At 38.6% G+C, this 72,089-nt stretch overlaps 1 protein-coding gene across 2 annotated transcripts; it reads left to right on the top strand.

The window, feature by feature from the left end:
• The first annotated feature begins 18,353 nt into the window (after nt 1-18,353).
• FOLH1 (folate hydrolase 1) lies at nt 18,354-71,198 on the top strand. Of its 2 annotated transcripts, XR_013959141.1 has the most exons (20): nt 18,668-18,922; nt 20,792-20,900; nt 28,284-28,470; nt 33,923-34,024; nt 40,041-40,166; nt 42,127-42,313; nt 44,935-45,028; nt 47,386-47,484; nt 47,783-47,868; nt 49,774-49,893; nt 51,905-51,987; nt 53,400-53,463; nt 55,933-56,000; nt 58,804-58,895; nt 60,146-60,236; nt 62,926-63,190; nt 63,461-63,542; nt 67,524-67,616; nt 69,185-69,291; nt 69,781-69,885. XR_013959141.1 is itself a non-coding variant. In XM_080643205.1 (19 exons), the coding sequence occupies exons 1-19, from the start codon at nt 18,805-18,807 to the stop codon at nt 69,968-69,970; spliced, it is 2,256 nt and encodes a 751-aa protein (XP_080499331.1). In that variant the 5' UTR covers nt 18,354-18,804; the 3' UTR covers nt 69,971-71,198. The 2 variants fall into 2 exon arrangements, 1 of the variants encoding a protein (XP_080499331.1); XM_080643205.1 differs by lacking the exon at nt 69,185-69,291 and having other exon boundaries at nt 18,354-18,922; nt 69,781-71,198.
• Nucleotides 71,199-72,089: the final 891 nt, after the last annotated feature.

Below are 72,089 nucleotides of genomic sequence, written 5' to 3'. Positions count from 1 at the left end.
TATGGTGAATTTTGAAAATTATGGATGTACATATATATGGTTAATTTATTTTCAGTACAAAGAAACAGAATTCAGAAGTGTATAGTAAAAGAACATATTGTGAAGACAAATAGAAGAGGATTTGCATAATTTAGGACAAGCAATAAAGAAAAATCCAACCAACCAGAATAAAAAATGAGTATCACAGCCATTGTTGGTTAAGGGATTACTAAAATAAAAAAATAAATAAATAAATAAAATAAAATATTTATACCATACTAGGCCCAAAGGTGAGCAACTCCAGGGTGTACCATCCATATCGAGCACCATTTGTGTCCTATGGGGAACCATGTACTGTTGGAAAAGCCATTAAAGAAAATTTCTAAAACTAATAAGAACCACCTTATCAGGTAGCAATCACTTTACTACCTCTCCTGCATATGGGGTCTCTGACTCCCCCACGTTTGCAGGATATATATATATATATATATATATATATATATATATATATACACACACACACACACACACACACACACACACTAGAGGCCCGGTGCACGAAATTCGTGCACAGGGGTGTGTGTCCCTCAGCCCAGCCTGCACCCTCTCCAATCTGGGACCCCTCGAGGGATGTCCGACTGGGCAGTCGGACATCCCTCTCACAATCCAGGACTGCTGGCTCCCAACTGCTCGCCTGTCTTCCTTCCTGATTGCTCCTAACCGCTTCTGTTTGCCAGCCTGATCACGCCCTAACCACTCCCCTGCCAGCCTGATTGATGCTTAACTGCTCCCCTGCCAGCCTGTTTGCCCCTAACTGCCCTCCCCTGCAGGCCTGGTCACGCCTAACTGCCCTCCCCTGCAGGCCTGGGGCCCCCCCAACTGCCCTCCCCTGCAGGCCTGGTCACCCCTAACTGCCCTCCCCTGCAGGCCTGGGGCCCCCCCAACTGCCCTCCCCTGCAGGCCTGGTCACCCCTAACTGCCCTTCCCTGCAGGCCTGGTCGTCCCCAACTTCCCTCCTCTGCCGGCTTGGTCACCCCTAACTGCCCTTCCCTGCAGGCTTCATCGCCCCCAACTGCCCTCCCTTGCAGGCCTGGTCCCTCCCCACTGCCCTCCCCTGCTGGCCATCTTGTGGTGGCCATCTGGTGTCCATATGGGGGCAGGATATTTGACCACATGGGGGCAGCCATCTTGTGTGTTGGAGTGATGGTCAATCTGCATATTACTCTTTTATTAGATAGGATAGAGGCCTGGTGCATGGGTGGGGGCCAGCTGCTTTGCCCTGAAGGGTGTCCTGGATCAGGGTGGGGGTTCCCTTGGGGCGTGGGGCGGCCTGGGCGAGGGGCCTGGGGTGGTTTGCAGGCCGGCCATGCCCCCTGGCAACCCAAGTGGAGGCCCTGGGTATCTGGGGTTTATTTATCTTCTACAATTGAAAATTTGTAGACTGGAGCAGAGCCAAGCCTTCTGCTTGCTCTGTGGTGGCAGCCATTTCTATTGGGATTTATGTATCTTCTGTAACTGAAACTTTGTAGCCTTAAGCGAGGCCTGGGCCAGCCAGGATGTGCGAAAAGCTTGGCTTCCTCCATCGCCGGGGGCAACCCTAGCCTCCTGCTCTTTCCTGCTTCGTGGCTGCAGCCATTTCTGTTTGGGTTTATGTATCTTCTATCATTGAAACTTTGTAGCCTTGAGTGGAGGCCTAGGCCAGCAAGGGCAGGCAGAAAACTTGGCTTCCTCTATTGCCAGGGAAACCCAAACCTCCCTCCTACTCTCTGTGGCCGTAGCCATCTTGGTTGGGTTTATTTGCATATTAGCTCCTGATTGGCTGGTGGGTGTGGCTTGTGGGCATGGCTTTGTGGGTGTAGCAGAGTGGTGGTTAATTTGCATATTACTCTTTTATTAGATAGGAGATATATATATATATATATATATATATAAAATTTTCTCTTGCTAATCTGCCTCATGTCTATTCAATCATTGGACAAGCCAGAAGAACCTTGAGGGTTGAGAAAAGTTTGTTCCTTCCCCACAGGTGCAATCAGTGTGCTTTGTGTTTAGGCATAAGTAGGGAGTATTTCAGGAAAGTGTAATTTTAATAGTCAAGCGAAGTAACCAAATAGAAGTCTGCCTTTATTATCATTACTAGAGGCCCGGTGCACGAAATTCGTGCACGGGGGTGTGTGTACCTCAACCCAGCCTGCACCCACTCCAATGTGGGACCCCTCAAAGGATGTCCGACTGCCCGTTTAGGCCCGATCCTGGTGGGATCGGGCCTAAACGGGCAGTCGGACATCTCTCTCCCAATCCAGGACTGCTGGCTCCCAACTGCTTGCCTGCCTGCCTTCCTGATTGCCCCTAACCGCTTTTGCCTGCCAGCCTGATCACCCCCTAACCACTCCCCTGCCAGCCTGATTGATGCCTAACTGCTCCCCTGCCAGCCTGTTTTCCCCTAACTGCCCTCCCCTGCAGGCCTCGTCACCCCTAACTACCCTCCCCTGCAGGCCTAGTCACCCCTAACTGCTCTCCCCTGCAGGCCTGGGTCCCCCCAACTGCTCTCCCATGCAGGCCTGGGTCCCTCCCAATTGCCTTTCCCTGCAGGCCTGGTTGCCCCCAACTTCCCTCCTCTGCCGGCCTGGTCAGCCCTAACTGCCCTCCCCTGCAGGCTTGATTGCCCCCAAATGCCCTCTCTTACAGGCCTAATCCCTTTCAACTGCCCTCCCCTGCTGGCCATCTTGTGGAGTCCAACTTCTGTCCACATGGGGGCAGCAATCTTGTGTGTTGGAATGATGGTCAATTTGCATATTACTCTTTTATTAGGTAATATAGAGGCCTGGTGCATGGGTGGGGGCCAGCTGGTTTGCCCTGAAGTGTGTCCCAGATCAGGGTGTGGGTTCCCTTGGGGCGTGGGGCGGCCTGGGCGAGGGTCCTGTGGTGGTTTGCAGGCCGGCCATGCCCCCTGGCGACCCAAGCGGAGGCCCTGGTATCTGGGGTTTGTTTATCTTCTACAATTGAAACTTTGTAGCCTGGAGCGGAGCCAAGCCTTCTGCTTGCTCTGTGGCGGCAGCCATCTCTATTGGGATTTATGTATCTTCTATAATTGAAATTTCGTAGCCTTAAGCGGAGGCCTGGGTGGGCCAGGGTGTGTGGAAAGCTTGGCTTCCTCCATCACCGGGGGCAACTCTAGCCTCCTCCTCTTTCCAGCTCCGTGGCTGCCGCCATTTCTGTTTGGATTTATGTATCTTCTATCATTGAAACTTTGTAGACTTGAGTGCTTCCTCCATTACCAGGGAAACCCAAGCCTCCTGCTTGCTCCGTGTCCGCAGCCATCTTGGTTGGGTTAAGTTGCATACTCACTCCTGATTGGCTGGTGGGCGTGGCTTGTGGGTGTAGCAGAGGTATGGTCAATTTGCATATTATTCTTTTATTATATAGGATTTGTTAACATGTTAAGCACCCAATCAGTCACCGTTGACTGACACTATCATTTCTGTCCGGAAGACAAAACAGGCTGGGCACTTAACATGTTAAATATAAGCAGCTGGCTGTTTTAGTTCCACTAAATAGCAATCCCCACAGCTTAGGCCTTGCAAGACTAGTATATTTACTGTCATAGATATGTAACATAGCTGAGTTATACCCTTCATTCAGAGTGTCTGGGGGAACATGATACTATATAATGGGGTGTAAATCCTAGATTTTTAAAAGGGCAGAGTAGTATTCTCATTTTTAAGTTTCTCTTTTACCTTCCTTCAACTGAAGAGAAATAATGCCATAAATACTTCTTTCCCTTTCCATTTTTATTGTTGACTTTACATTTGAATCAGAGCTGTTGCCGTTAAGAGATTATCAGAAGATGGAGTAAGTTATTGACAGAAAGACCACTTTCTGGGATTTTTCATCCTAGATAAATTTTATCATTTAATTAAAACTCTGCACAGAAGAAACTAATTTGGATTAATAAGCAAGTGGGATAGATATTTGTGCTAGCTAATAGTTTAATAGATAGGAGAACCCCATTATTATTATTATTATTATTATTATTACTACTACTACTAGAGGCCCAGTGCATGAAAATTCATGCACTGAAGAGGGGTCCCTCAGCCAGACCTGCCCCCTCTCACAGTCTGAGAGCCCTCTCTCATTAATGTTCTCTCTCTCCCTCCCTCTCCCTTGCCAGTACTCTTTAGATTGGTACATCTATAAACACATTTCATAATTTCTAGAAATATATATATATATATAATTTCCTCATAGCACTAAAGAAAAATTGAATGTTGCTAATACTTGTGAAGAAAGCACTTACTAAATGTACTTAACCTTGACAAATGAGTCTTGGAGCCATAGAAGCAGTTTGTGTTTTTGAAAACACACTAGTGTTCCCCGCCCCTTTTTTTTCAGTCTTAGGAATTGGGGATGACAAAAATAGGTGGACTTCAACTGCATCTAGAGCTGCATTTCTGGTTTCACAAAGATTTGTAAGATAACAATATCTCTCAAAATTTGGGTTGAAATTTAAGTGACATCATAAGTTGGTCTACATGTCTAACTACATAATCTCTAATTTGCTTCTTTCCCTCTGGGTATATAGTTTTATTTAGCTTAGGGAGGGGGATCAAAATAAAAATTCCTATCAGATTCTGGCATTAGTTTCCAATTTGGCCAAATTTTTTATTTAAAAAAGTTATTAAATCTTTCCAAATGTCTCATCATGTTTCAGCTGGGACAAATAGTAAATATTTCTGGCAGTTTTCAGTGAACCCAAGTGAATTCAGTGAACCCAAGTGAATACAAGGGTTAATATCTTGTTGAGACTTTCCCTCTGAAAGTGAGTGAAAGAAATGAGAGCCTTCATGTCCCAGTTCTCCAGCGAGACACAATGTCTTATTTCCACAATGCAATCAGGTAGAAGAGATGCAATCCATTAAAGTTGACACAAACATTTCAGTTTTTATAATTTTATCAATTCTTACATTTTCTTTTCCTTTCCTTTCTTTTCTTTCTTTCTTTTTTTTTTTTTTTTTTTTTTTTAGTATAATTGAAGGCTGAATAAGAGCTTCACCAATGGGTTTTGGTACCACAGTTCAAAATTCCCATATCAAGGAGTTCTCTATCTCCTCATAATTTTAGCTCAAGAGTAAAAAGAGCCCTAGCTGGCTTTGCTCAGTGGTTTGAGCATCAGCTCTTGGATTGAAGGGTTCCAGGTTTGATTCTGGTCAAGGGCATGTACCTGGGATGCAGGCTCAGATCCCCGGCCCCAGTCAGTGTGTGTGCAGAAGGCAACCAATAAATGTTTCTCTCTCTCTGTCTCTCCCCCGCCCTTCCACTCTCTCTAAAAATCAAAGGGAAAAAAAAATATCCTAGGGTGAGGATTAATAACAAAAATCCACAAAACAACAAAAAAGAGTAAAAAGACTTTGGGTCCCCAGCAAGGGGTTTAGCTAAGAGATTCTGGCTGGCTCTGTTATCAATCTTAAACTTGATTTAACTAGCCTGATCATTGCCCCAAATGATTGCAGGTTAGGTTTCTCATTGTAACCACTTTCTTCCAGTCTTTTAAATATCTCCATACTGGGATACATAGAGAAGACTTATTTGGAACCCTTAAATTTTGGGGAATCAATATGGGGTCAATTTGGCTCATTTAGCCTTTGGTACTGCCGTGCTAAAACATTTGTGTTAACTCCATCAATGTTTATTTTATTTAGCCAATTTTTCCCCCAATTAGCACATTCTTCATAATAGTAGCCATTATTATTTTATATTATACTTTCCTTGAGGGCTGGAAGCAGTTTGGTAGGACCCTAGTTATAAATGGAGTTTAGCTCACATTTCCATCTGACCATATTTTAGAGCTTCCATTCTGGCAGCTACCTAGCCAAGTTCTTAGAATATAAATTTTTTAGATTATCTTTGAGTAATAGTTTGCCATTCTTTTTCTTTAATTTTTCTTCTTAAGTGCAGGACAATTGTATTTTCAATCTCCAGATTTTTACAATATCTGCAAATAGATAAAGGCAAATAGGAAGGGATATGAGTAGACTGATTTTTGTTCCAATTTCTATTCTTGCATCTGATTAAGAGAATCTTAATGACTAGCTATTTTAACAATGAGAACTCTATAAGAAAAAAAGTTTAGTTATTTATTTTTAATTTACAAGTTTTTCCAATTAAAAGAATCTACTGTTTGGCCTTAATTGTAGGATCTATAGCTACCAATACTATGGATGCAAGAAGTATCCCCAAAGGAGAGTAGAATAAGATGTAACTCAAACAAAAAGTTTACTCCCAGAGTTAGCCTAAGAAAGATGAAGAACTCTGTCTTTAAACAGCTGTTCCAAAACATAGGGAATAATGTGCTTTTCCCCCTTGAACAGATTAAAATTTAAAATTCCCTAAGCTTGGATCCACAGCCTATTCAGCTGCCTGCCAGATGCATATCCATCATCTAACTGGCATCTCTGGGAGGAACAGAATAGACACAGAAAATTCCTTGAGAGCTTGTATTGGCCAAATAGAGAGCAAGATCTGACTTGGCAAGTACATCCGCTGAATGATAGAGGCCAGAGAGAAAATTTTCTCACTAGTCATAAAGCCAAGCTCTCAGGACATATAACAAGATGAAAGGGGAGAACCATAGCTGGTCTGGCAGACTAAATATAACATCTTGACCCAAGTTACATTTCAGTTCCTGAGCCCTAAAGTGGAACAACCCCTTGGCTACTTTTCTATGAGAATGGACACAGGGATGCCAGAAAAGGCCTCAGAACTCTTCTTAAGGCCTGAAGAAATGATTGATTACTCTTATCTCACCTCCAACCAATCAGCTCCCAGCAGGATTCCAAACCCCTAACTCATGATGCCTTGTGATTTTGCCCAATATAATCTGTAACTGAAATAGTAGGCATTTAGATGGACATGAGCTGAGTAGGAACCATAGGCCAGATACAGAAGCTACCATAATGGAAAGTCCTGGTGCCTAGAAATGGGAAAACAAGTATTATAGCGTGGGACCTCCCGCCAGGGTGACCTTTCCTCCCCTAGCATATCACTGCATGGTCATGCAGTTTAGACAGTCTGACATTTTCTATCACTGGTCATGTGGTTCAGACCCTTCCTTGATGTTTTCTTCCCTGGCACGTCACTAGATATGTGGTAAACTCTCTAGGAGGAGAAACAAGGAAGCCAGAGAATAGCCTCATATGACTCCAATACAAGCCCTTGCATGACCACTCCCTTGAGCATTAAGCCCTCAGGGCAATGAGGTTTGACCACCATCAAATAATCTTAGGAACAAACCCTCGGGTCTGTTGGCCACAGAGACAGAGTTTTGATCAAACTAGAGAGAACATTTAGGCCTCAATTGTGTTTCAGCACTAGGCCCAGAAATCAGCAAAACTAGAGGAGGCAATGCCATGGCTGGCATTGGGACCAGTTGCAATGACTAATGACCCCTTACTCTAGCATCAACCAATCAGTAGAGACCATGACCTTAAAAGAACACACCTGGAAAGCTGATGAATATTATATTGAGATCCTCCCAAGGCCTCCGCTAAAATCCCAGCCTTTGGGAAGCAGATAAAATCCCTTAAGACAAAGAACCCAGATGGTGCTGCTTTCTGTCTCACATGCCACACCTTTCCCCTTTTCCCCCCTCAAGATGCATACCTTTGCTTCTTTCTCCTAAGCTCCAAGGGCCCTTCTTTTGCCTCTGTAACTTGTTTCCTGTGTCCATGCAGCCCAGCACATTCACTTCTTCCTCTGTGACTTTCTAAATAAACTTTAGCTTATATTTGAGTTCTTACCTTTGAATTCTTTCTTAGCCAAACTCAGGGACCAAGGACTACCATCTGTTGCTGTTTGCCATTAACATAACCTGCATGCCATCAAAGCATTCAGGCTTTTGAGCATTAGTTTCCTGTTCTCCAGGGTGGCACCATTCATAAGAAAATACCCAATATTTCTCCATTGCAATTTGCCATGTTTAGTGTTTGGCTCATCTAGTGCTGGATAGACACACTCTTTCTGTTCTATAACAAAATAAACTGGTGAATAAAATAGAATCAGAGGCATGGAAATATGGAGCAGACTAATGAATCTCAGAGGGAAGGAGGGAAGGGGGTTGAGAAGATATTAGCTAAAGATCTTACATGCATATATGCATGACCAATGGACACAGACAATAGGGTGAAGACCTGGGATGGGGTGAGAACTGGGTGGAGGAGAGCAATGGGGGAAAATACAGGCACATCTGTAATACCCTCAACAATAAATATTTAAAAGTTAAAATAAAATTTAAAAAAGTCCTTCTGGGAGGAACCTGCATTTTTTCTTTGTGCCTTTTAGATATTAACGTTCTACCTGGTCTTCCCAAAGAACCAAGGGACATTATGTTGAAAACTTCATCGAGGTAATTTTTATCAGAAGAAAAAAAAAGGGGGGGGGGAGGAAAAGCTATTTGGAAATTAGATGAATAAAAAGTCTTCAAAATCTTCTTCACAAATATTATAAGTTTAAGCCATCTGAGCAGGTGCATTTTCCCAGAAATACAATTTGGATTCTGGTGTGTGTGGGAGGGAATCAATCGAGGAATCTCTCTCACATTGATGTTGCTCTCTGTCTCTACCTCTCCCTTCTTCTCTCTCTAAAATCAATGGAAAAAATATCCTCGGGTGAAGATGAACAAACAAACAAAAAGAACTTCATTTGGTAGGGAAAAGGGATAAAGACAAAGATTTTCATGCAAGAGATGGATATGATCTATTTTTTTTAGGAGAACACAAGTAGTTGGGTATGAGCAGAAGAGCAGGAACCAAGGCTACTTTGTTTACTATCATATCTGCTGCATCTGGCATAGCTCCTGGTGCATAAAAGATACTCAGTAAATATTTCATAAATGAATGGATAAAGAATGACTTAGGTTTTTATCCTGAAGAACAATGGTGAATGTTGTCAGATAGGGCAGACAGGGAAGCCTGCCAAGAAGTTGGGGTGGGGTTGGGGAAGTGGAGAGGAAATTTGTTGGGGTGGGATGATGGTTAATTTTGTGTAAACCTGACTGGACTGAAGAATTCCCAGATAGCTGGTAAAACATTACTTCTGGGTGTGTCTATGAGGATAGCTCAGTAAGAGACTGACATTAGATTTAGTAGACTGAGTAAAGATCTGCCCTCAGCAATGTGATTGAATCAGTAATAGAACAAAAAGGTGAAGGAAAGGTAAATTCCCTCTTCTGCTTCTTGAACTGGGTTGTCCATTTTTTTCCTGCCCTCTGAGATTGGAGCAACTAGTTCTCAGGACTTCAGGCTTAGGGACTTACACCAGAGACTCCCCCACATATACACACCCCTTCTCAGGCTTGTGGACTTGGACTGAATTATATCACTGGCTTTCCATTCTCCAGCTTGCAGAGAACAGATTGTGAGACTTCCTGGGCTCCATAACCACCAGTTCCTGTATATCCTATTTGTTCTGTTTATCTGTAGAACCCTGATTAATACGGGTGGGTAGTAGACCAACTTTTCTTTGCCCATGTGAAGTTTGAGTGGCCTAGTACACTTCCAGGTGGAGATCTCAATTAAGCAAGTCAATATTTAATTCTGGAACTTGGGGGTGAAGTCTAGGCTGAGAATAAACATGAAAAAAATGAACGATTCTATTAAGATCAGTGATATTTAGTGACACAGCTTCTGTAACAAATAAATTTGTTGAGTTAAAAAAATAGTTTATTTTTTACTTCTCTAAAGTCCAGCTGGGCATTCTTTTTTTTAAATATGTTTTTTATTGATTTTTAGGGAGAGGGACAGAGAGATAGAAATATCAATGAGAGAGAAATATCATTGATAGGCTGCCTCCTGCACCCCCTACTGGGAAGCAAGCCCACAACCTGGGCATGTGCCCTGACCGGGAATCGAACCAGGGACCTCTTGGCTCATGGGTTGATGCTCAACCACTGAGCTACGTTGGCTGGACCAACTGGGCATTCTTGATTGCTGGTCGCTCCTCCACACACTGATTCAGGAATTGATGATTTTTCCATCTTGAGGCTATATCATCCTTCAGGGTTTCTGACTCCTCTGATAGATAGATTCCATGCATTCAGGCAATGATTGTGGTGAAAAGAGAGAGTGGAGGATTGTGTAGGAAGTTTTTAAGGGCTAGGCTTAGCAGTGACATGCATCTTTTTGATGCCATTGTAATTACCTGGTTATTATTTAACAGGAAAGGAGGAAAGGTAAGACTAGATATAGGCATGCCATTTATACAGCTTTGCCAAAAATCTACATTTAACACTGTCCAAGTCTCTTCCCCACTGGTTGATGGGGGAAGGCACTGGACAAAGGCAGTTTAGAGGCATGCCCAGTCAGGTCTGTGTGACATGGGAAGGTGCTTGCCTGTCAATCACACCTGAAAACAGGTAATTGGCCAGGATGGGCGTGGCCGCTGCAAGTGCTGGAAACCTGAATATATAAACTTCCAAACAAAGAAGTTCACTCTCCCCTCTCTTTCTCACACCTGCTGAACCATCTTGGGACTTCTGCTGCAGGGGCACACTCCCCTGTGGCCACATGGCTCATGCCCATGTGGGGTTCCACACATGGGCTAATAGATTTTAATCTGGCCTGAATACCTGACTGCAACATGGAACAGAAACTCTGGACACTGGCCTTGTTTCTGGCTCTGCTGGAACCCCAGCTGCACCTTTTTCAGGATTGGCTTAAGGGGCAGGGGACTAAAGAACCCGAAAAATGGGTTCCACGTCCCATCTTCCTGTGGGGGCTTCTGAAAATGCTTATTTCAGCTCTGCCCCGAGAACCTCCACCTGATTCCCACTCATGCCTGGGAAATCTGGCCCACTAATTCCTCCAGTATCAATTCCTCCCACATTTTATTAGCTCTTACACAGTAATATGGACCTACCTAGATTCAGAATAGAACTGAGGTTTTTAGTCTCTATATGCTTAGGAATCAGGGAAATGTGTTTGGTGAACTTCTAGCCAGTTTCTGCCAGAGACAGAATTTGAAATTTCTCAAGAGATATTACTGAAAGAAGAGAGCACAGGGCCAAAGGCAGAGACACCCCCACATTTAAAGGGCTGGTAAAGGAGGAGTTGGCCAGGAGACTGAGAAGGAATGGCAGTATGAAAGGAGTGACAGCATCTAGAAGAGAAAGTGTTATTGGAGAACTACCAGTTAAATTTGCTAAACTCTCTGAGTGTCTACACTGTGACACTTTTTTTTTTAATGTCCTTGAGGACAGTTTTGGAAAAAACTACTCAGAATTTTACTTTGATTTTGATAACCAATATTTGGTTGACTGAAATTAAAATTTTAAATTTAATTTAGCATAGGTATCTTATTTTGCTTATAAATCTAACAAATTTTAACATTTATAATTTTAGTCTTATTATGCCCACTTAGTTAATTAAATACTGTCAAACATTTTAAACGCACGTATACATTTAATTTAGTCTATTAAGTTTTAGTCACTTCAATCGTCTAACAAACCTCTTAAGTACTTAAAATTAATTCTTATAAGTGTAATACATTTAATTTATAATTATGGGGAATCTTAACTATTTTATTCATTCCAGTAAAAAGGCATATAAATACAGTAAGTAATTTCAATTTAAGACCCAAAAGATAAACTTAATTACTGTATTATACAGTTTATATTAGAATCAAAGCTAATTGAGTAGGCAAATTCTCCCAAAAATTAGACATCACATTTTTTTGAAATACTAAATATGCATACATTTTTTACAATTAATAGATTTAATTACTTATCCATTTCTATGTTTAAATCTAAATAATTAGAAATAAAATATGCTTTCTCACAAGGGAAACATTGGTGTCATCACAGAATCTTCAAGGACACTCTTAGATGTTTGAAATTTGCATTTACATGACCTGGGATACTGACATATATGCTTGTTACACAGTAACTTTATCAACTCACTAAATAATCTTATAGATCTTGTAATCCATGTAGATTTCATACTAAAGTTTAGATATTACCTAATTCTTCTCACAAGACTGCAACCCTACTCTGATAATTATATCACTGGATTTGATTTTCTTTGGTTCTTATATTATTTAAAACTAGAGGCCCAATGCACGAAATTTGTGCACGGGTAGGGTCCCTAGGCCTAGACGGAGATCAGCGCCAATCTGTGGGGCAACTGGCGGGGCAATGGGGGGCCAGCCTGGTGCTGCCCACTCACCAGCCCTGCCCTCCACCACTGCCCTGCCCCTTCCCAATCACCCCACCGCCCCGCCGACTGGCCCTACCCTCCAATCACCCCACCACCGCCGGTCGCCTCCCTCTGCAGGGTGATCAGTGGGGCAATTGGGGGGGTCCCCCGCTGCCACCCGCCTTGGCTGGCCTGGGGCCTGTGGGCTGGGGGCAGCTCCTGCATTGAGAGTCTGCCCCCTGGTGGTCAGTGTGTGTCATAGTGACTGGTCGTTCCACCAGTCATTACACCGTTCAGTCAATTTGCATATTAGGCTTTTATTATATAGGATATCTTCCTAGATAAGTCTAAATACTTCAGATCTTCATGAAAACCTACACTTTTGTCATGCTTTTTCTATTTGGTAGGAACAGATGTTTTCTGGATCTAGATAACTTGCATGGTTATACAGTTCTACCGAATTGAGCTATTTCTCAGAAAGAGAGAGACAGAGCCCTAACTGGTTTGGCTCAGTAGATAGAGGGTGGGCCTGTGGACTAAAGGGTCCCAGGTTCGATTCCGGTTAAGGGCATGTACCTTGGTTGTGGGCACATCCCCAGTAGGTGTGCAGGAGGCAGCTGATCTATGTTTCTCTCTCATTGGTGTTTCTAACTCTCTATCCCTCTCCCGTTAGGGGCAATCAGGAAGGCAGGCAGGCGAGCAGTTGCGAGCCAGCAGTCCTGGATTGTGAGAGGGATGTCCTCCTGGGATCGGGCCTAAACGGGCAGTCGGACATCCCTCGACGGATCCTAGATTGGAGATGGTGCAGGCTGGGCTGAGGGACACCCCCTCCCCGTGCACAAATTTCGTGCACCAGGCCTCTAGTGTGTATATATATATATATATATATATATATATATATACACATATATATATATATATATAATCACTTGGAGGAGTTAGTTCTTTTATCTTTCTGTGCTATGCCTTTTAGTGTATAATTTAGAGTTCAGGAATGCTGTGTTTATACTTTAAGTAGAATTCAGGAAATATAAAATTTTTTCCTTGAGGAAGTATTTTTGAAAAGTAATTATGTATTTGAGGCTGGGGATAAAAGTAACTAAAATAATTGATACTGTTTTCTCTTGAACAAATCCCAGAGATGAGTATAACACTCTTTCATTTAGTTCGTGTCTGTAGAAAGACAGATACATCTTATCCTCATTATCATTTCTACTGATAAGATCTCTTTCAACTTGTAAAAGAAATCTTAGTATTATATATAGAATATTTTATTTTTACTATTTGGAATGTATTTATTTACAAAAATGGGTTTTCCTTAACTTTAGGTTACCATAATGATAATGTATTGGTTTTAAACACAGTAGATTACTGAGTACATATATGAAGATTTAAAATGGTCTCTTCAAATAAGCTATTGATTTTATATGAATATTTTAAAAATATAGTATGACTGCATTTGTCACTCATTCAGTTATCTAAATGCTAGACCTCTTTGCTAACCTTTTAAACTACTATGTACAAATGGAATTTTTATTATTCCTATTTTATAGATGAGTAAACAGAATTAGCAAGACTAAGCAAATTACATAAAAGTATATGACAGGAAAAGTAATGGAGAATGATGCCAAAAAGAGTTCAAAATGTAGACAGCCTACAATGCTTTGTTAAAAATTTAGAATCCAGCCCTAGCCAGTTTGGCTCAGTGGATCGAACATGGGCCTACAGACTGAAGGGTCCCTGGTTCCATTCTGATCAAGGGCATGCACCTCGGTTGCAGGCTCTTGGCCCTGGTAGGAGGCAACCAAATGATGTATCTCTCTCACGTCAGTATTTCTCTCTGTCTCTTCCTCTCCCTTCCACTCTCTCTAAAAATCGATGGATAATATCTTCTGATGAGTTTTTTTTTTTTTTAATTAGGATCCACATATAGTTCTGAATTGGGGAATTAAAATCAGAATATAGACTTTGGAAAATCAATCTGACCTGTTAGAGCTCTCAAGACTTCTTCCACCTCAATTCACAGGAAAATTCCAGGATTTCTTGGTCCATGCTGTTTTAAACCATTTCAATCTAACAAGGTTAGATTATATACACTCTCTCCAAAGTTGGTTAGCCTGTAACTATTTTTTTCTGATTTAAAAATACTGTAGCCCCCCTTATCTGCAGTGGATATGTTCCAAGACCCGCTACCCCAGTAGATGTCTGAAACCACAGATACTACCACACCCAACATATTGTTTTTCCTATATATACATACCTATGATAAAGGTTATTTTATAAATTAGACACAGTAAAAGGTTAATAACTAATTTAAAAAAACAATTATAACAATATATTGTAATGAGTTATGTGAATACGGTCTCTCTCTCAAAATATCCTATTGTACTGTACTCACCCTTCTTGTGATGTTAGCTGACACCTTGCCTACGTGAGATTACGTGAGGTAAATGACATAGCGTGGTGACGTAGAAGTGGTGACGCATGTGGTGACGCAGCGTTAAGCGACTATTGGCCTTCTGAAGATTCATCAGGCATATCGTGGAGCCATGACAGACTATGTCTTGTCTTCTATCCACAAATTTAATACCTTTCCCATCTTAAATAATTACTTACCATGCACTGTGGCCGTAATTTTTGCAGTTTGAGCTGCAGCAGCAAAACTAGCATGAATTTCTTTTTCTTTCTTCACAGCTTCACCGGAAGAAGACTCTGTTCTTACCGTAGAACTTAACAATCTGAGTACAGGAATTTTTTTTCTTTCCTTAAGTCAAGAACTTCCACTTTTTTTTCTTAAAGGAAGCACTTTATGGCTTCTCTTTGTCATATTCCAATTGCCAGCATCACTATAACCTAGCCAGCTGCTGTGTGGATAAAGAAAGCGATGGTTCTGGTCCAGGGTGGGACTGAGCAGGATATCGCGAGATTTCACCACACTATGTAAAAGAACTCCCAATTTAATGAATTGTTTATTTTTGGAATTGTCTATTTAATATTTTAGACCTTGGTTGACCACTGGTAACTGCAACTACAGAAAGTAAGACTGGAGAAAGCTAAACCATTTTGGGGGAGGGTGGGGCGTGGAACTACTGTAGTCAATCCTAGCCAGGCACAGGTGGGAGTCATAATGCCTACGACCTATTGTGCATCAGCTTTTCACCAAACATTACAGTTCCAAGAATCAGAAATCTCAGCTTAAGAAAAAAAAAAAAGTTTTGTTTTTTGTTTTGTTTAATTTTTTGGTGTTTCTATGACCCAGCCCAGTGAAAAGGTTAACTGGAGAACACAGGCTTGAGCCTTACAAAATCTAACAAATGTCAAAGGGAAAGCTCATTCCGCTAGCCTAAGCCCTGCACAAACATGCTCCACTTGAGTGGTTATTTTACAGAAATTCCTGAAGACCATCACCCTGCACAGCCCATCGAGAATGGACCTCTGGCGCCAGCAGAAGGACAAAGGACAAGGCCATAAAACTAGGACTGGGCATGGTCCTGATACCTGGGGCAAGCCGAAGCCCTGTCTGCAGTTCTCCCTGAGCACATAAAAAGCCTGCTCCCTCCCCAATTCACCGCTGCCTCTATCTCGAGTCAGACCACCTGCACCCAGGTGCCTCAAATAAACATCAATTTGATTATACTAAGTCTTGAGTCCATTCTGTGTGACCCCAGTCCAACCCTGAACCTTTCACCTAGTACTTGGGCCATGGTGATAATTAAGAAATGCTTTTTAGACAGGATGAAATGCTAGTAGCAGAGGCAGGTATATTACCTTTTCCTTATTTAATATTTCTATTCTGGAATCTACCATTTCCTGCACTTAGAGAGGAAAAAGATAGTTAGGTCATATTTTACTTTATCTGCCTACCCACAAAGTAGTGCCACACATTTTCTTGTATGTGTATGTATGGAAGGGCATATGGCACTATAAAATATTTCAATATATTTTTCCAGCAAGAGCTATTGAAGTTAATATGAATTATTAGGACCCCATATGTTCTCCTGAATACAAGCTGTTGCTGTTTTTTTTTCATCTCTGCTTTCGGGTATTGTTATTTATCCTTTTATTTAGGCCCCGTCTTCCCACTTTGACTAAAGTTCTTCAATAACAGTAATCATTTCTTATACCTCATAATTGCTTCATTGCTTAGAGCATTCATTCATTTCAAATGATGTTTTTGTATTCTAGGCATTGTGTAACTCTAGAAAACAGACAGGAACAAGATATGGTCCCTAGCACCATGAGACAAAATCTGAAAGGAAATAAGAGTAAAATGTGTAACAAGAATTGCTAACAATTAAAAATGAAAGAAAAATAGAGAAAAGGAATAAACATGTGTCAGATCTTATAAAAAGGATTGCTCCTCTCCTCATGGAACTTGCAGTCTGGTGGGGAAGACATACCTTTTATAATTAACTGGAGGCCCAATGCACAAAATTTGTGCAAGAGTAGGCCTTCCTTCCCCTGGCTGCTGGCACTGGCTTCCCTCTGGCACCTGGGACCCGGGCTGGCTTCTCTCAGGCTGCCTGCAGGCACCCAGGACCCAGGGTGGCTTCCTGCCAGCCCCAGATTCATCAAGAAGGACATCTGGAATGATGTCCATTCATTTAGCATATTACCCTTTTATTATTATAGATTAATATTATAAATACATTAAAAATGGAAGGCAATGCACTATGTGCTTTAGAAGAATTATTTCATGTAATTATCAGGACTTTCCCCCCCAAAATTAAAAATCTCTAATATGTGGTTATGCAAGCCATATGAGGTTTTTCTGTTGTCACTTCTATTATTTCTCTTTCATATATGAGGAAACTAAGGATTAGTGTAGTTTGCTTTGGTAAGCATTAGATCACATTATACCTCCTGTTAGGTCTGGTCAAATAAGTGACTCGATACCCCTCTCCCAGGAACTGACTTTTCAGGCCATTTCACTATGGACATTCCCTTTTGTTGAGACCACATTTTACTTGCTGAGACCACATTCCCTTATCCCTCCTCTCCGGACCTGCACAAGAGAACTCTCTGCCCAGAAAAATCCCACCAAAAGTCTTTTAAAAACCGCTGACTCCCATCACTGGGTGCTGGAGCCATCCAGGCTCAGCCATCTGGTGTGCGGATGATCCAATTAATTCATAATCCCTCACCACCCTGGCCTCGTGCGTTCCTCCTTCGAAGACCTAACACTTCCTTCTTCAACTATTGAGGAAAGATGATAGATGACTTTTCATATAAGGACTTGAAGAGGAAGAATAATGTAAAACCCAGTTGGAAACTCTCTTGTTTCTCTTGATTGTGTATCTATTATATTGTAACTTCTTGAGGTGAGGGACTTTATTTTACACATATTTGTATCTGTAATTCCTGGTACAAAATAACTATTTGATAAATACACTTTCAGCCCCACCTGTTTTGCTCCATTGTTAGTGTAGGCCCATGGACTGAAGGATCACTGGTTTGATTCCTGTCAAGGGCAGTTACCTCTGTTGCAGGCTCAATCACAGGCCCAGTCCAGGCACATGCAAGTGGCATCCAATCAGTGTGAGAGACACATTGATGTTTCTTTTTCTCTCTCTGTCTCTCCCCCTCCCTTCCACTCTTTCTAAAAATCAATGGGAAAAAAAAAATCCTCTGGTAAGAATTAGCAACAAAAAATAAAAATATAAATATAAATACACTTTCAATGAATGAATGATTGAACTGGAAAACTTGCCTTCAGCAAGTTCCAAAATAATTCCTTTAAAAACGGTTTAATAAAACAGATTATTAAAATCAATGATATTCATTAAGAGAAAGAGCACAGTGGTAATTGACACCACCACCTCCTTGACAATACAACAGTCAGAATGGAACACGAATTTTTTTTAAAGCTTTATTGTTGAAAGTATTACATATGTCCTCCTTTTTCCCCTTTGACTCCTTCTAGCCCGCCCCTGCCCCCAGCCCCAGGTCTTCACCACCCTATTGTTTGTGTCCATGGGTTATGCATATATGCATACAAGGTCTTTGGTTTATCTCTTCTCACCCATCCACCCCACCCCTCCGTTCTCTCTGAGATTCCTTTTTTTTTTTTTTTACTTGACTTTACTCATTATAGTGCTCTAAAGTATTTAATAGGATTTCAGAGCTGAAAAAAACAACAAACATTTGAGAGATCATTTAGTTTAGTCCTGGAGCCAGGTCCCTCCCTGCACATTTTTCTAGAGTCAGAGACAAAAGAGGAGCATTCTATTAAATTACACCAGCAATCCTTACTTGTCTTTTTGAGAATCAGATTTTGGACTGGAAGTGAAGAAAGAAGACTAGCTGCTTCCTCCTTCCCTTCCTTCCTTTTCCCCCTTTTCATTTTTGAATAACCGAGAGCTAGAACTTTTCAAGATAAACTTTTTTAAGTGTTTCTCCCGAGGTGCCGGGCCGGGTTTTCCTTTTCTGGCCACTTCTATTGCCTCCCTCTCGCCGGGATTGGTTGAGCATCAGCTAGAAATACCTTGAGGGCGGAGAAACCAGATCCCGGGCAGGGCGTGGATTCTAGCCTCCTGGGAAGTCACTGATCCTCTGGGGCTGGGCTGCAGGAAGCCTTGGACCCTCAGCGGGGCCGCAGCAGAGGCGCAGGTCCCCGGAGCCGGAGCCGCCGCCCTGCGCGATGTGGAATCCCCTTCACGAGACCGACTCGACCTTCGTCGCCCTGCGCCGCCCGCGCTGGCTGTGCGCTGGGGCGCTGCTGCTGGCCGCCGGGCTCTTCGTCTGTGGCTTCCTCCTCGGTAGGGGCGCGCTGGCCACGCACACCCCGAGCTTACCCCGCAGTTCCATGCTTGGCGGGACTCGCAGCGCATGTGAGGTCCCGGGGACGGTGGTTTGGTTGGGGGAAAGTGGGGATGAACCCTGCGAACTTGGTGGGGGGTGCCTGGGGGCGGTGCAGGGTTGCCGCTCTGGACAAGCTCTTGTAGGACAGGCACCCAGGGTAAGGAGTAGGAGGGAGAGACCCTGAAACCGGACTTCCGAAGGTCCACCCTCTGGAGCCTGGGAAACTGGTATGTTTTAGGGGGAGCGGCAGGTCTCTGGGACAGTGGAAGCAGGTTGTCCAGGGAGCTTTGCAGGAAATGACTCTTACCTGTTTGGGGTCTGTTTCTACTCCTGAGCTAAGATTCAACCATTGGCTGCCTCCTGCATGCCCCTCACTGGGGATCCAGCCCACAACCCCGGCAAGTGTCCTGACCACTGGGAATCGTAGTGTGACCTCCTGGTTCATAGGTCGATGTTCAACCACTTAGCCACACCAGTGGGGTCCTTTCTTGGATTTAGAAGACCAGTGCATAGACCAGCTAGCTGGGTTAACTCAACTGAGCTCTCTTGCCTCCTGTGTGACCTTAAAGATCATTAAAAAAATTTCTGAGCCACATCCTACTCATACTAACATATAGATATTAGTAACTGCCTAGGGTTGTTGTGGGGCTTAAGTGAGATAAGTGCTCAGTAAGGACACACTTCAAATTAAGTTTCAATTTTCTCAATTGTAAAAATGGCAAGGTTGGCATTGGGATTAAAACCTGTATCTCTTCAGGGCATTTTATTCCTACTATAGCCCTCAGCCCCATCTTGTACTCATTGCTCAGTGGCTGACACATTATTTCCCCTCGGATTCTCTGCTCTCCCCTCCCTCACAAGCCTCCCTCCCCTTCATCCAGTTCATTCTCCAGATCTGTTCCAGCATTTAATCCTCAGTGTGCCCTTCCCAGACCCCACAGGCTAATCCTTTGTTTTATGTACAGGTGGAACTGGATTGCCACTTGCTGCCAACCATTTCAGTACACCTGTGTGTATGTGTGTGTGTGATTAATAACTGGAAAGCTGAGTGCTGACTTTGGTAACTACTTTATGCCCAGATCTTATTATTTCTCTAAATAAATCCTGTAATCCTTCCCCTGAGTTTAAAAGCCAACTACAAGGGCTTCCTTCTCTGTGTCTTCTGGCTACCCATGGCCTTTGGCCCGTGTGCACTGGGTGTCTTGCGGAGATGTTGGGTAAATTATCATTTCACTGTGGCTTTCTGAAGTTGAACTTCTCAAGCCTACTTCAACTGAAAACATAAAAGTTTAGCTTATTTTCTTTTAGTTTTTGAGCCAAAGCAAATTACAGGTCTGAGTTTCCTTTAACTCTTTGAAATAACTTATGTACTTGAAACATATTCATAATTACTTCATTATAAACTTTGACTAAAAGCTTATTCTATATCAGCAGAGAACAGTCCATGGGGATAGAAACTTTAAGGAAAAAAGAAGATGGAGCTTCTTATAACCTTAATTTTCAAGAGATCTTGTTTATCCCCATTAGTTGAAACATTTAATTTTAGTGTGGATTTCCTCATAAAACATTTCTTAGAATAATAGCAATCTAATCATTGAAATCAGATAAAAATATGTAGAAATTGATTTATAATTTAAAAGTCTGTGTGCATGATTTTTTTTTTTTTCTGTAGAAGTAGGCAAAAGAAATTAAATCTCAGAAAATTGCAATGGATGCTGGAGGTCATTGGCAATTTATATTTTACATATGGTAGATACAATAATAAGGAAAAATAGGGCCTGTCCATGAGCTCACTTCTCATTTCTATATTTGTATGTATTCTACAGGATGGTTTATAAAATCCTCCAATGAAGCTCCTGACATCATTCCACAGCATAACATGAAGAAGGCATTTTTGGATGAACTGAAAGCTGAGAACATCAAAACATTCTTATAGTAAGCATATACTTGAAAGTTTATGTGGACAGTTTGTTGGAAAATTTAATCTGTTTCAAAGTTTTGATCTAAAATTGCATATACAGGAACTGACTTTTTAAAAGCTTTATTTGTTGAAGATCTTGTATCACATTTTATCTGGACAGGCTTATGTATTGCAGCTGAACGAAACAGGTATGGATGTTTTAAAGCAGGAGTCAGCCAACTCTCTGGGAAGGGGCCTGCTTTTATAGGCCATCTGATCTGTCACAAACCCAGCTCTACTATTGTAGCACAAAAGAAGCCATAGAAACTGCATAAATGAACAAGTGTGGCAGTTCTGATAAAACTTTAGTTATGGACACTAAAATTTGAATTTTATATAATTATGTCACCTATTTGAATTTTATATGATTTTTCACCTATGAAATGTGATGACCATTCTTAGCTGTGGGCTATACAAAACCAGGAAATGTGCTGGATTTGGTTGGTGGACTTTGTTTTCTTCTGTTTTAGAGGAAGATAGTATATTTTGGTCAAAATAATAAATGTGGACTTAAATTCAAATTTGACTTTACATTTCTTCTTTGCCCTTTGATAGCAAAGTAACTTTGAGTGAATACTTAACCTTCCTCAGCCCTCCTTTCTGCATATAACATGAGGACAATGATACAGCTGTGATGAGGATGAACTTAGAGAGCATATATGTGACATAGTTTACAATCTAGCTTCCTATTTCCTGAAATAGCTATCTAGTGAAGAGCCAAAGAGGTAATTGAATAAATTAAAAACATATTTGTAAAGCAACTAAAAATAAAACCCTTGTATAGAATGAATATATATGTGTGTGTGTGTGTATACATATATACACACATATATATATAGTTGATTAGAATTTTAGCTTTTCAAAGCATGAAGTTAATTTATTTATTTATTTTCAAGTATGTCATTTTATTTATTTTAGAGAGAGGATAGGAGAGGGAGAGAGAGCTAGAAATATCAATGAGAGAGAAACATTAACATCTGTAGGCTGTCTTCTGCATGCCCTCCTCTGGGTATCAAGCCCACAACCCGGGCATGTGCCCTAACCGGGAATCGAACCAGTGACCACTTGGTTCATGGGTGATGCTTAACCACTGAACAGCACCGGCCGAGTGAAGTCCATTTTTTTAAAACAAGCTTGCTTAGTGCATGTGTTAAAAAATACTTGTCCCTTGTAGTAATTGAAAGATTCTTTAGTGAATACAAGTTATAATTTTATATAAGAAGAGTTTTATATATATACATACATACATGTGCATAGGTGTGTACACACATAATCATATAGACACATATGCCTATTTTAATTTTGATAGAATTAAAACTATGAGTAAATATTTGCTGAGGCACCTCCCAGGTCTTTGGCAGGGCCTTTTCAACAGAGAGACCCTGAAGCTTAAACTTTGGAAATCCCTCCTCTGACTCTTGCTATTTCACTGTAATCCTATATAATAAAGATGTAATATGCAAATGGTCATTACGCCTTGAAGCTTAACGACCAACCGCGTAATGACCGGATCGTGGGGCAGCGAACTATAAGCAGGCGGTGGAGACCTACAGGAGAGGGCCGGGCAGCAAACTATGAGGGGGGGATTAGGGGGGAGGAGGGCCGGGGGAGCTACAGGAGGGCGGGCAGCAGGCAGCAGGCGGAGAGCTACTGGAGGGCGGCAGCAAGCTACTGGCCCATGGATTCGTGTGCAGGGCTACTAGTTACTTATAATAGCTATAATTAAAATGGAGGGCTGGCAAGGTTTAATATTTATTCTTAGAGCTGCTGTTCCTGGTTCCTTCTCTCTTTCCTTTCCTGTGGTATGGATTGACCAGCAAAGAATAAAAATGAATGCCTTTTGTTTGTTTCTTTTTTTGGACCCTCGAGCAAGATTGAAACAGTCAGCATCTTGATTATTCTCTATGGCCCTGACCAGGCTGTTCTAACTGTTCAGAATTCAAGGATGTTTATCATTAACACACAAAAGAAAGAGTTTAAGAGAACCCTCATTCATCCCTCCAAGGACTGCAGAATCTCCAGAAGCCTTCTGAACTCTCCAGATTTCCAATTTGCCCATACAAATTGTTAGCAATTTTAAACAATTTAGAATTATTACTATTTTTTAAAAAAATGGTATTCTTGTAGGATCAACAAATTACTTGTGACATACTTCTCAATTGATTAAAACAACAAATAATGTCAAAACTGCTTTTTAATGTCAGTTATCTAATTGAGCCTCAAATTTTTGAGAACTAGTGAGGTGGCTACAGCTTCCCATGTACAGATGAGAAATTTCTGACATGGCCAGGATTACATATGTTAGTGGCAAAACCTGAAATACACCACTTGTCTGATTTTATACCGATTAACTTACTTATTCTTGGAAAGAAGTCTTTTTTTCTACTTGTCCTTTTCAGGATCAGCTTTGCTCTAAATGAGTGGGTTCAACCCTGAGCATAGCACATGGTTTTATCCTAGTTGGTGAGAATGAAACTGATAAAAGAAGTTTCAGTCATATAGCAAAGTGTGATAAAGTCTCTCTCCTTTTTTTTTTTTTTTTTTTTTTTTTTTTTTTTTTATGTGAGCATGTTCAAGACTCCTCATAACAACTCTTCTTGTTTGTAGGGACACAGTTGTAGCTGTGACTTTAGGAAATATGCCTAATCTGGATCCACTTCAGTTATGACACAGTTTGTGATCTGTGTAAAATAGAAGAAAATAGCAACATGTTAGCTATTTTGCTGTATTCTTTGCAGTAGGTATACATTGATGAAGGAATAGATAGACTTTTCAGCTGCCTCTTAAATTTCTGTTCTTTTTCCAGAGTAAGTAAAAGGGAGGAAATAATAAAGATTAGAGTGGAAATAAATGACTTAGAGACTAAAAAATCTCTGCAACAATATAAAAGATCAATGAAACCAAGAACTGGTTCTTTGAAAAGATAAACAAGATTGATGAACCTTTAACCATACTCATCAAGAAAAAAAGAGAGTGGACTAAATAAATAAAAATTAAAATGAAAAAGGAGAAGTAATACCTGACACCACAGAAATATTGATATGGAATTTTTGTACCGGAACCCGGATTCTTTGTCCGCCGGAATCGAAGAATGAATCCACGGACAGAAAGTGGTATTGCAAAGGTGGAGATTTATTGAAGAACAAGTACAGACTCCCACATGGGGAGAGGGAAAGAGTCCCACAGAATGGACTCCCAAGTAGGGAGGGGAATAGTGTCCCACTGAGTTCCTTTTCCCTATTTCTTATAAAGGCTGCAGATCCTGGTGCCTTGATATCCCCTCTGATCGGTCACTATTCCCTTGGACTGGTTACTATAGTAACTCCTGGGCTCAAAGGTTGAACATGTCCCATGTGAGGTTCTCTCTCCCTCCTTCCTTAATGTTTTCCTATTCCCTTTGGGCTTTCTTCTTCTCCTTTAGGATGAAGGGCTTTCTTCTCTTTATTTTGTAAATATAGACCTTTTGCTGTTCCCAGCTCCCTCATTCTATGGAAATGTACCTGTTGCAGCTTTCCAGCTCCCCCATTCTATGGGAATATACCTTCTGCTGCTCTACAGCCCTGTGCTTTCCTCTATGGTCTCCTTAATTTCCAAAATTTCTAAAATTTCCTAAACCTGTCCCATCTTACCCCTAAAATTCCTGTTTCAATATGAAGGATTATAAGAAAATATTATGAATAACTACCTGCCAACAATTTGATAGCCTGGGCAAATGGATAAAATCCTAGAAACATACAATCTTTCAAGTTGAATCTGGAAGGATCAGAAAACCTGAATAGACTAATTACAACTAATAAAATCAAAGTAGTAATAAAAAAACTCTTACCAATTTAGAACAAATATTCCAAAAATGTTGGAAAGCATGAGAATTGGTTGGAAAGTTTGTAAGGAGGACATTCTGATAAAAGGGAAGTGTGCGGAAGGCCGCCTGCCCTGTTTATCGGAATTCCGACTTAGGGAAGACTTAGGCGAGTGTGAAGGCAGTGTCCCTATTATTCTTTGACCTTTCCAAACAAGTCTGTGTACATGCAGACCCCCAGGTGTTGACTGAAATCCTTATGCTTAATCCCTGGGTGCCCTTGCCTAGAGGACAATGTAAACACATGTGTCTTCTCAAGATTACTCACCCTACTGACTGTATCTGAAGATAAAAATTCCAATAAAAGCCTAATGAGGCAGGCAATCGAGGCTGCCTGGCTTCTTCCGCCTGGCCGTCCCTTAGCCCTCTCCCCCACAGTGAAACTGTGTTGGAGTAATCTGTTAATTCGTTGTTCAGGGGCTGCTGGTCAGCCCCGGCACAAAAATTTATATGGAACCACAAAAGACCCTGAATAGCCTCAGCAAGCTAGTGAAAGAAAACCAAGGCTGGAGGTATCACATTACCTGATATCAAACTATACTACAAGGCTATAGTAATCAAAACAGCATGGTATTAATACAAGAACAGGCATTTAGATCAGTGGAACAGAATAGAGAGCACAGAAATAAACCCTCATGTTTGTCGTTATTTAATATTTGACAGAAGAGGCAAGAATATCCAATGGGGTAAAGGCAGTCTCTCATAAATGGTGCTGGGAAAATTTGACATGTACATGCAAAAAATGATACTAGATTATCAACTTACATAACACACAAGAAAAAACTCAAAATGGATTATAGACTTAAATGTAAGTCAGGAAACAATAAAAATCCTGTAAGTAAAAAGGCAATAAAATTTCAGACATTTCTCAGGGCAATATTTTTGCAGATATACCTCCTGAAGCAAGGGAAACAAAGAAAAAAATAAACAAATGGGACTACATTAAACCAAAAAGTTTTTGTACAGCAAAACCATCAACAAAATGAAAAGGGAACCCACTGAATGGGAGAACATAATTGCCAATGATATCTCTGATAAGAGGTTAATTTCAAAAATATATAATGAAATCAAACAACTCAACACCAAGAAGAAAAACAACCCAATTTAAAAAATGGGCAAAGGACTTAAATAGACACTTCTCCAAAGAAGACATACAGATGGCCAATAGACATGAAAAAATGCTAAAAGTCACGAATCATCAAAGAAATGCAAATTAAAACCACTGTGATATATCACCTCAGGCCTGTCAGAATGGCTATCATCAACAAATCAATGAACAAGTGTTGGCAAGGATGTGAAGAAAAGGGAACCTTTGTGCACTGTTGGTGGGAATGCAGATTGCTGTAGACATTGTGGAAACAGTATGGAGGTTCCTCAAAAAATTAAAAATGGAACTGCATTATGACCCAGTGATCCCACTTCTGGGAATATATCTGAAGAAACCCAAAACACTAATTTGAGACTATATGCACCCCTATGTTCATTGCAGCATTGTTTACAATAGACAAGATCCAGAAACTGCCCAAGTGTCCATCAATAGATGAGTAGATAAAAAAAAGCAGCAGTACATTTACACAATAGAATACTATTTGGCTGCAATAAAAAAAAAAAAAAAATTACCTTTTGGGACAGTATGGATGGACCTAAAGATTATTATGCTAAATAAAGTAAGTCCATCAGAGAAAGACAAATATCATATGATTTTATTTACATGTGGAATCTAATGAACAAAATAAAGTGACAAACAAAATAGAAATAGGGGCATGGATACATGGAGCAGACTGACAGATAACAGTGGAGAGGGGTTTGAGGGTCTGTATGAAAGAAGGTGAAGGGATTAAGCAAAAACCAAAATATGTATACAAAACACATGTATACAATGATCTGGTGATAGACCAAGGAAAAGGGGGACTGGAGTGGGGGGTAGGTGGAGGTGGGCAAAGGAGGGGGCGGAGAAAAGAACCTGTGCTTCCAGTAATGGGCACACAATGCAATGTGCTGATGATGTTTTGTTGAGTTCTATACTTGAAAACTATGGTTTTGTACAATTTAAAAAATTGTGTTTTTGCCTGGCTGGTGTGGCTCAGTGGTTGAGTGTCCACTCATGAACCAAGAGGTCACCAGTCAATTCCTGGTCAGGGCACATGCTCAGGTTTTTGGCTTGATCACCAGAAGGGGGCATGCAGGAGGCAGCCGATAGATGTTGATGTTTCTCATTGATGTTTCTATTTCTCCTTCTCCTTTCCTCTCTCTCTAAAAATCAATAAAAAAAATTGTATTCTTTTGTTACTATATTTTGAAAATATACAATATAAATCCTATGTAAGTTGTTAAGGCCTTAAAATTTACTGAATGAGGATTTTAATACTAATTTTGTAAATACAATTTGAAATATTTTAACATAAGTATAAAAAAGTAATCACAGGAATTTTTTAAACTGAGAGTTATTTTTCTTGGCAGTTTATATTTCAAATTAAAAGTTCAGATACACTGTAGAATTAAACATTTGAAGTTGGGATCATCATAGCTATGTTGCCTATTAATTTTTTTAAATTGCCCTAAGAATGGCAGATTGATTTTAGTAAAACCTCCATATTTAAACCAGAAATTTATGAAGTTCAAGAAGTTAATGAGCTAGAAATAAATAAATGTCTGTACATGATATATGATGCTTTGACATGTGGAATTTTCTTTTTTCTTTTTTTTTTCCTTTCCGTTAAGGAGTGTAAGTTGAAAATACCAATGAGCTGAATCTTCAAGGAAATAACAAATTTTCAGGCAGAACATATTTAAAACACACAAAAATACCAGCATCTACACATATATTTAATGAGGAATCAGTCTACTCATGAAAATTATATCTGTTAGTCAAAATACTGGTTACATAATTTAGTTGTTAAAGATATTCCTGGTTAAACTAATTCTCACCCTTGCTTTTTAAGTGTATTACTATGCATGATGGATAGAGTTCCAGAGGTTCAGTTTAAGCTTATAAATATGTTCACGTTATTCCTTGCTAATCAAAAGATTTCTCACTTGAATATAACTTTCAATATTGAAAATACTTGTAATTACCAGTAATTCTTGGCATGTCACAGCATGGTATTTTGGATGAAAATATTTTTCTCTCTCAAATATTTTGCACAATGACATAAAGATAGGCAATTCTATGAAAGTTTCAAGAGTCATGGCTCTTAAGGAAAGAATATGGCACTTCCTTCATCTGCTATTGAAGGATATGTCCACTGGGTCACATGTAACAATTCTCTGCACAGATCAGTTTCTCCACTTTTTCCCTTCAATGAGTACAAATTGGAGCATGAAAACTTCAAAATACACTTTGAAAATCTACTTGCTGCAATAATTCTACCATTTTCCTTTTTCAATGTATCACATTTCAAAGTATTTTTATGTAAATCTGCCTTAATTGGTTGTTGATTTGAGAGATAAAGTCTGACTACACGTTAATTTCTAACTACTTTCAATTTTTGTTCGCCAGTAATTTTACGCGGATTCCACATTTAGCAGGAACAGAACAAAACTTTCAGCTTGCAAAGCAAATTCAATACCAGTGGAAAGAATTTGGCCTGGATTCTGCTGACTTAGCCCATTATGATGTCCTGTTGTCCTATCCAAATAAAACTCATCCCAACTACATCTCAATAATTGATGAAGATGGACATGAGGTAAAGAAAAAAAAAAGATTAGAAAAGAAACTTCCCCATCTATTCTTTCAAATACTTACTATGAAAGAATGCACTATACATCTCTAGTTATTGACAGAAATCAATATTATTGAAACTGGTAAATGATGCCTTGAATATTTCATTACCAGTATCAACTTTCTTAATGCTGTTTGAATTTAATGCTGATGTTGGAAGGATTCTGAGAAATTAATATTTGATAACAGTTGATATTTTCTATTTTTTAGTATTGTACACTAACTTAAATTATGAGATAATAGTAAGCTCCCAAGCAACTAAAATTGATACATTTCTGAGAGGTTCAGACTATAAAAGATACTGCACAGGTTGAGGGATGCTAGGGAAATCAGAGACCCAGTGTGCAATTTTAGCCACAAAGTTTTTATTGGTTCTTAATGATTATGTCTCATATGGTCATATGGTCATGTGTTCAGCTCCATACCCAGAACTCAGATGTGAGTACTTGGAGGGAAAGTCTATAACATATCTATTCTAAAGAATTTACAATCTTGTTTGTAAGTTAGGGCACATACTTAAAGAGAAGACAGCCCTGGCCAGTTTTGCTCAGTGGCTAGAGCATTGGCCTGTGGATGGAAGGGTCCTGGGTTTGATTTCGGTAAAGGACATATATATTGGTTGCAGGCTCTATCCCTGGCATTAATGTGTCTCTCTCACATCGATGTTATTCTCTCTTTTTCTTCCCTGCCCTTCCATTCTCTCTAAAAATCAATGGAAAAATAGCCTCCACTGAGGATCAACAACAAAAAAAGGAAGGGGGGGGGAGGCAATCCACGTAATTGAGCTAATTCTTATCATAAAATATATTCAGTATGAAAGCTTAGAACTCATATATTCATTGCTAGTTAGCACACCTTAGTTTTAGAACTACCATACCTAACTAAAATAGTCCTCTTCAATCCAGATAGCTTCCTTCAGTTCTTTTCTTAGCTGGGGCTTCTAAATTATATAAAGCTTCAAGTTTCTTTAGCTTGATTAGTGGTCAAGCTTGATCAATATTGATATTAAAAATATACATATGCTTAAATATCTGTCCTTATCTATCAAATTTGGGGATTGTCTATGTACAATCAGGAAAATAGCTAACTTCCAGTCCTTTTTTCCTCTGTTAACTCCCAATTTTGACTGTAGCTTTGCTTTTGTTATTCCATTTCATTATTTTTGCCATTACAAACATTTATGCAAGTCCTAAAGCCTGTTACATAATATAAGCATATCATGTAGAAGTTTCCTTTTGGAGGTTTTCTTAAATGGTGTTAGTTGCCTAAAGCTTCTTAATTTTTTTTTTAAGTTATATCACTAGTTTATTTTCATTTATGTTGTTTAAAAATTTATCTTTATTGTTGAAAGTATTACAGATGTCTCTTTTATTTCCTTTGCTATTGACCCCCTCCACCCAGCATCCCCCTGCCCCCCTCTCAGGCCTTCACCACACTATGGCTATGCAAATCCTCCTATATAATAAAAGCCTAATATACTAAGTGTCCAGTCATCTGGTTTTTCATTCAACCAATCAAAGTGTAATATGCTAATGATATGCTAAGGACACTAAACCACTCTCTATGACTTGCACTGACCACCAGGGGGTAGACCAGGGGTCCTCAAACTTTTTAAATAGGGGGCCAGTTCACTGTCCCTCAGAGAGTTGGAGGGCTGGACTATAGTTTAAAAAAAAACTATGAACAAATTCCTATGCGCACTGCGGGCCCAGGACGAGTCGGCTGCTAAGCAGGACAGGCAGCAGCACCCGGCGGGCTGGATAAATGTCCTCGGCGGGCTGCATGTGGCCCGCGGCCGTAGTTTGAGGACCCCTGGGGTAGACATTCGACCGGTCGACCAGTCGCTATGATGTGCACTGACCACCAGGGGGCAGACACTTTGACCAGTAGGTTAGCTTGCTGCTGGGATCTGGCCGATTGGGACTGAGCGAGATGGACTGGACACACTCTAGAGCCCTCCCACATCCCTCCCTGGCCCTGATTGTGCACCAGTGGAGTCCCTCGTCCTGGCCTGCACCCTCTCGCAATCTAGGACCCCTCAGGGGATGTTGGAGAGCCAGTTTCAGCCCAATCCCACAGGCCAGGCCAAATTCATGCACCAGGCCTCTAGTCTACACCAATAAAAGAGAAAGATGCAAATTGGCCTTACCTTCACGACACCCACCAGCCAATCAGGGATGAGTATGCAAATTAACCCAACAAAGGTGGTGGGTTAATTTGCATACACAGGTGCTGAGCGGCCAGGGGCGGGGCGAGATGCTTGTGTCATCACCATGGCAATGATGCAGCCATTCTGCACTGCCCCAGCCGCTCCGGGCCTCTGGGCAGCGTGGTAAGATGGAAAGGCAGCTCCGGCCCAGAGCAAAAAGGCGGCTCCAGGCTGAAGCGAAGGTGGTGGCAGCAGCCAGGGGAAGAAAGGCCCATTCTTGCATGAATCTTCGTTTATCGGGCCTCTAGTATCTAATAAAAGGCAAATCGACCAAACAGCAGAATGACTAGTTGCTATGAGACACATTGACCACCAGGGGGAAGATGCTCAATGCAGGAGCTGCCTCTGATGGTCAGTGCGCTCCCACAGGGGGAGCACCACTCAGCCAGGAGCCAGGCTCACGGCTGGCAAGTGCAGCAGTGGTGGCAGGAGCCTCTCCTGCCTCTGCAGCAGCGCTAAGGATGTCCAACTGACAGCTTAGGCCTGCCCCCCACGGCCTAAGCTGTCATTTGGACATCCCCCAAAGGCTCCCAGACTGCGAGAGGGTGCAGGTCGGGCTGAGGGGACCCCTCCCCCCGACCTCCCCATGAGTGCAGGAATTTCGTGCACCAGGCCTCTAGTATGCATATAAATTCCATGGTTAATCTCTCCTCCCCTCCATCCCCCATCTTCCCTCTGGGATTCTGCTACTTTCATTTATGTTTTTATCCAAGTTACACCTGCACATAAAGAATCACAGAATCGTATAGTTCTCCAAAGTGCCTTGCTTCCTTCCTAGTTCCCCCTTTCCTGAGGCAATCACTATTCAAACCGGAGTTGATTCTTTTGATATTTACCACTGTTTCCTTAAATAGCATGCTTATATTGGCTGTGTTTCAGATTCAGGCATTATCTTTTGACATCCTGATAGTTCAGCTCCATTTTCATCCCTGTGTCCTAACTATAAACGCTCTCTTACTGTCTCCCCAGTAAGTGGAGAGGGAGAGAGAAATATCCTTGTCAGAGGGAAACATTGATTATCTGCCTCCTGCACGGCCCCAACCAGGGATTGAACCTGCAACCCAGGCATGTGGCCTGACCAGGAATTGAACAGGTGACTTCTTGGTGCATGGGTCAGTGTTCAACCATTGAGCAACACTGGCCAGGACAAATTAAATTTTATTCTCCTTTGCAACACAGACAAGTTCCACTTCCCACAGGCAACAGATATTAGTGTTTTGTAGATTCCAGAAATATTTTAAGTATATACAGACACATTTTTTTACCTTTGTTTATGTAGAGATAATATATAATATAAATTGAACTACATATTGACTGGTTTATCATAACAAGTAAATAGAAATTTGAAAGCCAAAATTGTTTTAGTTATGCTCAGAATAGTTAATTTGGGGCTATATTAGTGAATTTTGGAAAGTGAACGATGTTCACTGGTATATAAGACTATATATATGACCTTTGAAAAAGTCACCCAAAATGGTTATTTCCTTGACTTTAAAAAACTTTTTGTAGTTGTTAGAATAACTCATAAATGCTTTAAAATCCACTGGCTCAGTAGTGCTATAAAACTGAAGATTAGTATAAAGGCAAATCAAGTGAGACAAGCTTGAATACTCCCTTGGCTGAAAGACTTGCTGATATAGTCACTTCGTTTCTAGATGGATTTTTATTGCAGTTTAGTGTATTTTCTTTTATAATCCTTCCCAGTGATTCAGATGAGTTTGCACCCTTTGTGGATACCAGAAAAATTATGAGAAATATGGGAGATGTGAAGATTTTTGGAGGATAGTAGTTTGGTTTTATGTTAGGTTCTGTCTGCCTCAGAAGAGGTAGCTTACTAGTGCTCCGGTTAGTACAATATGTTAGCCCAGATTCACTCCCCAGCTCCCATCACCCTTTGTACTGCTGCACTGGCATAACGTTCAAAAGAAGTGGTGATAGCAGATATCCTTGACTGGAGGGAATGTTTTAATCATTAATTTTTATATTTGCTGTAACTATGTTAAGTAGGAATCAGATTTTTCAATTTCCAAACTACAAAAAGACATAAACTAACATAATTAACCTATCAAAAAAAAAAAAAAAAAGGAAAAGCATTAGGGGGAGAAAAGGGAGAGTAAAAATCATATAATAAAAGGGTGTAAGTGACCTTACGTACTGTATATTAGAAACTACAAAATCATATAATTAGGAATTCCCTGGGGCAATTTGTTTCCCCTCTACTGCAAGCCATCATTTTTTGTAGGACAGTTTATTCTAGTTTATTTCTAGTTTATTCTTAACGCTAAAAATATTGCTTTTTAAAAAAATATATTTTTATTGCTTTCAGAGAGGAAGGGAGAGGGAGAGAGAGATAGAAACATGAATGATGAGAATCATCCATCGGATCGGCTGCCCCATACTGGGAATCGAGCCTGAAACCCCTGCATGTGCCCTTGACAGGAATTGAACTGGGGACCCTTCAGTCTGCAGGCTGATGATCTATCTACTGAGCCAAACAAGCTAGGGCAAGGATGTTGCTTTCTGAAGACCCAGCTTTTATGCAGAGGTCTCCTGTTACACTCTATTATTTGGATGGTCTCTGGACTTGTTTTTTTAATGTCTTTGCCCTCCCATGGAGTCCCAAGCTTTGATAGATCCAGCTAAGGGAAAAAAAAAAATGATTTTATTGCTCATCTCAGAATTCCTGCTTTCATGTTATTCTTTTAGCTTCTGTTTCTTTCCTAACTCCCCCCACCCCATTGAGTGATACACTTAAAAATATAATACTTTATGTCTGGTTCAGTGTTTTAAGTTCTTTTCAGAGTGAATGTTGTTTATATATCTAGATACAATCAGATATAGATTCCCCGCAAAATGTAATTTTTGTTATTGAAGTGAACTTAGTATTTAATGTGTTCCTAAGCTTTTATCTTTGCATTGTTCTAAGTGACTATGATTACCATACAATGTTACTTTTTATTTTTAGAATAAAATGTTTCTTCTAAAACAAAAGCTGGTATATATAGATTTTCTCAGGGTCTGTAATTTCTTCATCTCTTAAAAGCCTACCATAGCTTCTAGCACAGTGCTAGGTATTTGATATGTATTCTCAAAATATTGAAGGATTGATTAACCCTCTACTGACAAAAAAGATAATACACGGTTATCCTTATTTAATTGTAGAATCCAAATTTTACCTGATTTACTTCTGATTATTCTATTTCTCTAGATTTTCAACACATCATTATTTGAACCACCTCCTCCAGGATATGAAAATATTTCAGATGTTGTGCCACCTTACAGTGCTTTCTCTCCGCAAGGAATGCCAGAGGTAAAAATCTAAAGCAATAATAAAAAAACAAAAACAAAAAAACCCAGCACCCCTCATACATCCAGGCAATAATTAAGGGGCATTAAAAGGTTTCTGATACAATCCAAATTCATCCTTTTCCACATTTAAGAAACTAGAATTTCTTACTAAAAAAAAAATATTTATTATTGTGTTCATAGTGCTTTTTAAGATAAAATTCACTACATGATATGCATAAATCAAAATGTACATTTATTGACTTTTGACAAATGCCTATACCTTGCAATTCAAACCCCATCCACATATAGGCTATTACTTCCAAAAGTGCCTTTATGCCCCTTCTCAATCAACTCCACACACCCCGAGGCAACCATTGTTCTGATATTTTTGCCACTGTTGACTAGTTTTGCCCATTCTAGAAATTCATATAAATGGAATTGTATAGCATGCAATCATTTGTTTCTAGTTCTTTTTGTGAAGCATAATCTCTGAAATTCACATTTTAGTATTTATCAGAAGTTTGTTCCTTTTTATTGCCAAGTAATTCCTATTGTATGAAAATACAATATCTTACTGTTGTATAGCACTGACATTTTCAAATCAAATAATCATATTATTGCCATTTTCAAATGAAGAGCATGAATGTCCATTGTAGAGAGTCTTATGTGATTTGCCCAGTGAAGCACTGTGCATACAGTCATCTGAAATTGTACAATTAACCCCCAGGTATTTGCACAGTATTTTGTTTTTTTTTTATGAGAAAGCTTTGTTTGAAACAGTTGAATATAATCTATTAGGATCTTTTTACATGTTTTCTCTCCTGCTATAATCTTTAATATGAATTAAATTCAAGTTTGGACATATTGAGTTTAAAGTGCCTAGGATATATTCATAAGAAGTTGCTAATTGACAGTTGGGTATATTGAAGCATCACTCAATAGAGAGGTAAGGGCTTGAGCTATTATTGGAAACATCCTGAGTAAAAAAATCACATTTCGAATTAAATTGATATTTACAAAACTATCTTTACCAATCAGGATTTATAGGGACAAATTAATATCAGATAATGCCATATTTTTAATAAGAAAGTTAAAATTCATATTATTTTATTATTTTCAAATGTATTTGATTAATTATTTATAATTTTAAAATGTCACAAACTCAGAAGGATTTTTTTGTTGTATGAAATTTACTTTGAATGAATACTTGATATTTTACCTAATGATATAACATTGGAAAAAATTTCTCTAAAATTATCACATAAACAGAATGTTTGCAATTATTTAATAATTTTATAATTGACATGAGATAGAAATAAGGGATATAACAGTCAGCAATATTGTTTTTTAAATATTTGTTATTCATCTCAAATTGGTTTAAATATTGCAAATATCTTCTAATTTTTTTCACCTATTTGTTTGTTACTTATGTTGCCCTTTATTTAAAATAAATATTTAGTTTTGATATTGTATAATTATTATCTTTATGTTTATACAATTTGGATCTCCTTTATTAATCCCCTCCATTATTTATAGTGATATGTTTTATAAGTGGAATATAAAAAAGCACGAATATATCTTTATTATAAAAATAGCATAATACTACCAGATTGGAGTTAAATGGTTATATGTATGTGTGTACACAAATGATATATAATAGCAAAAATTATAACAAATTTAATTTAAAAAATATATAAAAGTAAATAAAAGAAAATGGCCATAAAATACATTTTAAAAATCTTAAAGTTAAATGAGTGTGAACTAGTTGAAGAACACTGAAATTTATTGAGCAGTGAAAATATTATGTATAAAGAAACATTGTATTTCTGGATGGGAAGACAGGGTTATAAGGAGGAAAGTATACCCACTTTAGTTTTGGGTTTTTACCGTAAAACTCCCTAAATAATTTTTGAACTCTGACAGAATTATTCTACTCATAAGAGAGTCATAGAGATTATTAATTCACATTTTTCAAGTATACTTAAACTATTCCAGATTAATAGGAGGACCGAAGGAGCATGCGATTCTTCATGGGACTGCTGTTTGTGTTCAAATATTAGATGAGTTTGCTGGCTGGTATGCCTCACTGGGTCCCCTGTAACCCAGCCAAAGGAGTGTTAATTCTTTTAAAATTATGTCTGTTTGTCTGTATGCTTAAGGTATTTCCCTGTCAGTAATTTTGGATCTTCATCTGAATCCTCTGGAGTATGAAATTCTGGGTTTTGCTTTAGCCTATTTGAAATTAGCAATTTGACAATGTCCATATAATGTAGTCTAATTTAGGGGTTCTCAAACTTTAGCATGAATCAACATAATCCAGAGGGTTTGTAAAACTCAGATTCTGGTCCCTACCCCCTGAGTTTCAGTAGGTCATAGGTGAAGGTTGAGAGTTTGTTCCCACGGTCCCAGGTGATGTTGATTCTGAGGGTTCAAGAACCATGCTTTAAAAACCACTGGTCTTGCCTCTCAGTTTTGTGTTCTATTAACAAGAGCAGAAAGATGGAAGCTTGAAAGAAATGGAAAATTCTAGGCTAACAGTGCAAGATTGTATTTATTCCCAGTCATAGAACAATGGTGCAGTGTAAATTTTACAAGGTCATTGTCTGAAAACAAAGCTTTTTTCTAATTCACAGTGGCAACTTGCATATCTATCACACTGTTTTCATTTTCAAAGTCAACTGTCATTTTTAAACTACTGTCTTCGTTAGTCCCTTCTCTATTATAATTTGTTTTGTGAAAACTGCAGATTTATCAAAAGATAGCCAAAATTTACAGAGATTTGAAGAAGCAGTCTTTTAAATAGGGATAAATTTCAAGTAGGATACTTAAAACAAAATTCACTAAAATCAAATTGCTTCATTACTTTGTAGTCACAATTAGAATAAGAGTGAACTCCAAAGAGGCCTAACAGTGATAAATCAGACATACAGAACTATCATTAATAGTGCATTAACATTGCATTGTATTAGGAGAAATAAAAGTAATCCTTTTACTGAAGCAAAGATTGAATTGCCACTTTCTCAATAGACTTTTCTTTCCTCTTTTTATTTAAAATGGTCCTGCCTGAGTCCCAGTTCATTGTTTGCCTACTCTATTTAAACTTATCTTTGAATTTTTCTATAGCACCTATCATCTTTTAATATTCTGTGTCATTTACTTAGTAACTTTATTGTTTATTATCTCTCCTTCCACATGAATGTAAGTTCCTTCAAGGTCGAGAATTTGGCATATATCTAATTCCTAGAACTCTACTGAGCACATAATAAATTCATATATATATATCTTCAACAAATTTGTCAAATCTGAGAATACACTTGGAAGCAACTTCATTTTAGTATCTGTTATAAATTTGTTGTGCATATGCCATGAGTAATGTAGTCAAAGAGGGAAACAAAGATATTAGAAATCGTCTAGGACAGGGGCTTCAAGCTAGAATGTGTGAAGACTTTCCAAAGGCAGGCATGGGACCATTTTAAAGAGATGAGTTGCATCATCCGTTTCTCGGTGTACTCTCTGATGGAATTGGGAACTGGCCTGTGGTGAGATCCTGCTGGTACTCTGTCACCATCTCCTTATTTATAGTCATTTTTTCTCTTATTAATGAAAGACATCATCTACCCGTTCTAAAACAATATGAAGCATATTTTTGATTTGTAAAAAAATCCCTGGGATTCCACACAAAGAGATGGTAGTGCAAGATTCTAACAGCTGGCTGGGTAACAAATGATTTGACAAATCAAATGGTTTGCAATGGAATAAAATTAAAGCTGAGCCTAATTGAGTTTCCTACTGGCATCGTTAGAATTAACTTGGATAATAGATCAGTGTATGATTTGGGGGTTATAACTTGGAAGGAATTTAAATAATTTAGTGAAGATTTCATGACAAAATTTTTTTCATTCCTATCCCAAGGTTTCTGAGAACAGGAAGTATGAACAGAAGTGATGCTGAATCCTGTCTCATTCTAGCAATAGTCTGTTCATTCACAGATCCATGGCCTAATTTTTAATATTCCATAGCATCAAGAGATATTTTTCAAGTACAATTTGATGCTTAAGTACTATTTATAAAAAATTGTAATGATGTTGTTAGACTCAGTTAGATACTGCTATTATTATAACTTACTTCTGGAGAATTTTCATTACACAGATAGCCTGTCATAGGAAATACTTTTTTGTTGTTTTGTTTTGTTAATCCTCACTGAAGGATATTTTTCCATTGATTTTTAGAAAAGTGGAAAGGAGTAGTGGGTAGGGGAAAAAGAAAAAGGAAGAGAGAAACATCAACATCAGAGAGGCACATCCACTGGTTGCCTCTCCCCATGCACCCTGACCTGGGCTGGGGATTGAACCTGCAACCTAGATATGAGCCCTTGACTGGGAATCGAATTCTTAACCCTTCGGGTGTGGGCCAATGCCCTAACCACATCCTAATGCTGGCCAGGGAGGAAATACATATTTTTAAAAATTCAATTTATATGTTAATCAAGGGAAGTTTGCCAGTGATTAATAAAAGACTTTCAAGCATACCCAGAGACTGAAATGGAATTTACTAGTAACAAGCTAAATGTTAATTAAGTAGTGTTCTCTTGGGATCGATATTTTTGGCAGGGAGGAGAAGGAAGCTGGATTAAGCAGAGGGAGAAGTTTCACCTCAATGCCAGCTCACGGACATCCTCAGCTGACACGATGGGCAGCTCTGGAGTCAGAATTGCCCATCATATTGGTCCTGGGTTGGACTAAGATGTCCAGGTCTTAACACTTCCACGTCAATCAATCATTGAATGTGTTGCATTCTAAAAAAGGACATGACTGAGCAAGGTGGCTGTTTGTAGCAAACCTTGAGCAAAGGGCTGACACCAGAAGGCTGTCTGCTGAGAGCCTTCCCTGCAGCTGGAACAAGAATCTCTCACTGAAGGGAAATCTGGCAGCACATGCTGTTGCCCAGCACAGATACATTTTACTTTAGAGGAGAATGTTTTGGGGGAAGAGGGACAGAAGTTCGGGGGGGGGGGGGGGAAACAATGATAAAATTCTGACTAAAGAGAATAGTGTATTTCTGTATTTTTAAAACTATGATACTGAATAGTAAATCATAATAGTCTTTAAAATTTTTTGGACACAAAAAGTGAGGAAAAATTCCTTGAAAAATGTTAATACTTATATACTGAAAATTGCATCATTTACAACTCCTTAAAGGTATGATAAAAAACTTTAGGTGCCAACTTAAAAATACTGTTTTTCAAAGTCAGTGTAGGAAGTAGGTGAGCAAAATACGTTTGAAGACTGTTGATCTAATCTAAAAGCCCATTTTATAAATGAGAGTCCAGTCATATGCCACTTGGGACATGTTCTGGAAAGTGCATTGTTAGGCGATTTCATCCTTGTGTAAACATAGAGGGCACTTACACAAACATAGATAGTAGAGCCTATGACACACCTAGGTTATATGTTATGTCTCTGTTGTCTATGCTGTCCCTCATTGACCGAAATGTCGTTATGTGGCATGTGACTATATTGAAACTCAGAGATGTTGTAAGACTTGCACATAATCATACTAATGATGTGAAGCCAGACCTTAGAGCAGTGATATTACCTGACCTCTGACCTTTCTCCCTTACCTAGTGGTTGTGAAGACCCATTAAGCTACCGTTTCTGAATATACTCCAAAGAGAATAAAGCTCTCATCAAGGACTTCTTAACCTAAGGTGTCTGAACCCCTTTAAATTGCATGCAGCAATGTGTATATTTATATACATTTCCTTCCTGGGGAATACTTCTATGGCTTTATAGCTTCTATAGAGGAGACAGATATGTTAAAAACAAACAAAAAAACTTGCTGTTAAATTCCTATGTCTAATCCAGCTAATTGCCTTCTGAATGCAAGTTCTTTCTCCCTGAATCTTTTATCTGAGGCTCATGCTTCTCTGACCCTCCTGTGTGCTCTTGCCTCTTCCCTATTTCAAAGATGTGAAATAGTGCAGAGCAATCTGCTTGTATTCAGTTTTACCTGTTCTAAGTCATGCATGATCTCAACAGGGTGATCTAGTATATGTGAACTATGCACGAACGGAAGACTTCTTTAAACTCGAGCGGGATATGAAAATCAATTGCTCTGGGAAGATTGTTATTGCCAGATATGGGAAAATTTTTAGAGGAAATAAGGTAAAAATCATCTCCTTTTTGTTCTCCACAAATATAAAGTTATATTGTGTCATATATGTAGAATCGTATCCTTAAAACTTTTTGAGGATCATGATCCTATCATGTTCTGTAATATGCCCACCTTATAGTGAGGACACCTCTGCTAGCTCATAGACCGGGTTTTTGTTTTTTTAATATATTTTTTTTTGTTGATTTCAGAGAGGAAGGGGGAGGGAGTGAGAGATAGAAACATCAGTGATGAGAGAGAATCATGGATTGGCTGCCTCCTGCATGCCCCCTACTGAGGATTGAGCTCATAACCCGGGCATGTGCCCAGACTGGGAATCGAACCTGTGACCTCCTGGTTCATAGGTCGATGCTTAACCACTGAGCCATGCTGGCCAGGCTAGGCAGGTTTTTTTAAAAAATATTTTTATTGATTTCAGAGAAGAAGGGAGAGATAGAAACATCAATGATGAGAGAGCATCACCGATTGGCTGCTCCTACATGCCCCCCATTGGAAATCGAGCCTGCAACCTGAGCATGCGCCCCTGACCAGAATCGAACCTGGGACCTTCCAGTCCATAGTCCAACGCTCTATCCACTGAGCCAAACCAGCCAGGGCTAGGCAGGGGTTTTGATGGGCCATTGCAATGTGGCTAGTGTGATAGATCAGGGAGGATAGAGCAGATTTTTTCCATGCCTACAGATATGCCTATGGTCTACAAAGAAGTGTGTGCTGGATTTGTTGTTAACCTTGATTCGGCAGCTTTTATTATAATATTAACTTTGAAAATATTTACTACATTTAATTTTAACACATTGCGGACCAGTAGTTTTATTGTTAGCTTTACCCAGTGGCCAGATAAGTTTCTATTGAACGAGTACAAAAAACATTTTACATAAATGTTAAAGGCATGCTTTAAAATTAAATACCCATTGCATTTCAAAGTTATTTATTACATGTTCTTATAAGCTAATATCTTTTAAAGATTCTTGTGATTGGCCGCAAGCTTTAGAACAGAAAATGAGAATTCTCGTGATCCATCTGAAATGTGTTAATGTGAATTGTTATAGATAATGAAAGAAACCAGTTTATATATACATAGAGTTTTTAAAGTTATGATCACTTGATTTGTTTTATATATATATATATATATAAACATATATATATATATATAAACATATATATATATATATATATATAAAAATATATATATATATAATAAAAGCCTAAGTGCCTAAGTGACCACTATGGTGGAACGACCAGAACGACCAGTCGCTATGATGCACACTGACCACCAGGGGGCAGACGCTCAATGCAGGAACTACCCCCTGGTGGTCAGTGCGCTCCCACAGGGGCATGCCACTCAGCCAAAAGCCAGGCTCACAGCTGTGGTGTGCAGCAGCAGTGGCAGGAGCCTCTCCTGCCTCTGGGGCAGCGCTAAGGAGCAGCAAGCAGGCAGGCGGTAAGGATTGAGGGGTCCCAGACAGCAAGAGGGCACAGGCCTGGCTGAGGGAACCCCCCCACACCCCCAATGCATGAATTTCATGCATCGGGCCTCTAGTATGTGTGTGTGTGTGTGTGTGTGTGTGTGTGTATATATATATATATATATTTTTTTTTTTTTCCTCTTTCTTGGGAAATTAAATTTCAAAGGTATTCCCTTTCAACCATAGAAAAAATGGGAATCTGGCAGGCTTCTTGTGCATTTAGACTAGTGACTAGTGGAAGAAAACAGCAAGTACTTGCTACCACTAATGGGTACATTATCCGCATGTGCTACTTTTAGGGCTGACACTTTAGAGCCTGTAGTAGGGTGGGAAAAAGCCAGTTCTCTGTGAATTATTCTTTGTTGTAGGTCTAATGATAAAAGGTTAAAAATAAAAAGTCTGGTTACTTATTTAAGGATAATTTTGAGTATTGATATAACCAGATTTGGAACAACCAACCTGTAGTAAGAGACATTGTGTTTCACAGGTTAAGAACGCCCAGCTGGCGGGGGCCAAAGGAATCATTCTGTACTCAGACCCCGCTGATTACTTTGCTCCTGGGGTGGCATCCTATCCAGATGGTTGGAATCTTCCTGGAGGTGGTGTCCAGCGTGGCAATGTCTTAAATCTTAATGGTGCAGGCGACCCTCTCACACCTGGTTACCCAGCAAATGGTGAGCAATCAGGCCTTCATTATCATGGGAAACTTAACACTTTAAGTGATTTTATGAAAGGACTTCCTTTGACAACATAGTATGTCTTTTTCTTATTCTATTTGCATCTAAGAAAAAAATTAAAGAGGTTTGAACTCTGAATATTATCAATTCAGTTTCCTTGTCCCTTGTTTGGAACCCTTGGGCCTGATGGGTTTTGGAATTCAAACATTTAAAAGTAATGCGGTGCATATACCATACATTGTGTAATACTTAAAGAGAGGCTGGGACAATACAGGAAGCAAGCATATACATATTTTTGCAGCAAAATGTATGAATAATCACACCAAGCTGGGTTAAAGATGTAGTATGAGTAGCCTGTGTCTGCTTAAGTCAGATTTTGCTGTCAAATGAATTTACGTCAAATCAGGTTGTGTTGCCAAGTGACTCTCCTCCAAATGCACACAGTTTTGGAATTTCACAATCGTGGATAAAGGATAGTAGAACAGAAGTTCTATAACCCCCTGAAACGAGACATTTAAGACAGAGTCCAGAAAATGCTTATTGCATCTTTGCGATATAAAGACAATAGTGATAACTTTCAAGGAGTGTTTCCTAAAGACCAGCTCTTCACCTGCATTAACACTCCTTCAAGCTTGGTAGTATTGTTCTCTCTATTGACAGAAGATGGACATGAGGCTAGGAGAAGGAAGCAGTGTGCCTAGATTATGACACCACTTAATGAGGAGTGGGGGTTCAAAGTCAGGCAGTCTGGCTCCAGAGTCCACATGCTTGTCTGGTGCTGAGATAGTTCCCTGTACAACTGTAGATCATTAACAAAGGGAGTGAATTCATTTGAATGTGCTTAGTTTGTGTGGTTTAAAACTAACTGAGCTGTATAACTTGGATAAAATCTGTTGCCAAGTGTCTGTTGTTGTTGTTGTTTTTTTTCATTCTTTATTTCTTTATCAAATTGTAGATTCCGCTAATGCTTACGTACTTTGACTTTGTAAATCACATAAATACACTGGAACTTAGGTCACCCTCTAATTTAAAATGATAATTTTTAGGAAGGAAAGTCATGTTATTGAATTCCCTTTGGTGCTGTATTTCTTTTTTAAACATATATATTTTGATTTTTAGTTATTGATTTGAGAAAGAGAAACATCAATTTGTTGTTCCACTTATTTATACATTTATTGGTTGATTTCTTGTATGTGCCCTGACGGGATCAAACCCATAACCTTGGCATATTGGGACAATGCTCTAACCAACTGAGCTACCTTGGCCAAGGCCTGTTCTATTCTTTAAAAATTTTTTTTTAACTTTTTATTATGGAACAATTCAAAAATATATATTATACATAATATACATAACATGTAATGCATGATAAGAGATAATTATCAACAATCAATTGTCAATCTTGTTTCATCTGTTCATCCCCATTTGTTTACTTATTGTTATTGCTCTAGAGAATTTTAAAACAAATGTCACGTGACATATTGTCATTTTACCCATAAAAAGAAAAAGATTTTGCAATCATGTGAATTTCTTAGTAGATAATTTAAAATTTTGGAAAAAAAAGAAAAATTGCTTTCATTATTTTTTAATCTAAAGAAATGACAGAATGTATGTTTCTATTTTGAAGTTGAGTTTACAAGCACTAAAATTCACAGATCTTTAGAGTTCAGTTCAATAAATTATAAAAATCGCATACATCTATGTTACTCAATATAAAATATAGGACACTTCCATGAGTTCAGAAAGTTCTGGTTGTTTTTACTGCACACTCAGGAGCAACCACTTTCTGATGTTTGTCACTATTGGTTAGTTTGCCTGGTTTGGGGCTTAATATAAAATGAATAAAACAGTATGTATTCTTTTATGCCTTGCTGCTTTTACTCAGTATAATGATTTGAGATTTATCCATGTTATATTAGTAATTTGTTCTTTTTTGTTGTTGTTAATCGTCACCCAAGGATATTTTTTCCATTGAGTTTTAGAGAGAGTTGAAGGGAGGGAGGGGAGAGAAAGAGAAACATCTATGTGAGAGAGACACATCAATTGGTTGCCCCCTGCATGCACCTTGACAGGACTGGGGGTGAAACCCACAGACCAAGTTCATGCCCTTGATAAGGAATTAAACCCGAAACCCTTTGGTGGGCAGGCTGGCGCTCTAACCACTGAGCTCACCAGCCAGGGCAGTAATTTGTTCCTTTTAGTGACTGAGTAGCATTGTATTGTGAGACTATACTACAGATAATTTATTCATTCTCCTGTTGACTGACACCTGGACTGTGTCCAGTATTTGGCTAAAATAAATGGGGCTATTATAAGCAGTTTGCATGAATCTTTTTGTGGAGACATGATATGTTTTCATCTCTTTGACTGATAAACAGAAATTCTGTGCCATAGTGCACATTTCTGTTTAACATTGCTTTTCAAAAGAGTTATCCAATGTGACTGCACAATTTTACACTCTCACAAGCACTGTATGAGAGTTTCTGCTGCTCTGCATTCTGGCTAACATTTGAAATTGCCTGTCTTTTTATTTCAACAATTCCAGTAGATGCAATGTGAAAATATGTTTAACATGACTTACAGAAAATATTTTGAAAAGGACTGCCTTTTTATTCTTTCAGAATATGCTTATCGACGTGAAATCCCAGAGGCTGTGGGCCTTCCAAGTATTCCTGTTCATCCGATTGGATACTTTGATGCACAGAAACTCCTGGAGTAAGTTTGTAAGAAACAATCAGATGGCGTACTTCTCTTTATTGGTAGTCTTCAACTTTTAAACTTTTATCTCCATTATTTGTTATTGAAATCCTCTGAGGTGGGTGAAACACTTAATTTTATCACCATTTTATAGAATAATGGTTCTGTTCTGGAATTTACTTTACATATCAGTATGTCCTGTGTGACAGCCGTGAAAATGAGCCTTTCAGATCTCCAAATGCAGGGAGCATAACTGATCAATTGCTCCAGCCACTGTGCCTTGAAATGCAACACCCTGTTTGTGTTAGGGCAGTGGTCGGCAAACTGCGGCTCACGAGCCACAAGCAGCTCTTTGACCCCTTGAGTGTGGCTCTTCCACAAAATACCACAGCCTGGGCAAGTCTATTTTGAAGAAGTGGTGTTAGAAGAAGTTTAAGTTTAAAAAATTTGGCTCTCAAAAGAAATTTCAATTGTTGTACTGTTGATATTTGGCTCTGTTGACTAATGAGTTTGCTGACCACTGTGGGCCATGCTTCCCACAGCTGCTCCCAGTCATTTCCAGAGGGCCTCAGGGATGCTAAACCAGGCCCATTATGGAAAGCACCTGACTCTTCTGATGGGAAATTTTGCCCGAGGACTCCCCAACATCCTTGCTCAACTTGATGCTACCACCCAGCACTCTTTTCTTCTTCTCTTTCTTTTTACCCCATATCAGACCTGCATAGGAGTCCAATGGCTTTCTCAGTCTTCCCTACATCCCTTGCTATTTTCCTCAGGGGTCTCTCCACTAATAAATCTCCTACTCATCTAATCCTCTTACTGTCTACTTCTTGAGGACCTGGAATAACTCACTGATAACAATTTCCATTTTGTTTTCCTTCCTATTCCTCTTCTCCCTATGCTTTCATCATTGAAATGCCTCCAAATGTGTTATTGCTTAACCTGGCATTGGGACTCTTTTCCCTTTCTCACCCTGCTTTCTCGTGTCTGCATGTCTCTTGTTCTTCCTTATCCTTTAGGCTGGGGGAGAACTCTGACTTCTGAAAGTAGAATTGCTAGGCACCAGTGTCTGGTCAGTTAGTCAGACACTGTGGTCCCTAGAGTCTTTGAGTTCAAGACATTTCTGATCATTTTATTTTAGGGACTATAAGAAAACTCTGCATAACCTAGTGCAGTGCCCTCATTTTTTACAGAGAGTGGGTGGGATCTCTCCACTTTAAGGGCACCTTAAATAATAGCACCCTGGTATTTTTATCTTTTTATCTTAGCTTTACCAGATGGATTAGGATTCAGGGTTGGGCACAGATTTTTAGGGCAACATAGATTATGCTTTTGTCTAAATATGTTTATAAAGTCTAAATATTGCTGGTATTTAAAAGATAAAAGTGAATAAAATGAAAGCAATTTTAGAATTACTTCTGATAGTGGAATACTATAAACTACACAAATCTTCAATAATTGATAAGTAGTCAAATACATCACAGGCTATGATAGTACTGGAAGCCATTAAAATGCACATTGTACAGGAATACTTACTGATATGGAAACATGCATATGCTATACTATTAAGGGAAAGATAGATTTCAAAACAATGTATAGTGTAATTGAAATTATGTAAAAGGAAATACATTGACACAGTTCAAAATTCAAAGGGGTATACAGGAAAATGTTTCCCTTTTATCCATTTCCACCCCAAAGGTATTCAATGTTATTAGTGTAGAATATATATCATTGTAGAAATATTTTATGTATAACCAAGCATGTGTATATATTCTTCACCTGCTTAATATAACATTTTTGCATACTTCTTTTCTGTTTTGACTATTGATTATGCTTTTTTGCCAATGTAAAAATGACCACTCATGTTATTTATGGTTTGTGTATAACATTGTACTGTATGACTTTGCTGTGATACCTAATCTAAGCCTCAGGCTCCTCATCTGTGAAGTGGAGATGATAGCACTGACTTATTTCTTTTTTAAGGATTTATTTTTTTTAAGATTTTTACTTTATTTTTTAGAGAGAGGGGGAAAGGGAGAGAGAGAGAAACATGGATGTGATAGCCAAACATCCATTGGCTGCCTCCTGCACACCCTTTTCCCCTCTACAGGGGTCGAGCCAAAACCCAGGCATGTGCCTTGACTGGGAATCGAACCAATAACCTTTCAGTGCACAGGAAGATGACAAACCAACTGAGCCATACTGGCCAGGACTGCAGTAAAGAGTGAAATGGCATATTATCTGCAAAGCACATTGCACTATTGCTGACTCATAGAAACTATTATGAACAGACACTCAAGAAAGCAAGTTTATTGACACTTTAACTTGCAACTTCAAAATTACCTCCAGCTATTAATACTTTTTGTGTTCAACAGAAAAATGGGTGGAACAGCACCTCCAGACAGCAGTTGGAAAGGAAGTCTCAAAGTGCCCTACAATGTTGGACCTGGCTTTATTGGAAACTTCTCTACACAGTTAAGAGACTCTTTTTATTTTAACTCTCTTTAGGGGGAGGACACTTTTTTTTTTCATTAAAAAATAAGCAATTATAGAGGATGATTAAAAAAAGTAAGACCTATCTAGTATCAGCAGGAAACAAAATCACAGGTTGAAGAGACGACACTTACATCATTATAGTCGGACAGGTGGGCCAATGTAATTTTTGCCTGCATGCCTTTAGAAATCCTTTAAACAGTAATGTAAGATTTAAAAATTGTGGGTGGTAATCTGTTGACCAGTAATTTTTGAATGTGTTCTTTATGTTTGCATTAGAAAAGTCAAGATGCACATCCATTCCAACAATAAAGTGACAAGAATTTACAATGTGATTGGAACTCTCAGAGGAGCAGTGGAACCAGGTAAGTTAATCAGCATGTAGCAAATGAGCAACTTTTCTTTGCCAGGTACTTACTGCTCCAAGCTTTGGTGCTATCAGGTGAGCAAAGCAAAGCAACTCTTTGCCCTAATGGAACTCATATAAATACAAAATACATAGATATGAGGTGATTTTGTATTGTGATATATGTTGTTAAAAAAAAAAGAGAAGTGAATGGTGGGGCTAGGTTGATAAAGTGTGCACGCTTTGCTTAGAGGATCAAGGGAGGAAGCACAGGGAGAGATGGATTTTAGGTGTTTTCTGGATTTGTTTGCCACATAGTTTTGTATGGGTAAATATCTTCATGATAACTATAAATATCTATATAAAAGATAGCACTAGAGCCCTGGCAGGTGTGGCTCTCAGTTGGTTTGATTCCTGGTCAGGGCACATTCCTGGGTTTCGGGTTGAATCCCCAGCAGAGGGCGTGCAGGAGGCAGCTGATAGATGTTTCACTCTCACATTGTTTCTCTGTCTCTCCCTCTCCCTTCCTCCCTATGAATCAATTAAAAAATCTTTAAAAAAAGATATCACTCGGAAAATTAAAGTAACTTTGGATTAATATTTTTTTTTACATTGAAGTTGATGAAATATATAGATACATGATTTCCAAAGGATTTCCGATGATCTGAGGATTAATACATCTTATAAAGAGTCTTACTTCATTATGTTCCAGTTCCTTAAAAATTATTGGGTTATATATTTTTTACAAAGACATCTAATTAAATTGTATATCTTTCTTACAAGCAGCCAGTGCTTATCTTCAGTGATTAAGAATGTTGATATGCTCCAATGAAAACGAAACAATATATAACTGGCTATTTGTTGAATTTTACTGAGTACCTATTTTTTGCCAGCTCTATGCTAAGCATTGGGGATGGTGGGATAAAAAAAAGACATCACCTGGGAACAAGGAGCTAATGGCTGGGAGGGGGGGGTCATACATTTAAGTGTGGTAAATACTTTTTCAGATATGAAAAGATTACCTCCAGGGCTGGGTAGGTAAGAAATTCCCTCTTCCCATGGAAACTAGGAATGGTTCATAAAGGGGGAAAATCTTTGACCTGAATCTTAAAAATAAATAGAAGGAATAGGAAGTAGAGGACTTGGTATGTAGCCACTGTGTTCTCTTAATCTGAAAATACTGGAAGCAGTGCTAAGTAGGTAAGAGAGGAGTAATAGAGAATTATGTAAAGATGTGAATAGGATAATTTTATACTTAATTATCATTACATATATATTTATAATTACTGTAATACTATACATTTGCTTATCACTCATATTTTCTTCATACATCAAAATCAGAACAAAATACATTATGTGTTTACACACGTGTTCAGGAACCTTGCTATCTTCCTCTGAGTCTTTTTGAAAATTTAATTTATTGAATTGAAAAAGAGAGAGACACACAGAGAGAGAGAAACATCAATTTGTTGTTCTACTGATTTACACAATTTACACATTCATTGGTTGATTCTTGTATGTGCCCTGACTGGGAATCGAACCGGAAACTTTGGCGTATCAGGACAATGCTCTAACCCCGTGGTCGGCAAACTGCGGCTCGCAAGCCACATGCGGCTCTTTGGCCCCTTGAGTGTGGCTTGTCCACAAAATACCAAGGCCTGGGCGAGTCTATTTTGAAGAAGTGGCGTTAGAAGAATTTTAATATTAAAAAATTTGGCTCTCAAAAGAAATTTCAATCGTTGTACTGTTGATATTTGGCTCTGTTGACTAATGAGTTTGTCGACCATTGCTCTAACCAACGGAGCTACCCTGCCAGCGCTTCCTTTGAGTCTTGATGCTCTGTGATCAGATGCTCTGAAATCATTTGCAATGTACTTTGTTACTGACTTGGAATGACAAGTAATTTTGCAATGATGCTTTTTAGACAGGTATGTCATTCTTGGAGGTCACCGTGATTCATGGGTGTTTGGTGGCATTGACCCTCAGAGTGGAGCAGCTGTTGTTCATGAAATTGTGAGGAGTTTTGGAATTCTGAAAAAAGAAGGTAATGTGAGTGAAGAGTAAAAATGCTTATTTCTTTGAGTCTCAGCTTAGTTCCCTGTTGACTGAGTGTAAAAATGTCTCCTCATAGATTTGTATGAAGGGTGAACTGACAGGATACACGCAGACTGTGTCATCTGAGTAGCACAGAGTACTTAGTAGTAGCACAGAATAGCTTTTGATGAACTGGGCTATATTACTTATGTTGGTTAGTTAGTTATATTGCTTATTCATGCTTGCATTTATATAGTAATATTTACTCTATTGATATTTATATATTAAACTATAATCTGAAATAAAGGAATTACACCGTAAGTGGTTGCAACTAAGATGGAGGTGGTTTTCCTTACAGAAGAATACACACCAGAATTAGGTCATAAGCCAAAGCTTCCTGGCCTGGGAACCGTGAGAGGAAGTTCCTGGGTTCTTCCAGCCTCACACCTCAGATCAAGTGTACTAAGTAACTGAGGAGATCAAAGCTTATTCAGAAAAATACTGGTCTTCTCAACTAATGAGATACTGTCAAAAATTCAATATCTGCATATTCGTAAACCCCAAGCTTTGGATTGCTCTCCAGAATTTAGGTTTATACTCTTAGCACCATTATTTCAGTCATTTTAAATCTTCATATAAAATCCAAATAAAGTTTAGTTTAAATAGTTGCTTTTTAAAATAATTACTATACAATGACAACAGAAAGTCCACTCTATTTACTGACCCTGCAAACAAGGTGTCTTGGGGCTGTAAATGTGATCCCTATTTTTTTATTTTCATTTTTTTAGCAACAAGAAAACAAAAGTAAAAAATATGTTACGTTTCATGATACTTATTTTCTCAGAGAAATGGTGCTTTCACATGTGTTATTTATTTGGAATTCGTAGCCACCAGGGAGAAGTTAACCTACTTATTTTTATTCTCACTTTACAATGAAGATAACCAAGGTTTACAGAATCAGGGAACTCACTCAAGGTTCTATAGCTAGTGTTCGGCAAAGACAGAGAACCAGGGCTTAAACTCAAATTTCTGGCTACCAGTCCACAAAACCATGATGTCTCTCTTTAAAATAAAGTGTAAAGGTGCTTTATTTTTTTTCCACACAGCTATGTTATATTTTTAGAAAACAAAATTATGGAGACCTGAATTTGCATAGTTTATGAATTCTGTAGTGTTTAATATTATTACAAAAGCTTTCATGATTTTGTAAGATTTCCTGTGTTAAGTAGAAAACATCACTGGGATCATTCTAGAGCATGCCAAAGAACGCAAAGATGAAGAATAATATTAAATGAAATTTGAATGATGCTATTAAGAAACGTGACAAAAATGAAACACTGAACTCAACTCATATAGGGATACATCTTCTGAATAAGCACAAATGAAATAGTTATGAAAATAAAGAACACTTACCTTTTTTTGGATCACTTATTAAATGCTATATTTATAAATACTAATAATTTAATCCTTCCAACAATCAAGTAGTATCTTTACCTTGTTATTCCTGGAGTACCAATGAAGAAACAGAGGCTTAGTAAGTTTGAATGGCTTTCCCCTGGTCATACTGCTAGTTAGTGAAAGAACCAGGGTTTGACATAAGACCTTTCTTTCACACCAGTGTTACTCTAAGCCATATCATCTTCCTGTTGAATTTTATGTAGGTTTCAGTAGCCACAGACATTGACATTGTTAACTGAGCTTCTGTTGAGGAATCCTGGCTCAGTTGAGTGAAATCATACAACCAGCTGACACTGAACAATCACATGATGCCAGAACAACAAACAGGAAGAGCTGTCAAGGATTTTCTGTTGTATCTGCTCTCTAAACAGAGACCACATCCAGCACTCTCTTCTTCTGCTCGAGGCAGCTGCGGGTCACAGGTGGTTTCCTACGCTCGGCCAATCTTTATAAACCTAAACAATCCATGATTTTGTTTGTTGTTGTTTTTCCTGTTGGGCTTGGCAATGTTGGATAAAGTTTGCATTTTTTCAGCATTTATATGTATATACATACTATTTTAGGATGGAGGCCTAGAAGAACAATTTTGTTTGCAAGCTGGGATGCAGAAGAATTTGGTCTTCTTGGTTCTACTGAGTGGGCAGAGGTTAGTTTGACCGTTTGCTACACAATATATATTTTCATAATGAGACAGCAGTTCGAATCAAATTCTCAAGGATGTGAACATAATACGTGAATCCAGTGAAGCAATATATCCGTGTTCAAAAATCAACAATAAAAATATCTCTGTCACCAAAGAACTAAGTTCCATTTGAACATTTCAGAGCCAGTTAATGTCTGTTGTCAAAATAACTTTATTTTCTGTGAGTGTGATAGGAACTAAGTAAATTCACTAGAAACCAAACAGCAAAATAAGATACCATGTTTCTATTACCTTTTCCAAATTAGCTCTTAAAGCTAAGCACAATGAAATAACCTCTGAGCTTGTGTAGTAAGGTATATCTTTCACAGCTATCTTCTCTATATCATAATGACCTACTCTGAATCAAATCATGCTTAATTGTCTTCCCTAAATCATAATGACCTACTCTGAATTAAATCATGCTAAGAGTGAGGCATAAAGTCCCACCACATAATATTTATGAGGCCCCTTGGAAAGTAATTTTTACTTGCATGTATTGTTGGCTTTGTGTAATAGGCATTAGCTATAAATATATCCAAAGTTAACACTGATTCCATTCACTTCAAGTCATGTAATCAATATTTATTGGGCTACTATTATGCTCCATGGATTATGAGAAGACCTGTAACCTTCAATTTTCTTTGGGGGAAAAATAAAAGTAGTATTTCTGTAGACAAGAAAGTTTATGTTGGCATCAGGAAGAGACTAAATATGTTAAGATTTTGATTTGTCTCTTTCAAACTGTTTTCATCATGTAGAGTTGCATATTTTTTTCTGTTTTCTTTCTTATATTCAAGATGCTTAGGAAATTGCATATTTAAGAGATTCAGAATCCATTTGACGTCTCAAAAGAAACTGCTAACACTTCCTTTTTTTAAAAAATTGCAATGGTCAATGTTGACCAGTAGGTGGTGGCATTCTACAGGAGAACTTCATATTTCAGGGTAGAGGACATTGGTATTCACATATTTTTAACAGGTATATTTGAAATAACAAGATTCTGTACTGAAATAATGAGATATTCATGAGAAGACTTCCACTGAAAGGATCTCTTATGTCATTCATATTTACTAAAAGAATTTCTTGAGGGATAAACTATACTATAGTTAAGAAATCAACTTCCTTTCCTTTTACCAAATTAAGAATGTGGACAGTCTTATCTTACATTTTAGCCTTAAAAATGTTTTGTTACTCTTACCAATATTTTTTATTTAAATTCTTTCAAACGAATAATTTTTATAATCTTATATGTCAAATTTGTGGATAATTTGGGCCAGTTCAATTCAGAAACCTGCACACATTTAATGGAGGTGTGCATTTTTTAAAGGGAGAAGGTATGGCTGTATGTTTATGCTTTTTCTTCTTTCATATCATAGGAGAATTCCAGACTCCTTCAGGAGCGTGGTGTGGCCTATATTAATGCAGATTCTTCTATAGAAGGTGAATATCATTGGTCTCCATAGGAAAAGATGGGATCACAGAAGTAGGAGCAGTTTAGTTCATACACTAATAAGGAAGGCAAATTGACTGGCATGTGGTTAGGGGGCTTAATCACAAGGAACAACAACAGCCTGTAATAATTGGAATGGAGAGTCTAGGTCAGTGGTCGGCAAACTCATTAGTCAACAGAGGCTTGCTAGCCGCGTGTGGCTCAAGAGCCGCAGTTTGCTGACCACTGGTTAGGGTATCTGCTATTGCTTTGTCAGGCTCCTGCCCCTGACTCACTGCAGCTGTGAGCCCCAGAGAGCTAATTTGGGAAAGCCAAACTCTGCTTCATTTCGTCTGGCAGATTACCTTGTATAGAGTAGCACTTCAGTAAATACCTGTTAAATGAATAGGTGGATCATGGAACTAAAGATTTCAATCATTTTAGAATGAGGTAGCACAAAAGGTATGATTTTGTTCTTGTTGTTCCCAGACTAATGGATGTTCATTTTTATTTATTTAAAAAATGTTTTTCAATTAGTTGATATTCACAACTAGTGTGAACATACTGTGATTAGACATTTATATAACTTACTAAATGGTCCCCCAATAAATCTAGTACCCATCTGGCACCATACATAGTTAGTACAATGTTATTGACTATGTTCCCTTGCTATACTTTGCATCCCATGACTGTTATGTAACTGCCAATTTGTACCTCTCAGTCCCTTCACCTTTTTCACTCCGCCCGCAACCACTTTTGATGGAGGCATGTTGGCCTTTACATTTTCTTCTTTGTTCACATGTGTGAGCTACATTGCCTCCTAACTTAGTTTACACAGTGCATTTCAGTTATTCTTTCCTTCTCATCTTAGGTTCATGGCTAAGGGCCTGGCCCTCTTCCTGTCACAGTCACTTCCTAGTTGTGTGAGCTCAGATTGTTACTTTCTATGTCTCAGTTTTCTCACCTGTATATGGAGTTACTAAAAGCACATACCTTGGCCCTAGCCAGTTTGGCTCAATGGATAGAGTGTCGGCCTGCGGACTGAAGGGTCCCGGGTTAGATTCTGGTCAAGGGCACATGCCTGGGTTGCGGGCTCCAGGGGGCATGCAGGAGGCAGCCGGTCAATGATTCCCTCTCATCATTGATGTATCTTTCTCTCTCTCCCTCTCACTTCCTCTCTGAAATCAATAAAAATATATTTAAAAAAAAAAAAAAAAAGCACATACCTTAAAGGCTCTTGTGAGGGGAAAGTGGTTTATATTTGCAAACCTCCTAGACTTTTGTCCTGCACAGAGTGAATCTTCAAAAAATGTTAGCTTGTATTATTACCCTTACTTAAAAACACATAGTAAGATGAGACACTTTGCCACATAGAATAAATACTCCATATTTTTTCCAAAGTAGCATACTGTTCTCTTTATTGCTAGTCTTTTTTAAGATTTGATTTTTAATGTGTTTTTTAAATTTATTTTTTGTCATCTCATCTGTCCTTTTTAATGCAGATTTTTAAATCATTGGATTTTACTGATTATGTCATTCTCTGTTGTAAAATGCTACATTGGCCTGGCATGGCTCAGTGGTTGAGCATCTACCTATGAAACAGGAGGTCACAGTTTGATTCCAGGTCAGGGCACATGCCTGGTTTGTGGGCTTGATTCCCAGTGGAGTCGTGCAGGAGACAGCTAATCAATGATGTTCCTCTCTCATCCTTCCTCTCTCTCTCTCTAAAAACAACAAAACAATAAAAAACATAGTTTAAAAATAATAATAATAATAATAATAATAATAATAAATGCTGCATTGTCTCCCCATCATGGTCAGGATTAAGAACAAATGACACAAATGTATATAGAATTTAGCTCCCACAAGTCCACAGTGTAGTTTTCGTAAGTGCATTATACGTAAAAGTTAAATACTTACGATAACTCTGTGAGGTAAATATTGTTATCCCTCTTGTACAGAACAGGGAACTGAGATTCAAAGGGATTAAGTAACTTTCGCAAGATCACCCAGATTGTAAAGGGTGGGGCTGAGATTCAAATCTACCTGCTCTGTTTTAACTTTATCTTTCTAACCACTACATTCTTACTACCTTATACAGGTTTTTTATCTCATATTACAGATAAATGGTTCTGCTTCTTGTCTTTTTTGTCCAGAGGTAACCTTTCAGAAAACATGACATTAGGCCAGAGGTCTAAGTGAAGTGGGAGAGTAAGTCCTGCAGCTCTAATGCCAAACACTGTTCCAGGCTGAGGGAACAGTGTGCACAAAGACCCTTAGAAGGAGGCTGTGTGGGCAGAGTGAGAGGTGAAGGTTTGGGCAGGTGACCTGAGGTGGCTTCCTCTTTGGCACTGAGGACGATAAGTTTTGATTGGACTCAGGTTTTAAAAGGATCATTTGACTAAGGAATTAAGAGTGGTCTTTGAATGAAAAAATAAAATAAAAAGAAATAAAAAATAATCAAACTTCTGGTCTTTCAGGAAACTACACTCTGAGAGTCGATTGTACTCCACTGATGTACAGCTTGGTATACAACCTAACAAAGGAGGTACAAATAATTACATATAATTTGAGAAAATCTGTGTTCAGCAAATGCTATTGTCTTGAGATACCATTGTTATGTTAAGCATCTGTGTTGTTTTATAACTCCTCTTTTCCTCATATAGCAAATATCCACTCCATAGGACATTACATCTAATAAAATGTTTACACACATTATCCCATTTCTCCCCTCACCACCCTGAAGCAACATGTCTACACCCCCACTTGAAAACTGGGGCTTAAAAATCATTAGCCACTGAAGTTACACAACTTGTCTAGTAGTTGAACCGAGACTTGGTTCTGGGGTTTAATGCCTTAATTTTAAAACTGGTTTATACTCCTTAATATAATGAATGATATCAAGTAACCCAGGATGCAAAAAGACAAGGTTTCTGATTGAGAAAGGATATAATTAAAAACACACGAAGTGCTGGCTGCTAGGGACAAAGCAATTTGGGGAAGAGGCTAGTTGAGAACATGTACCTCTTTCCTGATTTCCTGACCTCCTGACCTGGGCTCCATTCCACTGAGTCCTACGGGGCTGGGCTGACAGCTACAGTTCTCTTACGCTGACAGCAGCTCCAGGTACTGAACTTGGTGGACAGGTGATGCCTGAATCCATAAAGGACAGGTAACTCTTCACTTTAGTTCTCCTGCCTCATAAAACCATTGTTCCTGAAGTTAGTCAAAATGAATGAGTTTTTGGAGTGGCAGATTTTTCTTGTTACTGCTAATTTGCATTGGAAAGGGAAAAAAAGACTTTCCCATTTAACTCAGTTGATAGAGCATCTGTTGACCCACGGGCTGAAGGGTCTCAGGTTTGATTCTGGTCAAGGGCAAGTAACTCAGGGTGTGTGAGGAAGACAACCAATCGATGTGTCTCTCTCACATCGATGTTTTTCATCTCTTTCTCTGTCTTTCTCCCTCCCTTTCACTCTCTCTAGAAAATCAGTGGAAAATATCCTCAGGTGAGGATTAACAACAACAAAAAACAACAAAAAAAGAAAAATATAATATTTCCCCTCAGGTAGGGATTTTAAGTAAGACAAATAAACTAAACTTTGGTTTCAAAAGCATGGAATTTAATCTTATAAATTAGCATTTCCTACAGGACTAGAAAAAATTAATTTGAAAAATATATTTTATGTTGTTAAGAGCTCCACCATTTACCTGCGATTTTATCAATTTCCATAAAGTGTATAAAATTTTAAATATTTGAAACAGGGTATTTCAGTGAGTTCCCACTGTTCATGTAACTTAAGGTAAATGCTAAGGACACGTGGCAGCTGTATTTGTTTACTGGGACAATTGCATTAATACTACTCTCTAGGTCAACTTTGAAATAACGTGATGATTGACAGTTTTGGGTTTTGTTTGATTCTGTTTTGTTTGTTTTGGGAAAGTGAATTGCAACATTTCAACTTTTAGCGATAAACAGAGAATTTAGTCTTATGTTTTTACACTGTTCCAAATTTGCATTTCTTAGAATAATTGGAGTGATACTGTCCATTATACCAAAGTGTTGTAAATTTATAAGCTTGAGTAAAATTATTTTGTTGCTGTATTTATTCATAGTTTATAAGTTAAGATGTAGCATAACTTCTCTCTCCCCACACTTATGCGAATTTATTTGTGTCCCCATAGACCTTCATACATACCTCTGTTACAGCACCAAACACATTGAATTCAATGTTCTTACTTACATTTCCCACGAGTGGGGAGTTTAAAAAGTGTCTTATTGAACTTGGTATTCCTGGCCTTCACAACAAGTCTTAAACAGCATAGGTACTCTATAGGCTTTTAAAAATGGAATTTGTTGAAAAATAGAACATAGGACATTTATTAAATATAAAATAAAAACATTATATGCCATATACTGTTCAATAACCTATGAATAACTAGGGAACATTAATTAAAGTTTATTTGCTAAGTGGTTTTGCCATCACATTTCATGTTCTGAGTCTAGAATTCAACAATAGGTCGTATTTTACTTTGTTTTCTCATCTGTAAAACCAGAAAATGTATTTAAATCCCAGTATTAAATGCAATTACAATATATACTCAATTAATTAAAGAAAATATTAGTGCATTTATTTTGTTATATATTACTTAATGACTTTAGCAACCGTGTTGGAAAAGAAGAAATATTGAAAGAAATACCTTCCCGTAAATTAACTTACTTCTTTTCCATTTTTTTTTATGAGGAAAAATAATGTTTTTAAGAGTAGCACCACTTAATTAATTAAAAGAGATAATTTTTTTAACATAATATAACCATTCCTTTGAATATAGTGGCTTGGTATAATATGTGTAGTCTCTTTTCCATACATTCCATGTATTGTTTATAATAGTAGTGAGCATTTTCCCATATTGTCAGAAACTCATTGTAAATCTTAATGACTACTAAGGTACAAATTACTTCCCTAGTTGTTTTTTTTGTTTGTTTGTTTTTGTTTAATTCTCACCTTAGGGAATGTTCATTGATTTTAAAAAGAAAGAAAAGAAGACAGAGAGAGGGGTGAAAGAGAGAGAGAAACATCAATGTAAGAGAGAAACATCAATTGGTTGCCCCCTGTTTGCATCCAGATGGGGGATTGAACCTGCAACCTAGGTATGTGCCCTGACCAGGAACCAAACTTGAAAAACCTTTTTGGTGTTGGGGCAACACCCCAACCAACTGAGCAACCTGGCTGGGGTACTTCCCTTGTGTTACTGAATATAGTTTAGCTATTCATTTCCTGGTTAATGGACATTCAGATTTTAAAACATCTGACTCATAAGTATCCTCTCTCTCTTTTTAACGTGTGCAGCTCCAAAGTCCTGATGAAGGCTTTGAAGGCAGATCTCTCTATGAGAGCTGGAATGAAAAAAGCCCTTCACCAGAGCTCATTGGCATGCCCAGGTAAATAATCAAACAAGCAAAGAGACAAAACTCTCTACTGAATTTAGAATGAGATTGTGTTGGAAATAAAACAGATTTTTTTTCAATCATTAATAAAAAAAATTTATTTGTTTTAAAAATTCTCTAACATTTGATAAAGGAAAAGTGATGTTGAGGTTCTCAAAATATTACTATGTATGTGTTTGAAGATAAATCTCTAGGCCATCAAGAGATGCTTTCCTTTTCAATAGATAATATATATGCATGGTAAATAAAAGACTATAATGGTTGAGAGTAATTCCCCTCATATTTCCCCTACTGACTCTATAAATTATCTTATTTTCTGAACATCATACAATTAACAAATATTTTAGTTACTGTAAGAAAAATATAGACACTATTGCAGTTTTGGTTGTGTAAATCAAAATTAATTTTAGACTGTAATAGGATATACAAAAAATATATTTATTTGAGTAAAAAGGACCCGTGGTCCTAAGGATATTAAGGCTGGAGATTTTAGGGGAAGCCCCAGGGGGAAGATCTTAGTAGAATATTCAGCAGCTTTCCAGGTGTGTCCTTTCATGGTCAGGGTCTGATTGATTGGTCAAAGTCAGGACTCGGGGTTATTATTCAATACAGCTGGACCCTGAGGTCAGCTGTGGCATCCCTTGTCTGGTTTTGCTGCCTTTCTGGGCCTGGAGCTGAAATACAACTGAGGCCTAGATGTTATCTGTAGGGAAGAAAGCTCAGGAGGTCCCTACCACAAGACCAGCCACATGCTAAGGGAGGATAGGTCACCCTGGAAATGAGATCCCACCCTACAATTATCCATTGCTGGGCATCTGGGGTTTTCTGCCCTGGTGACCTTCTATACCCAGCCTATTGACCTTGCTTTGCTCATGTCTGTCTAACTTCCTACCACAGAATCTAATGCTATCTCCAGATATATAGTGTCAGTATTGAGATGACTGGTAGGACACCCTGTTGGTTTCCTGAAGAATTGCTTGTTGTTGATGTGGAGATAACCCCCTTCCTCCTGTCCCACTCATTGGAATGGGAACCCAAAAGAACAATGGACACCCTAACAAAATATTCTTGGAGTAGATATTTTGTGATCAAAACTAATATTCTATCAAAAAATTTTTCTACATGTCTAAGGTGATACATTTAAAAATTATATTTAACTTTTACTATAAGAATGATGTTTAATTAATCTTTAATCTGTACTTGACGAAGAAATCTCAAATAATTATGAATTTTATCCCTACAAGGATTAGCAAGTTGGGATCTGGTAATGATTTTGAGGTGTTCTTCCAAAGACTCGGAATTGCTTCAGGCAGAGCACGGTATACTAAAAATTGGGTAAGTCTATCCATAAGTAATTCAGGATTATTTAGAATACATTTTAGCTAAATAAATCATTCTGAATCCATAAAAGTGACTGAAGCACTAGAGCAGTGGTTCTCAACCTTTCTAATGCCACAACCCTTTAATACAGTTCCTCATGTTGTGGTGACCCCCAACCATAAAATTATTTTCGTTGCTACTTCATAACTGTAATTTTGCTACTGTTATGAATCGTAATGTAAATATCTGTGTTTTCCGATGGTCTTAGGTGACCCTGCTAGCGGTTCTCAACTGTGCACGGCGGTGTGGGGGGGGTCCCTCAGCCCAGGCTGCATCCTTTTGCAACATGGGAACCCTAGGGGGATGTCCAACTGCCAGTTTAGGCCTGATCCCACAGGGTCGGCAGTCGGACATCCCTCTCGCAAGCCGCTCACCTGCCTGCCTGGTTGTCCCTAACTGCTCTCCTGCCTGCCTGATCATCCCTAACTGCCTCTGTCTTGGCCCCTGCCACCACGGCTTCCAGAATGACATCCAGAAGGTCATTTGGCTGTCCGGTCTAACTAGCATATTATGATTTTATTATGATAGATATATATTAGAAGCCCGGTGCACGAATTCACACATGGGTGAGGTCCCTCTAGGTGGCCTGTGGAGATCAGGCCCCAGCTTGTGCCCCCAGCCTCACAGCCCCGCAGCCCTGCCTGGCACCCCACCTTGGCCTGGTGCCACCTCCTCACCTGCTCCACCTCCCACTGCCGCAGGACAATTGGCAGGGCGATCATGCCCCCATTCGCTCCCACCTTGGCCTGGTTCGCTCACCTGCTCCACCATCCTGCTGCAGTCCTGCTCTCATTGGGGCCCATCAGGGCCGGCAACACCTCCACTGTTGCCCGCTGCCAGCACCACATCTCTAATACCCACCATTTCTGCACCGCCCCCTGGTGGTCAATGCACATCATAGCGAGCGGTCAAACTCGCCGTCTCCCTCCCGGTCTCTTGGTTGAATGACCGCACAAAGGGATAATTTGTATATTAGGCTTTTATCATATAGGATATATATATTTTTTATTGGTTTCAGAGATGAAGAGAGAGGGAGATAGAAATATCAATGATGAGAGAGAATCATTGATTGGTTGCCTCCTGCACACCCCCCACTGGGGATCAAGCCCGCTAGCAGGGCACATGCCCTTGACCAGAATCAAACATGGGACCACTCAGTCCGCAGGCCGACGCTCTATCCACTGAGCCAAACCAGCTAGGGCCAACTGATCAGTTTTATGTATTATCCACTTACCTCTTACTAGGGATGATAGGCATTCAATTTTCCCATATGATCTCTACTCTCAACTCGGTATATAGTGACACTATACTTGTGAATTAGGAAACTTTTATTGTTTTCCTCCATGTACCCATAACTAATTTATCACAAACTCTTCAAATATTCAAACACATCAAGTGATGTGGCAGATTTCATTATCCCCCAAGGTTTGTTCTCTGGTTCTTCTGGGTTCTCCGGTTGTTCTCTCTGCCTGGGACACAGATCCTGCCTGTGAAATTTTCCTTCACAGAGAAATCTGAAGGTACCTTCATTTATCTCCTCTATTGTATCTTCTGTTCTCCGGATTTTGTTTCCTCCTCTTTCTTGTATACTCTCTCCTTGTTTTGAAGCACATCCTTCAGGCACTTCTTGAAAAAGGTGTATGAAAGCTAAAGACCATGCATGTCTGAAAACATTATCTATGCCACACATAATTCTTCGATAGTTTGGGCATTAATTCTCGGTTGAAGATTCTGTACCCTGAGAAATTTGAATTCATAGCTTCATTGTTTTCCAGCCTTGAGGATTGCTATTGAGATTTTGGGCCATTTGATCCCAGTTCCTTGGTCTCTGATATTTTTTAAAAGAAGATTCTTAGTATCTTCTCTTTTTTTCTTAGCGAGTGGGAGGGAGTGAGGTGAGGAGAGAGAGAAACATTGATGTGAGAGAGATACTATAATTTTAAATTTATACTGAATAGCTCTCATTAACGCATGCATTCACCATTCACCATGAGCAAACAAATGCACCAGGCTGGGGGGTGGCTTAGTGCACATGAAAAATCGGCCAGCAAGTTTAAAACTGCTGTAGAAATCAGGCCAGTGACAACGGAACCAATTAATGCGTGGGATGTGGTGTGATCACATGCTAATCATTCCTCAAACATTATTTATGAGTGGTGACACTTGGATTTAAATATGTAGACTATAGTTGTAGATATGTAATATTTCTTTATGTCAGTGAAATTGCTACAGGGCTTTTTTTTTTTTTTCAATGTATGGCCCATTTTCTAAAATTTGTTAAAATAACAGTGACTTAATAACAAAAAATTAACCTGTTAATTTAATTATAAGCAAATCTAGGTTAAAAACGTTTTAAAAGGAACAGGATGTTAATTTTCACATTTCACCTAGGGACAGGAAATTTTGTCCATTAAATCCAAAGTCTGTTAAATCAAGGTCTGTAAAATTAAGGGTTTACTGTAGTCAAAATTTGGGACAGGTTTTCATATTATATTAACCTGTTACTAAGTGGCTTATTGAGGTATTTAAATACTTTCCTGTATTCATTACTGACCAAAATAGCCTAATTAATATTCATAGTAAATATGTATTTTATTATAACTATCTTACAAGAGATATATTTTATTCTTTGCTTTTTTTGTAGGCAATAAACAAATTCAGCAGCTATCCACTGTATCACAGTGTTTATGAAACCTATGAATTGGTGGAAAAGTTTTATGATCCAACTTTTAAGTATCACCATGCTGTGGCCCAGGTTCGAGGAGGGATGGTATTTGAACTAGCCAATTCCATCGTGCTCCCTTTCGATTGTCGAGATTATGCCGTGGTTTTAAGAAAGTATGCTGACAAAATCTACAACATTTCAATGAAACATCCGCAAGAAATGAAAACATACAGTGTGTCCTTTGGTATGCTACACATTTTCAGAATTCATAATCTGTATGTTTCTGTTAATCTCTAAAATATGATGACATGCCTGAGGTCCATTTTGTCATTTATTGTTGTTCTACATGATCAAATATTTTCTTTATAGCTATAAGTGCATTTTTCCCCCACTTGTGCTTATCTGGAAATATACAAAATGTTAATACTTTGTAAAATACAAAGAACAGCTTACACTATTTTTCTCTTTGCTTCAGTTATAGAGCAATACCATTAGGTCCTAATTTCTCTTTCAGACTCACTCTTTTCTGCAGTGAAGAACTTTACAGAAATTGCTTCTAAGTTCAGCGAGAAACTGCAAGACTTGGATAAAAACAAGTATGTGCTACATAAAGGAGTTCGGTGTTGAAATATCTTTGCAAGTTTTTGCTGCTTCTGTCCCTTCACTCTAAGCATATAGGCTGCCATCTCTCTCAAGAAAGACCCACTTCTGACATCCTGAGTGGCAACTGTGCTGCTGAGAAATGCTGATGCTCCTTCACTGCCAACTCATTAGTGCAAAATCCCCAGCTGACCATTGAAGGGCCTCCACCGCCTGACCAAAGCCTTCTCCAGCTTTATCTCTTGTGCTTTCAGTATCTCTCCATCAGACTTCAGCCAAACTCTTATTCCCGAACACACCTTCTTTCTCCCTCTCCTTAAAGTCATTACGTCTGCAAAGAGTTATTTTCTTCCACTTCCACGTGGAAAAATTTTATTTATCTGGAATAACAAATATTGTAAAGCCATTATTTTTGGGTTAATTCTGTATAAAGTCACAAAAATAAAACGTAATTTGAACAGATTTTTAAGATGGGAAATAAATAATGTGAAAACATTAAGGAATTTTTTTAAAGGTAGAAATTTGAAGGTGAATATCTCTTTATATTAAACATATTACAGTGATACACATATCAAATTCTCGGGGATTGATGCAAGAATACATTGAAAGAGCCAGGGCCAGTGTGTTCAGTGGATTAAGCATAGTCCCACGCACCAAAAGGCTGTTGGTTTGATTCCCAGTCAGGGCATATGCTTGGGTTTAGTGCTCCATCCCCAGTAGCAGGAGGCAGCTGATTGATGTTTCCCTCTTCCTCTCCCTCTTCCTTCTTTTCTCTCTGAAAATCAATAAAAAAATCTTAAAAATCAATCCATAGAAAGATCAGAGTAGACGGTCCAAAAATAACTTAGTGATATATAAGGTTGTATTTGTAATGAAAGATACATAAAAAGGCCAATGGGAAAAAAATGACGTATTAAAAATAATGTTGTATAAGCTTTTTTTAGGAACTGATAAAAAAAAGTGAATTCAGCCCTCTGGTTTGGCTCAATGGATAGAGCATCGCCTGCGGACTGAAGGGTCCCAGGTTTGATTCTGGTCAAGTGCACGTGCCCGGGTTGCAGGCTCGATCCTTAGTAGGGGGCATGTAGGAGGCAGCCAATCAATGATTCTCTCTCATCACTGATGTTTCAATTTCTCTCTCCCTTTCCCTTCCTCTCTCTGAAATCAATAAAAGTATATTTTTTTAAAAAAAGTGAATTAAAAGTCTCACTTCACATTGTATGCAAACATAAGCAACAGGTGTGGAATAACTCTGTACTAAAATTAAAAATTTTGGAAGTAAAATTTCAAGTTTAGAAGCCACAGGGAAATGACAATACAACCAGATATGAGAACAAAGCAATGGTTAATTATATAAAATTTAATTATCAAATACAAAGATAAAAGAGTGGGAAACCTCTTCTGAAGTCCCCGAGGGACAGCCCATCTCCTCACTATTGCCAGAGGATGGTGCGGGGGAGCTCACATTGTCCTCACTAAGACCCCCCACTTCCCCCAAAAAAGCTTGGGAAACCTTTATCGGCAGATTTGAAAAGGGGGGTAATATATACATTATAAAAATATTTTTTTGAAAATTGATAAGAAAATCCAAAATATCCAAATTGGTAATACTGGCAATGGAAAATATAAACAAATCTAAAAGAGGTATACCACCTGTGTAGAAACAGATATAAAAATATTCAAATTTATTAACAATTCAAAAACACAAATTCAAATAATGTTATACTATGTGCATATCAAATTAGTAACTATTTTAAATGTGGTTGTACCGATTGCTATAGGCTATTCACTGAAGCATTGTCAATTGTTTTAACCTTCTAGAAAATATACATATTGCTGAAGTTTTTAAGAACCATCACATAGTTCTTACACTTTGCTGTAGTATTTCTGTTTCTTGAATCTTTTTCTTAAGGAGCCACAGGTTTGAAAGAAAAAATAAAAGGCTTCTCAAAGAAAAATATGGATTATAATCCCAAATAATTAAAATTAATCATAATACTTCAGAGGAAAGAAAATACTTAAATAAGATACCCACCAATTTAAACATTATGTAAACATTAAAATTTATAATTATAAAAGAAATATAAGGTATTTATAATAAAATGTGAAGTAAACAAAAAGTATATAAAATTGTAAATAGTTGATTACATTTTTTAAACTTTTTTGGTTGCTGTTGTTAATCACCTAAGGATATTTTTTTCCCACGGATTTTTTTTTTTTTTTCATAGAGAGTGGAAGGGAGGGGGAGAGACAGAGAGAGGGGAGAAACATCATGTGAGACAATTCTATTGGTCAGGAGTGTCTTGACAGGAATTGAACCCATGACCCTTCTGTCTTCAGGCTGACGGTCTAACCACTGAGCAAGCTGGCCAGAGCTCGTTGATTATATTTTTATGGCACAAACAGAAAGAGTAAACCAATTTGTGTAAAAGTTGTGTTATCCTGGACTATTAGGGAGATTTTATTCATTATACTTTACAATATTTTCCAAATATTTTATGTGCCAAAAAAATCAACAATGAAAAATAAATTTTAAAGAGATCCCAAACACCATATATTCTATGAGCTGATTTTCTAGTCTTAAAATAATGATATTTCTGGCAAACGTATGGCTCAGATTATGGCTTTCAAGGACACTCGGCTTTCACGTCCTTGAGTATTTCTATATTTGTTTTATTTGCTCTAAATGATACTTTAGGTACAGTTTGTGTCTCTATGTTATTGTGTTTATAAATTCTGAACAGTGAGAGCAGTGCAGTGCATGTCATAATAGCAAATACTGGCTAAAATAAATTAAACTGGATGTTGATTTCTCAACTAAAACTAAAATCTGAGAAGACACTCCTTTTTTTAAAAAAAAATATATTTTATTAATTTTTTACAGAGAGGAAGGGAGAGGGATAGAGAGTTAGAAACATTGATGAGAGCGAAACACCGATCAGCTGCCTCCTGCACACCCCCCACCGGGGATGTGCCCACAACCAAGGTACATGCCCTTGACGGGAATCGAACCCGGGACCCTTCAGTCCGCAGGCTGACGCTCTACCCACTGAGCCACACCGGTTAGGGCGAGAGACTCCTTTAATCCTGCTTTTCTTGAATCAATTTCTTGATCCATCAAAGGATACAGTGTTGACTCCTTGGTACCTTCATGCTTACATAGTGCTCAGCCTGAAGACCTGTAGTTCTCCAGTCTCCCTTGGGAGACAAGCATGCTTCAGGAGTGAAAGGTCCCGTTTACAGAACTCTGTTCCAACCAGTACCTCCCAGGGTTACTTCAAACTGAATCTCTCTGTAAAAGAAATGTTTGAAAGTTTTCAGTGGTAGCCACAAGACCAGAGAGAGAGAGAGAGAGAGAGAGGGAGGGAGGGAGAGAGAGAGGTGTGTGTATTGAAATTACATCCATGAGTAGATTAATAAGATACCAAGATGAAAAAAGTCTTGCATATGCCTAGCCAGTTTGGCTCAGTGAATAGAACATCGGCCCGTGGACTGAAGGATCCTGGGTTTGATTCCAGTCATGGGCCCATATCTGGGTTGCAGGCTCGATCCCCAGCCTTGGTCAGGATGTGTGTGTCTCTCTCACATTGATGTTTCTCTCTCTCTGTCTCTCCCACTCCTCTCCACTCTCTCTATTAAATCAATGGAAAAATATCCCCGGTTGAGGATTAACAACAACCACAAAAAGTCTTGCCTGTATTTGAATACCCGGGTTTATCAATTAATTGTTATTTCAATATAATTAAAAGTTACTGTCATTTTTTTTATTAGCACACATAACTATTTTTGTGGTTTTATAAGCCTCACCAAAATAGTGTTTTATAAACTTTTAAAAATGTAACTACATTATTGTTTTTAATGGGAAAGTATAGGAATTTAAAATATATTTGCATTGTTCAGTTTTGTTCTAAAATTTTTGTTTGCTAGGTAGTGTACTCATTTTCATGTTGTTATAACTGTATTCATTTCTTTTTCAGCCTAATGTTATTGAGAACTATGAATGACCAACTGATGTTTCTGGAACGAGCATTTATTGATCCTTTAGGGCTACCAGACAGGCCTTTCTATAGGTAAGGGGAAAAAAATGACTCATTAGAATTCCATTTCTATTTTTAGCACTGTAGAAAAAATGATCATAATTGATTTTTTGCAAGCAAATAGAAAAAGTTAAAATACATGCAGCATATGGGGACTATACTGTTTCTTCTTTATATGACATAATATGATCACTATGTATGTTTCTTCTTAGTGTCTTGTTTCTGATTATACTAGTAAAAGAATATATGTTCATTATAAGAAACTTAGAAGACCCAGGAAGTCCCAAGGAGAAAATAAAAATCTCCCCTTTTCCATCAGTTAGACATAAAATTGTATTTATATCTTGATGTGTATAATTTTAGCCCTTCTCTCATTTTAAATATATTTGTGTGTGTGTGTGTGTGTGTGTGTGTGTGTGTATATATATATATATATATATATATATATATATATGACATAATGAATATATACAGGGTTGGGCAAAAGCAGTTTTACAGTTGTAATGCAAATAAATAATACAATCATAAATAAATAATAATATAATAATAAACTGTGTTTCATGTACTCACAACTGTAAACCTTATGCCCATCCCTGTATTTATAATTAAATATATACAATATATAACAATAATTTACTCTTCTAATATTGACGTTTTGTTTTTGTTTTTTCTTTCTAATTTTGACAGATGTAATTATTTCTGTCCCCAGGTTGGTCTTACTAATAAGTATTGCAGAATGAATTAATTATTGAAAATTAGAAATGGCCCAATCTTTCTGTAGGGATTATCAAAGGATTGGAATTGGCATAAGGGCATTATCCAAACAGGGTGACTCGTTCTCCTATGGTGGGATGATTATGCAGGAAGCAGAACTGGTTTTTTGTTAGTTTTTTTGTTTGTTTTATTGATTTCAGAGAAGAAAAGAGAGGGAGAAAAAGCTAGAAATATCACTGATGAGAGAGAATAATTGATTGGCTGCTTCCTGCATGCCCCACATGGGGATCGGATCAAGCCTGCATCCTGGGCATGTGCCCTGACCGGGAATCGAACCGTGACCTCTTGGTTCATAGGTCGATGCTTAACCACTGAGATATGCTGGCTGGGCAAGGCAGAACTGTTTTTAATGATTCCTCATACTTTTATGAGTAGCTAGGCATTCACACATGTTTGCCTGGCTTCTTTTTTTAAAGAGGAGGGAAAGCAAAATAGTAAGTTGATTGCTCACAAATAGGACTTTATTAATCAGAGTTTTGCTACATTTCAGGGGATAGAGTGGAAAGATTGTTCCTGATTTCTTCTTTACTTAAAATATATTTCAGAGAGGAAGAGAGAGAGAGAGAGAGAGAGAGAGAGATCAATGATGGGAGAGAATCATTGATAGGCGTCATTGATAGGCATCTCCTGCATGCTCATCAATGGGGAATCCAGCCTGAAACCTGGGCATATGCCCTGACCTGGAATTGAACTGTGACCTCCGGGTTCATAGGTAGACTCTTAACCAGTGAGCCATGCCGGCCGGCTCTTGTTTACTTTTTATTTGTTCTTTCCGAGCTATTATAGAAACTGACAGAATTCTCAACAAAACATCTCCTTCTGCCTAGGTCTGGTTGAAGATTACAGAACTGTTTTTAATGATTCCTCATGCTTTAAGCTGGGCATTCTAACATATTTGCATGGCTTCATTTTAAAGAGGAGGAAAAACAAAATAGTAAGTTGGCTGGTCACAAATAGGACTTTCATAATAGAGTTTTGCTGCACTTCAGGGGTTAGAATGGAATGGTGAAAAGTCAGCACTCTTTTGCCATGTGCCTTAAGACTGATCAGGCCTCAATTCCCCCTTCTTTCAAGTACTAATATTAAGTGTTTTAGAGTTTATTTTTAAGCATTGTAAAATTATAGGTGAATTCTGTCAAGTGTGGCCTGCGAAAGCAAAGTGTAGGTGACAAGCTGTTTTTGCTATCGTTATTTTTGTTGCTCAGAACCACTTTGTCTTTTTAAAGTTAAATATAGCTAATTAATGCACAGCCATTCCGAAGACTAGTCTTTGGAGGTGATTGAACTTGGAAGTTGAGACGTACATGGCTTACTGAAATCATAAAATTAGAATTATGCGATCCAGGAATTGTAGCGTGCTCCTGTTTTCCCTTGTATATGTCACTGGGCAACTAACAGATAGTAAACTATTTTTTATCAACAGGCATGTCATCTATGCACCAAGCAGCCACAATAAGTATGCAGGGGAGTCATTCCCAGGGATTTATGATGCTCTGTTTGATATCGAAAGCAAAGTGGATCCTTCCAAGGCCTGGGGAGAGGTGAAGAGACAGATTTCTGTCGCCGCCTTCACTGTGCAGGCTGCAGCAGGGACGCTGAGAGCAGTAGCCTGAGGCGCTGCTGTGGAGAACACAAGTTGAATTGGTATCTGTCGCTCAGAAAGAATCCTCATGGGTGTACTGACAAACTAAAAATTAAAGTTGTGTGTATCTTAGTATTTATTTCCTTCTCCCTATGGATCAAAACAGAGAGATAGACGATTTTTATTCTCTAGTTATAATAGGTTATCCTGGAATTGAAGGAGTGTGTTAAAATGAAGGTGAACAGCCTAATATGTCAAGACTTATGTGGCATTATCGGGGAATCAAGTCTAGTTCAGCACTTCCAAACCTACTCCTGGCATTGCGCACAAAGATAGCATCAGTTTGGCCCTGGCCAGTATTGCTGAAGGGTTAGAGCGTTGGCCTGAGCAATGAATGGTCTCAGGTTTGATTCACACTCAAGGGCTCATACCTGGGTTGCAGGTTCTATCCCAGGCCCTAGCCCAGGTGTGTGTGGGAGGCAACCAATTTATGTACCATTCTCAGATCTCTCTCTCTCTCTCTCTTTCTCTCTCCTTCTTCTCCCTCACTACCTTCCACTCTCTCTAAAAGTCAATGGAAAAATATCCTCAGGTAAGGATGAAAGGAAGAAAGGAAGGAGGGAAGGAAGGAATGAAGGGAGGGAGGGAAGAAGGGAGGGAGGGAGGGAGGGAGGGAGGGAGAGAGAGAGAGAGAGAGAGAGAAAGAAAGAAAGAAAAAGAAAGAAAGAAAGAAAGAACGAAAGAAAGAAAGAAAGAGAAAGAGAGAGAGAGAAAGAAAGAAAGAAAGAAAGAAAGAAAGAAAGGAAAGAAAGAAAGAAAGAAAGAAAGAAAGAAAGAAAGAAAGAAAGAAAGAAAGAAAGAAAGAAGACATGTTTGTGTGAGAGCACACAGGAAAATTCATAGGGCTGCACTAAGTCAGATGCCTCAAGCCCTGCCTGGCCCCCAAGGCTGAGAGGATACTATCTTATCACATTAATTAGACAACACGTGTAGTGAAAAATAATAAAGAAAATAACATTTGTAACCCCTCTGAACTGAATAACCATACGAACAAAAGGAACATTACCATTATCCTTGGTCCCCACCATGTGCTGTTGCCTGGTGTGCTTTTCTCTCCTGGCAGAGATACCCACTTTCTTGAATTTTGTTGCTGTTTCCCGTTATTTATAATTTTACCACATATGGCTAGATCGCGTACGTGTTTTTGGCTTTGTGTATTTTTTGAGCTTTTTATAATAAATAAAATTATACCATGTGCATTATTCTAGGACTTGAGTTTTTTCACTAACCTTGGGAGGCTGACCCATGCATTATTGTGGCTGTACTTCACTAGATCTCACTGACACAGAGCATACACTTGCGTGAATATTACATTTATGAGCCAAGGCCCAGGCAAGATACAGAAACATCAATAGGGAAAGCAACCTGTAGGTGCACTGGACCAGGCCTGACCAACTGAGCAACACCTGCCAGGGCTATATCTTATTCTAGGGGCTACATTAATCCACAAATTTAATGCCTCACACTCACCTGATAGGAAAATTTATAAGACATACACTACTTTAAAAACCTGGAAAGCTTATAAAGACGAATATAGATAGAATTTCAACTCTGGTTACTAGGGTCCATCACTCTGATTTCTCATTTCAATTCAGGCATTGTCCACTACATTTACTTGAGTAAGTCAGGTCTTTCTGGGTTTTCGATAAATTGTTTGGGCTATTTGTGAAGAAATCAATTTGAAAAGCCAAATAGTGGAATTTTCAAATAATTTAAACTCAATTTATGTTTATTCTAAAATATATACTTATTTTTTAGCAAATTACTATTTATATTTTAATAGTTAACTTAGATTTAATTTCTGTTCAATCCAAAATATATTCAAATGGCATAATTATTTCCAGATGTAATAACCATTGAATGTGAACCATAAAATCAGAAGAAAATGGGAATGTAGATTAATAAGTCTAGATGACCTACTAAATATAAAAATTGGAAAAATCACAAAGTGAATGCAAACAAGTAAAAATTTTAGAGCATACAGGGAATATATTTTTTAAAAATATAACAAAGTGTAACCATAACTAACGTAAAGACACTTTAAATCAATTAGTTCAGTATTAATAATTCAATTCCAAGTCTGTCCCGTA

The sequence above is a fragment of the Plecotus auritus genome (assembly GCF_963455305.1).
Source record: "Plecotus auritus genome assembly, chromosome: 9".
Taxonomy (NCBI): domain Eukaryota; kingdom Metazoa; phylum Chordata; class Mammalia; order Chiroptera; family Vespertilionidae; genus Plecotus; species Plecotus auritus.
The sequence above is the reverse complement of the archived record's forward strand: the minus strand, read 5'-3'. Positions and strand labels throughout refer to the sequence as shown.

Excerpts from the sequence above, each read along its gene's own strand:
- FOLH1 (XM_080643205.1), top strand. The coding sequence starts at position 18,805 with ATGTGGAATCCCCTTCACGAGACCGACTCGACCTTCGTCGCCCTGCGC. Across the intron at positions 47,485-47,782 it reads ATTGGAAACTTCTCTACACA|AAAAGTCAAGATGCACATCC; the intron begins GTTAAGAGACTC and ends TGTTTGCATTAG. Across the intron at positions 63,543-67,523 it reads CAAGACTTGGATAAAAACAA|CCTAATGTTATTGAGAACTA; the intron begins GTATGTGCTACA and ends TTTCTTTTTCAG.